Source organism: Oncorhynchus mykiss, chromosome 12, assembly GCF_057628025.1.
Source record: "Oncorhynchus mykiss isolate SJ-2025 chromosome 12, ASM5762802v1, whole genome shotgun sequence".
Classification (NCBI taxonomy): Eukaryota; Metazoa; Chordata; class Actinopteri; order Salmoniformes; family Salmonidae; genus Oncorhynchus; species Oncorhynchus mykiss.
This window is the reverse complement of record NC_143033.1, coordinates 59,014,616-59,086,704: the sequence shown is the minus strand read 5'-3', so window position 1 is coordinate 59,086,704 and position 72,089 is coordinate 59,014,616. Positions and strand designations below refer to the sequence as shown.

Sequence of the window (72,089 nt, the reverse complement as noted above, 5' to 3'; positions counted from 1 at the left end):
TCGTGTACTTTTGTATTTTTCATATTTTTTGTATATATATTTCAATTTATTTTCAATCTCCTTTCGATTTTTTATTCGATTATACCTTCCGGTAACCTGCCTCACCCAATGTGATACGGAATCGCTATTATTTTCAATTATAGAACACATTCAAGAATCTCCAGAAGCTAACCAGCTAATTAGTTACAAGCTATATAGTCATTGTTAGCCACTGCTAGCGGCTTTTACCTTCTGCACAGATACCAGCCCTGTTTTTAGCCTGGATAATTATCGCTAGTCTACCAATATCGGACTGTCTCTCCACAACAACTCTCCACAACTCCCCTGTTCCATCTACTGCTGCCCCCTGAACACTATGATCACTTGGCTACATAGCTGATGCCTGCTGGACTGTCCATTAATCATGGTACTCCATTCTGTTTTTGTTTTTTTTATCTGTCGGCCCCAGCCGCAAACTCAGGCACTGTGTGTAGTTAATCCGACCCTCTCTGCCTAGTCATCGCCATTTTACCTGCTGTTGTTTTGTTAGCTGATTAGCTGTTGTTGTGTTAGCTGATTAGCTGTTGTTGTGTTAGCTGATTAGCTGTTGTTGTGTTAGCTGATTAGCTGTTGTTTTAGCTAGCTCTCCCATTCAACACCTGCGATTACTTTATGCCTCGCTGTATGTCTCTCTCAAATGTCAATATGCCCTGTATACTGTTGTTCAGGTTAGTTATCATTGTTTTAGTTTACAATGGACCCCCTAGTTCCACTCTTCATACCTCTGATACCTCCTTTGTCCCACCTCCCACACATGCGGTGACCTCACCCATTACAACCAGCATGTCCAGAGACACAACCCAGTGCCTGGGCTTACCTCCGCTGTACCCGCACCCCACCATACCACTGTCTGCGCATTATGCCCTGAATATATTCTACCACGCCCAGAAATCTGATCATTTTATTCTTTGTCCCCAACGCTCTAGGCGACCAGTTTTGATAGCCTTTAGCCGCACCCTCATCCTACTCCTCCTCGGTTCCGCGGGTGATGTGGAGGTAAACCCAGGCCCTGCATGTCCCCAGGCACCCTCATTTGTTGACTTCTGTGATCGAAAAAGCCTTGGTTTCATGCATGTCAACATCAGAAGCCTCCTCCCTAAGTTTGTTTTACTCACTGCTTTAGCACACTCTGCCAACCCTGATGTCCTTGCTGTGTCTGAATCCTGGCTTAGGAAGGCCACCAAAAATTCTGAGATTTCCATACCCAACTATAATATTTTCCATCAAGATATAACTGCCAAAGGGGGAGGAGTTGCAGTCTACTGCAGAGATAGCCTGCAAAGTAATGTCATACTTTCCAGGTCCATACCCAAACAGTTCGAACTTCTAATTTTAAAAATGAATCTCTATAGAAATAACTCTCTCACTGTTGCCGCCTGCTACCGACCCCCCTCAGCTCCCAGCTGTGCCCTGGACACCATTTGTGAATTGATCGCCCCCATCTAGCTTCAGAGTTTGTTCTGTTAGGTGACCTAAACTGGGATATGCTTAACACCCCGGCAGTCCTACAATCTAAGCTAGATACCCTCAATCTCACACAAATCATCAAGGAACCCACCAGGTACAACCCTAAATCTGTAAACAAGGGCACCCTCATATACGTTATCCTGACCAACTGGCCCTCCAAATACACCTCCGCTGTCTTCAATCAGGATCTCAGTGATCACTGCCTCATTGCCTGTATCCGCTACGGGTCCGCAGTCAAACGACCACCCCTAATCACTGTCAAACGCTCCCTAAAACACTTCTGCGAGCAGGCCTTTCTAATCGACCTGGCCTGGGTATCCTGGAAGGATATTGACCTCATCCCGTCAGTTGAGGATGCTTGGTCATTCTTTAAAAGTAACAGATATAGCCCCTGGTTCACTCCAGACCTGACTGCCCTCAACCAGCACAAAAACATTCCGTGGCGGACTGCAATAGCATCGAATAGTCCCTGCGATATGCAACTGTTCAGGGAAGTCAGGAACCAATACACGCAGTCAGCAAAGGCCATCTTTTTCAAGCAGAAATTTGCATCCTGTAGTTCTAACTCCAAAAAAGTTCTGGGACACTGTAAAGTCCATGGAGAACAAGAGCACCTCCTCCCAGCTGCCCACTGCACTGAGGCTAGGTAACACGGTCACCACTGATAAATTCATGATAATCATAATCAACATTTTGGGTCCATGGCCAGGAAACTCCCCAGACCTTAATCCCAGTGAGAACTTGTGGTCAATCCTCAAGAAGCGGGTGGACAAACAAAACCCCCAAAATTCTGACAAACTCCAAGCATTGATTATGCAAAATGGCCCAGAAGTTAATTGACAGCATGCCAGGGCAGATTGCAGAGGTCTTGAAAAAGAAGGGTTGACACTGCAAATATTGACTTTGCATCAACTTCATGTAATTGTCAATAAAAGCCTTTGACACTTGTGAAATATTTGTAATTATACTTCAGCATTCCATAGCATTCCATCTGACAAAAATATCTAAAGACTCTGAAGCAGCAAACTTTGTGGAAACTAATATTTGTGTCATTCTCAAAACTTTTGGCCATGACTGTACAGCTAAACTCAGTTAAAGCTAGAAGATGCTCCATCACCCCCCTGAAAACAGCTGATGGTCTGACTCTCTTGAAGGACCAAATACTGTTGAGGTGGGCTGGCCACTTTGAAGCACTACTAACCAGCGCTCTCCAACCGCCCACTCCATCCTGGAAAAGCTGCCTGTCTGTCCCCCTATTCAAGACCTCAACCATTCGCCAACCTTCCAAGAGGTGTTATCAAGACTCCTGGCGCTGACAGCATTCCGGCAGAGCTACTTAAGAATGGAGGTTACTTTTTTTTATTATTATTTTTATTTTTTACCTTTAGGCAAGCCAGTTAAGAACAAATTCTTATTTTCAATGACGGCCTAGGAACAGTGGGTTAACTGCCTGTTCAGGGGCAGAACGACAGAATGGAGGTTACTTTTTTTAAATTGGTTTTTTTATTATTATAATTTTTTTTTTTTACCTTTATCAGCTCGGGGATTTGAACTTGCAACCTTTCGGTTACTAGTCCAATGCTCTAACCACTAGGCTACCCTGCCGCCCTGCTGCACCAGAATGCTCAACCAGTACATCCCTGAGTCACAATGCGGCTTCAGAATGAATAGGAGCCCAGTCGACATGATATTCACGGCACGGCAACTCCAGGAGCGGTGCCATGAACAACATCAGGACCTTTTCATGGCCTTTTGTCGACCTCTCCAAGGCCTTCGACACTGTGAGCAGGGAACTACTATGGGGCATTATACTCAGATTTGGCTGTCCAGACAAATTTGTTAACATCCTTTGCCAGTTCCATGATGGGATGATGGCTCGGGTGGCCATAGGAGGGCAGGAGTCAGTGCCCTTTGGAGTACACATTGGTGTAAGGGAGCGGTGCATGCTGGCACCTGTACTCTTTAACATCTTCCTCCTATGTGTCACCCAGCTTCTCTACATGGAGCTTGAGGACAGCAGCGGGATTGCGGTGGACTTCAGGCTGGATGGAAATCAGAAGGCTCCAAGCACCAAGGTTGCGATAGAGCGGGTTCTTGAGCTGCAGTATGCTGATGACTGTGCTCTTGTGGCTCACACTCCAGAAGGCCTTCAGTCCATCCTTGTAATGGCTGTGAGGGTCTGTAGCAGGATTGGACTGTCTATCAACCCCACCAAGACAGAGGTGGTCTGCCAATGGAGATCCAGCCCTCCACTCACCATTGAACACAAATCATTGACAATAGTCACGTTATTAGTATACCTGGGCAACATCCTCTCGGAGGACTGCAGCATGGACCCGAGCACAAAGAGCACAAAGAGACAACAAAAACAGTTCATGAGACATACAACCATGCCAGCCCCCTGCCAACTGTACATGCCCCACCTGCAATAAAGTGTGTGGATTGGACTCTACAGCCACCAAAGAATTCACTGTCAACTCAGAAGTGTAAGTCCTCATCGGATACGATATACTACCATAACTAAGTAAGTAAGTAAGTAAGTGTGTGTGTGTGTGTGTGTGTGTGTGTGTGTGTGTGTGTGTGTGTGTGTGTGTGTGTGTGTGTGTGTGTGTGTGTGTGTGTGTGTGTGTGTGTGTGTGTGTGTGTGGAAAAAGTACTTCTACTCACCATACTTGTAGAGAAACGCCTTTCATGTTGTCTCTCTTTCATGTTGCCGAAACAATCTATGACTCTGTCCTGTCATACAGTAAGTCTACACGCTTTTAGTTATTTGTTTTTCTTGGCTACCTGGCTAAAATGATCGCTCGCTAGCCTAACTTCCTTTCATGGGCAACGATGAGCCAGCTAGTTAACATTAGCCTTCTACATCTAGCTAGATATTGAACTTCAATCCTCTCAGGCCAGGACACAGTGTGTGAATTTAATGGTTGGATCAAAATCTCAGTTATAATCATTTGCCAGTACGGAGAATTAAGTAAAACCACGAGTCCAAATCTCCAGCCATAGCTAATTTAGGAAAGAGACAATTTAGTTATCGAGCCACCGGAGAACAACAGAACGAGATGCAACAATTCACGTTTTCTCTGTCAATGACGTTTGGCTTTTGATGTGATGTGATTGGTGTGAAGCCAAATCCAAACTGGCTTCCCTTGACACCAGGACCATTCACAGTTGAGGTCACTCAGTTTAGCTCAACACTGATTGGCTATTATTTTATAGTTTCTTTATCAACGGAGGCCAAATTATTGTTAGCTTCTATTGCATTCAATGCTACAGGTGGCAACAATATTTTTTTATATCTTTTTTGACCAGACAGCAAATTCCATCTCCAAGATGGCGTAGCAGTGAAGACGTGTTTGTTTTGTCCTCTCGTGTACTTTTGTATTTTTCATATTTTTTGTATATATATTTCAATTTATTTTCAATCTCCTTTCGATTTTTTATTCGATTATACCTTCCGGTAACCTGCCTCACCCAATGTGATACGGAATCGCTATTATTTTCAATTATAGAACACATTCAAGAATCTCCAGAAGCTAACCAGCTAATTAGTTACAAGCTATATAGTCATTGTTAGCCACTGCTAGCGGCTTTTACCTTCTGCACAGATACCAGCCCTGTTTTTAGCCTGGATAATTATCGCTAGTCTACCAATATCGGACTGTCTCTCCACAACAACTCTCCACAACTCCCCTGTTCCATCTACTGCTGCCCCCTGAACACTATGATCACTTGGCTACATAGCTGATGCCTGCTGGACTGTCCATTAATCATGGTACTCCATTCTGTTTTTGTTTTTTTTATCTGTCGGCCCCAGCCGCGAACTCAGGCACTGTGTGTAGTTAATCCGACCCTCTCTGCCTAGTCATCGCCATTTTACCTGCTGTTGTTTTGTTAGCTGATTAGCTGTTGTTGTGTTAGCTGATTAGCTGTTGTTGTGTTAGCTGATTAGCTGTTGTTGTGTTAGCTGATTAGCTGTTGTTTTAGCTAGCTCTCCCATTCAACACCTGCGATTACTTTATGCCTCGCTGTATGTCTCTCTCAAATGTCAATATGCCCTGTATACTGTTGTTCAGGTTAGTTATCATTGTTTTAGTTTACAATGGACCCCCTAGTTCCACTCTTCATACCTCTGATACCTCCTTTGTCCCACCTCCCACACATGCGGTGACCTCACCCATTACAACCAGCATGTCCAGAGACACAACCCAGTGCCTGGGCTTACCTCCGCTGTACCCGCACCCCACCATACCACTGTCTGCGCATTATGCCCTGAATATATTCTACCACGCCCAGAAATCTGATCATTTTATTCTTTGTCCCCAACGCTCTAGGCGACCAGTTTTGATAGCCTTTAGCCGCACCCTCATCCTACTCCTCCTCGGTTCCGCGGGTGATGTGGAGGTAAACCCAGGCCCTGCATGTCCCCAGGCACCCTCATTTGTTGACTTCTGTGATCGAAAAAGCCTTGGTTTCATGCATGTCAACATCAGAAGCCTCCTCCCTAAGTTTGTTTTACTCACTGCTTTAGCACACTCTGCCAACCCTGATGTCCTTGCTGTGTCTGAATCCTGGCTTAGGAAGGCCACCAAAAATTCTGAGATTTCCATACCCAACTATAATATTTTCCGTCAAGATAGAACTGCCAAAGGGGGAGGAGTTGCAGTCTACTGCAGAGATAGCCTGCAAAGTAATGTCATACTTTCCAGGTCCATACCCAAACAGTTCGAACTTCTAATTTTAAAAATGAATCTCTATAGAAATAACTCTCTCACTGTTGCCGCCTGCTACCGACCCCCCTCAGCTCCCAGCTGTGCCCTGGACACCATTTGTGAATTGATCGCCCCCATCTAGCTTCAGAGTTTGTTCTGTTAGGTGACCTAAACTGGGATATGCTTAACACCCCGGCAGTCCTACAATCTAAGCTAGATACCCTCAATCTCACACAAATCATCAAGGAACCCACCAGGTACAACCCTAAATCTGTAAAACAAGGGCACCCTCATATACGTTATCCTGACCAACTGGCCCTCCAAATACACCTCCGCTGTCTTCAATCAGGATCTCAGTGATCACTGCCTCATTGCCTGTATCCGCTACGGGTCCGCAGTCAAACGACCACCCCTAATCACTGTCAAACGCTCCCTAAAACACTTCTGCGAGCAGGCCTTTCTAATCGACCTGGCCTGGGTATCCTGGAAGGATATTGACCTCATCCCGTCAGTTGAGGATGCCTGGTCATTCTTTAAAAGTAACAGATATAGCCCCTGGTTCACTCCAGACCTGACTGCCCTCAACCAGCACAAAAACATTCCGTGGCGGACTGCAATAGCATCGAATAGTCCCTGCGATATGCAACTGTTCAGGGAAGTCAGGAACCAATACACGCAGTCAGCAAAGGCCATCTTTTTCAAGCAGAAATTTGCATCCTGTAGTTCTAACTCCAAAAAAGTTCTGGGACACTGTAAAGTCCATGGAGAACAAGAGCACCTCCTCCCAGCTGCCCACTGCACTGAGGCTAGGTAACACGGTCACCACTGATAAATTCATGATAATCAAAAACTTCAACAAGCATTTCTCAATGGCTGGCCATACCTTCCTCCTGGCTACTCCAACCTCGGCCAACAGCTCCACCCCCCCCCCCCCCCCCCCCCCCCGCAGCTACTCGCCCAAGCCTCCCCAGCTTCTCCTTTACCCAAATCCAGATAGCAGGTTCTGAAAGAGCTGCAAAGTCTGGACCCGTACAAATCAGCTGGGCTTGACAATCTGGACCCTCTATTTCTGAAACTATCCGTCGCCATTGTCGCAACCCCTATAACCAGCCTGTTCAACCTCTCTTTCATATAGTCTGAGATCCCCAAGGACTGGAAAGCTGTCGCAGTCATCCCCCTCTTCAAAGGGGAGACACCCTGGACCCAAACTGTTACATACCTATATCCATCCTGCCCTGCCTATCTAAGGTTTTCGAAAGCCAAGTCAACAAACAGATCACTGACCATCTCGAATCCCACCGTACCTTCTCCGCTGTGCAATCTGGTTTCCGAGCCGGTCACGGGTGCACCTCAGCCACGCTTAACTTCTTCGATATAGGGGGCGCTCTTTTAATTTTTTGATTAAAAAAACGTTCCCGTTTTAAACAAGATATTTTGTCACGAAAAGATGCTCGACTATGCATATAATTGACAGCTTTGGAAAGAAAACACTCTGACATTTCCAAAACTGCAAAGATATTATCTGTGAGTGCCACAGAACTGATGCTACAGGCCAAGATGAAATTTCAAACAGGAAATGCCCCAGATTTTGAATGCGCTGTGTTCCAATGTCTCCTTATATGGCTGTGAATGCGCAAGGAATGAGCCTACACTTTCTGTCGCTTACGTTTTCCCCAAGGTGTCTGCAGCATTGTGACGTATTTGTAGGCATATCATTGGAAGATTGACCATAAGAGACTACATTTACCAGGTGCCCGCTTGGTGTCCTCCGTCGCAATTATTGCGTAATCTCCAGCTGCGTGCATTTTTCCATTTGGTTCAGAGGAGAAACCAAACTGCCACGAATGATTTATCATCGAATAGATATGTGAAAAACACCTTGAGGATTGATTCTAAACAACTTTCTGTCGATATTATGGAGTTAATTTGGAAAAAAGTTTGGCGTTGTAATGACTGAATTTTCTGGGTTTTTTCTTAGCCAAACGTGATGAACAAAACGGAGCGATTTCTCCTACACAAATAATATTTTTGGAAAAACTGAACATTTGCTATCTAACTGAGAGTCTCCTCATTGAAAACATCCGAAGTTCTTCAAAGGTAAATTATTTTATTTGAATGCTTTTCTTGTTTTTGTGAAAATGTTGCCTGCTGAATGCTAGGCTTAATGCTATGCTAGCTATCAATACTCTTACACAAATGCTTGTGTAGCTATGGTTGAAAAGCATATTTTGAAAATCTGAGATGACAGTGTTAACAAAAGGCTAAGCTTGTGAGCCAATATATTTATTTCATTTCATTTGCGATTTTCATGAATAGTTAACGTTGCGTTATGCTAATGAGCTTGAGGCTATGATTACGCTCCCGGATACGGGATTACTCGACGCTAGAGGTTAAGGTACTAAACGATATCATAACCGCCATCGATAAAAGACAGTACTATGCAGCCGTCTTCATTGACCTGGCCAAGACTTTCGACTCCGTCAATCACCATATTCTTATCGGCAGACTCAGTTGCCTCGGTTTTTCTAATGACTGCTTTGCCTGGTTCACCAACTACTTTGCAGACAGAGTTCAGTGTGTCAAATCGGAGGGCATGTTGTCCGGTCCTCTGGCAGTCTCTATGGGGGTGCCACAGGGTTCAATTCTCGGGCCGACTCTTTTCTCTGTATATATCAATGATGTTGCTCTTGCTGCGGGCGATTCCCTGATCCACCTCTACGCAGACGACACCATTCTGTATACTTCTGGCCCTTCCTTGGACACTGTGCTATCTAACCTCCAAACAAGGTTCAACGCCATACAACACTCCTTCCGTGGCTCTTAAACACTAGTAAAACCAAATGCATGCTTTTCAACCATTCGCTGCCTGCACCCGACTAGCATCACCACCCTGGATGTTTCCGACCTAGAATATGTGGACATCTCTAAGTACCTAAGTGTCTGGCTAGACTGTAAACTCTCCTTCCAGACTCATATCAAACATCTCCAATCCAAAATCAAATCAAATCTAGAATTGGCTTTCTATTTCGCAACAAAGCCTCCTTCACTCACGCCGCCAAACTTACCCTAGTAAAACTGACTATCCTACCGATCCTCGACTTCGGCCATGTCATCTACAAAATGGCTTCCAATACTCTACTCAGCAAACTGGATGCAGTTTATCACAGTGCCATCCGCTTTGTTACTAAAGCACCGTATACCACAACCACTGCGACCTGTATGCTCTAGTTGGCTGGCCCTCGCTACATATTCGTCGCCAGACCCACTGGCTCCAGGTCATCTACAAGTCCATGCTAGGTAAAGCTCCGCCTTATCTCAGTTCACTGGTCACGATGGCAACACCCACCCGTAACACGCGCTCCAGCAGGTGTGTCTCACTGATCATCCCTAAAGCCAACACCTCATTTGGCTGCCTTTCCTTCCAGTTCTCTGCTGCCTGTGACTGGAACGAATTGCAAAAATCGTTGAAGTTGGAGACTTTTATCTCCCTCACCAACTTTAAACATCTGCTATCTGAGCAGCTAACCGATTGCTGCAGCTGTACACAGTCCATCGGTAAATAGCCCATCCAATTTACCTACCTCATCCCCATACTGTTTTTATTTATTTACTTTTCTGCTCTTTTGCACACCAGTATCTCTAACTGCACATGACCATCTGATCATTTATCACTCCCGTGTTAATCTGCTAAAATTGTAATTATTCGCCTACTTCCTCATGCCTTTTGCACACAATGTATATAGACTCTTTTTTTTCTTTTTTTCTACTGTGTTATTGACTTGTTTATTGTTTACTCCATGTGTAACTCTGTGTTGCTGTCTGTTCACACTGCTATGCTTTATCTTGGCCAGGTCGCAGTTGTAAATGAGAACTTGTTCTCAAATAGCCTACCTGGTTAAATAAAGGTGAAATGAAAAAAATTATAATAATCTTAAAACTAATATAAATAAAAACACAAAAATATAATAACCTTGATACTCACACACTGAACCATCATTAATTTCAACCTCAAGACCATAAGCATTCATTCAAACTGTGAGTCATCCATTTGAATTATAAACAACAACAAAAAATGATTATTGATATGAATGTTTCTATAGCATACCAATGCTTAGACTGGTATTATTACTTTCCATGAATTACATTACTGGAACAGTGAATAAAAACTATATAGGATACAACATAAGCCTCTCCAATTAAGGGAATAGATAGACTAATTAATGATTGATATTTTGTTGGTCATGTTAACTGCATAGACACTATTTATAATTATAATCTACATGTGTGATAGCCTGTGTAAACACGTATGCCTGCTTGATGAAATGGGCAGCTTTTACATTTTTATAATTTCCCAACTAGGAGTAATATTCAAAAAGATACACTGTTGAGTTTAATAAAAAAAGTCCCTTGCTAGATTTACAAAATTATGTTCGAATTTCATTATTCAGAAGACACACAAATATTACCCTACATGTAAGTCAGATAAGCTTGTCAACTATGAGGCCATAATTTAAAGGATCTTTATAAATACATTTTCTATGGTATTATATGATTATGCATTTATACAATTATAATAAAGGTTGATTCTACAGTTCTGGCAAAGCAACAATTATTCTGGGAAGATTTAAATCCCGGGAGTGAAAACAGAACTGATTGACCCTCATTTGAAAGGTTAATTTTTTTTTTTTAAGTGTTTCCTTGGGTTATATGCCAAAATTGTTTCTAAATTGTCTCGGCCACACATCTTACAAATGATAATACACAGGTTTCACATTAAACGACTGACCCACGTACCAACAATTTTGCAAAGTAATAGATATAAAATACATCCCTGCATGTTTTTTTTTCAAATGTAGACGTCAGACAATATTAGCCTGCACCTTTATTTTGCGTTTCTTTCTCTCGCCTACATTATATTGAATGAACCATTTCACATCTAGGCAGCGGCCTAATTGTATCATAACATATACTAGGCTATACTCACAAAGAAATACAACATGCATAGAATAACTTATTTTTTCCACATATGTATGCAAAATGGGACCAACGTAAGCATGCTGAACGACAACACAACATTTTACTAACTGAAGCAAAATATAAATATCAAAATTGCGTAAAATCCGTGTGCAAAGGTTGTCAGAGAGCTCATTGTGGAATCCGCAGGAGCCCTTTCTACTGCAAATATTCTAATTAAACACATGAAAATGATGGCATTATGCCCTTTTTAAATGGGGAAAGACGTCTAAATGATGTCTTGATTTGCTTTCTATGTATGCTCCCGTATCCAGTTACTGCGGTTTTGTAGTGGGACCATGGCGCATGTTTTTGTAGGCTTAGGTCGCGTCCCCTGCTCAGACATTGCATGCATCATCCAATGGTCGCGTGGCACGTCATCGACTGTACCGTCGGGCACCATATTGCTATAACATATGATGTGGTTAGCTGATCCGTAAAATACCTATCCAGGCGTGGTAAGATCTGACATACGTTGGCAAAGCCTTGGCAGAGGAACGGGCCCTTAACCTCGCGGACTTCTCTGCTCTCATGGTGCTTTCAAGACAACTGGGAACTCGGAAAAACGTAAAGTCAGTGATCTATAATGCGGAAAGACGAAGCTCGAGAAAGATACCAGAGTTTCCGACTTGCACTTCCGAGTTGGAAGATCATTCAAAACGATTTTTCCAAGTCGGAGCTCGTTTTTTTTTCAAGTTTACAGCTGGACACACAGAAGTCGGAAGTTGGAGATTTCTGAGTTCCGAGGTCCCAGTTGTTTGAACGTGGCATAAAACACTCTCCACACAGAAGTCGGAAGTTGGAGATTTCTGAGTTCCGAGGTCCCAGTTGTTTGAACGTGGCATAAAACACTCTCCACCCAGCATTCGCACGCTATTGGCTGACTGTTCGTTCTGTCACGTCCGAAACCATATAAACCTATGGGCCCGCACCTTCATTGCCGTCAAATGTATTGAGCAAAAGAGCGCAATCCCAATAAAAAATTGTGCACTAGGCCTACCTCACTTTAAACGTATTAGAATGTCAACGACAGATCTCAACAAACTTGACACTCTTTTTTGATGATAAACGTTTAAAACGTGTGCTGGTTGTCTTATGTGTTTGTGGGCCTATTTGTAATAGTGAAGGTCTTCATATGTCGATTGGAACATCATTCGCGAATGTCACTTTCACACCCCTGTTCACTATAGCATAGGTCACTGACTAGTGTCACCAACCGCAAGACTCCAAAAGACCTGCAGACCGGTGGCGATTTTTATTTATTGTAAAAATGAACCTTATTGGGAGCTACCAGCATCATCATCTGATGCACGAGACGTTTCCATTCGTCCAGAGGTGTCATCAAGATTATCCCTACTTCCAAAACTGGGTGGTGAACCATGGCGAAGTCAACTCTGACTTCCAGATCCAGATGCCTTACTCAACGGAGTTCGGGGCCCTGGGTCCGGCGCAAGAAAGCCAGCTGGACGCTCTCTCCGCGTGCATGGGGAAGAGGAGAGCATCAGGGCCGAAGAAGGAGCGGAGAAGGACGGAGAGCATCAACACCGCGTTCACCGAACTGAGAGAATGTATACCAAATGTACCGGTAGATACGAAACTGTCCAAAATTAAAACGTTACGACTAGCAACAAGTTACATTTCCTACCTAATGGACGTGCTGGCTAAAGACACTGGGGAGACGGAGGGATTCAAGGCCGAAATCAAGAAATATGATAGAGATTTGAAACGGAAACGGGAAACGGTAGGCTGTGAACTATTTTAATAAGCAGCTTATTATTTTTGCATAGGCCTAAGATATATGGTGAAAATATTTTCCTGTTACAAAAATCTAAATTCATATTCTGCAAACTATAGCAGCATTGTAAAAATTATTTATTGGAATTAGGGTCACGTAGTCTATGTTCTGCCATCAATCTCAATTATTGTCTTAATTATTGAGTGTATTATGTGTCTTATATTACGGAATATGATGTAATATGCACCTTCGTGATTGTGGTTTTATGTTGAAACAACGTTGAGGCCATAATGTTGTAATTACTGTGTAGGCCTATTGCATTTGTTAAAATAAATTGTGTTTGTTGGCTCTGTAAGCGAAAACATTTCACAGTTTAGAGCAATCCCATGTCAGAGAAATTATACTTTGAGCTCAATTGAACAAGCCTGAAAAGGCCTATAAAGATAAACAATATAACATTATCCGACCTCTGGTTGTTAATGTGAACATGGAATAGGCCTGAGATTTTTTTTATTTAATTCAGGCCAGGTAATTTTACATTGAGTTTAAAATCAGTCTATTACAATTGCAGAGTGCTTATATCAATATTGACTACATTTTTTTATTTTATTTCACAGAACGATGGCCTGCAAGAGTCATTAGGAAACGAGAAAAAGTTCAAAGGACGGACAGGTTGGCCTCAGCAAGTCTGGGCTTTGGAACTGAATCAGTGAATGTTTTGACCTCTGAACATGCAACCCACTCAAAGACTCCGTATTCAAGCACGTCGCTGCAAGGAATACAACCACTTGTTCTCATCTACTGTATATACGTGCAAGGTTTAAATTCAAACAAGGTGGACTTGGTAAAATGCAATATTATGCAAATATTTCAACGACTGCCTATTAAACGTTTCTTTGTCATTTGTCGTCTGAGAGAACATAAATGAAAGTTGTATAGCTTAGAATAAATATTTTGGTTGTGGATAGGCCACAACGACGAACGGAGAGACTGGGATATTTGAGGTGTTTCTTTATGCCTCACGGTTATGGGGCAATGGTGTTCAGCATTATTTTTCCCGCTTTGCATTGGTCTTGTTGTAGTAGTCGACTTACTGTCGTGCTTTGTCTTGTAAAGAATTATGTTGAATCTACCTCAAATTAATGTAACCGTTCGTTTGAAATAGAAAACTAATACATTCAGCAATAACCTATCTGTTAAAAAACAATGGAACGCACAGGTTTATATTACTTCGAAATGATACCGGTAAAGGCCAACTATTGGACTATTGGTATTTGGTTTTGATAGTTTTCTTAATTACTTAATTTATCACACAATCTTTAAAACGGCAATGAAATCAGTCAGTTGTTCAACACAATGATTAGGTAGGCTATACAAATCTTGATATGCATAGCTCCAGGCAATTATTAATTTGCTTTATGAGGACACATTCTTATTTTATTTATTAAAACGTTTGTTTTATGGTGATGTAGGCTTACTATATAATTTAAGGGTTTGAGGTGCAGTAGTATAAAATATGAAAATACATGCTCAAGTGTGCTGTGTCCGGAGGACAATTAACAGTGGTGGTAGGACTAAGGTTCGATCTGTATTTTTGTCCAAATTGAGTTATAGACATAGAACATGGAACAGAACAAGGCTAACTTATAGTCTACTCTAAATACCCCAATTCACGTGGTTAAGTTCAAAAGAGTACAATATTAAAATTTGCTGACATTTATACCAATGAGTGTTCGGGAACTTTTAAAGCCAACTATTTCAGAATCTAATTTTTTTTAAAGATAGAACCTTATCAAGCTCTCGATATTTCTAGCCATAATGCCATTTGTGATTTTATAGGCTATTTTCTTTCAGGGTACCCGCATTCGATGGTGTGAGCTAAAACATTTGATTGGCTCTACACGATATTTACCAAATTGAGAAATTAATTATTGATCAGTATGTCTACAGCAATCAAATGATATTATCCAAATGTAGACGAAACAAATATTTTTCAATTCACGTTTGTATTCCTTTCTGGGGCTGGGACAGATGCAGGCTATTTCGCCTGAACTAAGAGAGCGGTCTTTCGATTGAACAGTCCACAAGAAAGTAGTCCCATCAATCGATCAATCAATCAATCAATTTCAAAGTGTATCCTATGGGATATAATAATCGAATTAAGAGATGTAGGCTATTATTTCAATGGTAAACATAGTGTATATAGCCTATGAACAAAGATTTGCTTATAGGTCAGAATAATATTGGTTTGGAATAGGCTATTTGCAGAAGCCTAATCATACATGACACGTTTCACATCAGAGAGGAAAAACAATCAAATTGGCCAGAATAAATCATTATTAGGCTAAATAAAGAGGGAGAGCCACAACCTAAATCCTTATATTGTATGACTTATAACCTATGTGGTCTAACTTAGTTCTCCACAAGAAAGGGGTTCCTCGAGCAACGGTGTGCATCTGTGCGAGTTCAAGTTCAAGTTCATTGCTCATCAACCAATCATGCACAGGCAATATTTATTTGAAAAACAAACGTGTCATTCTCCAACCTACATGCCCAACATCAATGCAAACGATATAAATTCGCCTATGCGGAAACCCACTGAAAAGGTGTTGTAGGCTATTACAGTAATTAGTAGCATGCAGGAAACCTTGTATTCCACAGCCTGTGTAGGGAAATGCAAAATATATAGCCTGAGCAATGTTCTTATTTCCTGATATTGGCGCCGCAATTTTGGACATAGCCCTACTCGTGCATGGACTAAATTATTGCAGGGAGAAAGGGCTAGGCAGGCTAGACATTATTAATTGTCCTTACAAAGTCATACAACTGAATTTATTTATATATACGTGTGTTTTTAGAAACATAAAATAGACAGTATCATAAAAGTATAGAGGTTTAAGTCCTGTGACCTGCATAGAGCGGTAGGTAGGTAGGCAGGTCTAGTCTCGTTTCTGCTCGACCACTAGATGCTGCTGGACACCTGGTGGTGGATCTAGTAACACAGAGCAGCCTGGCCTCCGGGCAATTCATATGATTTGGGGCATTTAAAAAAATATATCCCTCCATTTAGTAAAACTACTTAAGTCCGCTACTCCATCTATGGTTGAAAAAGCATGAAAGGAGAGAAGTTTTATCCAGTCTAATTCCATCCACCCACTAATCAGAAAATTTAATGACTGCCCCACAATAAACAAAAAGACAAGCCATTATGTACAATACATTTATTAAAAGCAATAAGCAGCCATATTTAAATAAATGTGTCTTATATAATACAACAATTGGGTTACGCAGCACAGCCAATATTCTAAAACATAGGAGGGAAACAAGAGGGAAATCTGGCACTACAAAGCTACAAGCAAAAACAAAGCCATCCATAGTTCAGCAAATTACATAGACATGACTAATTGATGGTGTAAGATGGAAAACAGTAGACATAACTTATTACTTAAATAAGGTCTGGGACAGAGAACCTAATCAATACTAAGGCATAGCATCATCTGTGAAGAGACCACTGACAAACAAAACAGCGAGCACACAGCAGTGTTGAAGTGAACAAAACCCCAAATAGTGACTAAGGGAAAGCAAAAACATATTATATATTTATTACAACTCCCATCTTCAACCAGCGACTAGAAGCGGTACGTAGTGTTATCGTGTGGTTGTGTGCCCACGAGACACATCATTTCAACACTGTGCCAGGAGAGGAAATAGACTTGACAGCTGAGGGTGACATGATTCCACAGAAATACATTGCAATGGAATAGAACAAATGTATTGTGAACACGAAGGCAAAGTCCAGCCAGTGCTTTGGGTGCTGCCCTGAAAACTATTTAGGTGGTTCAAATATGGTTCATTGAGCTCAAGTTGAGACGTTCTACGTGTTTGTGTTAGTACAGCAACAATTCTTCTGAAATAATATAAGAGTAGAAGTAATAATAATGCATTTTAAACCCCTAATGAACAAGTTCAATTAATTGCTTTAAATTAGTCTCAAAAGCTGAAACCATGAAAATGAATACAGACTGAAAGTTACTTTCCACCAGAGACAACTTCACAGAGACCTGACAATCAAAGATGAACTAAAGTACTGACATCTCACAAAAAAGTAGAAAATGTAGTAAAGAAGAGTCAGACGTAATATTTCCACCAATACTTGAAAAGAGCTTGGTGTTCACTGAGACGCCATTTCACTCTGCAGTATGTGTGTGTTTCAGTGTATTAGACGGGAAAGAGCAGGTCAAGTCAATGTAAAAAAGGGTCAGGGCCAAAATGCTGCATCATTCAACTTCAGTCTTCCCATGTATATCATACCACTGGATGAGTATTATAAAACTGGGTTGTTCGAGCCCGGAATGTTGATTGGCCAACAGCTGTGGTATATCAGACGTACACCACGGGTATGACAAAACATGTATTTTTACTGCTCTAATTACGTTGATAACCAGTTTATAATAGCAATAAGGCACCTCTAGGGTTTGTGTGATATGGCCAATATACCACGGCTAAGGGCTGTGTCCAGGCACTCCGCTTTGCGTCATGTATAAGAACAGCCCTTAGCCGTGGTATATTGGCCATAGACCACACCCCCTCGGGCCTTAATTGATTAATTCTAGTTGGACACCAGAAAATGTGCAACGCTTCCCAAAACCTTATCCACCATCTTTTCATTCACAAAATGCTCCATGACCAGTTTATTGAAATATTATGTTTGCACACACTCTGGTTGGACACAAGCCTTTCTTCAAGTTCTTAACGGTCCATGCAAAATACAAACAAATCTTTAAGGCAGTTCTCAGAAATTGCATTCTATCGTGTTGCTGATATCTTCATACTTGTCGTGTTTTGTACATATCGGCATATTCACATTACAGAATTACATCACCCTGCGGAGAGTCTTGACAACAGTCTGAAATCAGATTAGCCCGCCTGGCGGAAACACCTCATCAAACACACGTGTTCATGTCCAAGACTTATTGGTGGCCTTTATTCCAGCTGTTTGCTGCCCTCTGATTTCTGGTCCAGTCGGCTTTTGCTGCTCTTCACCATATAAATAAAGTATGTGAGAGTCTCCTTCTCGTTCACGGGGATATTCCGGAAGTGGCGACTGACAGTCTGAAAACAAATAACATTGCATTGAGGCCAAAATCATTTAGTTATCACAGAGAAGAACTACATTCTATCCAAAGTGGTATGCAAGACAATAGAGATGTAGAGGTCAGTTTAATCAGTCTATTGATTGAACTTCCAGTTGTTTTCTCCCCAATTTTAATAAGAACATTGTGGTGAGGATTAGTGGCATGGTTAGGGGCACAACTTTCACTGGGGACACCCCCCCCCTCTGAATGTAAATGTTTCCCCCTTCCCAGTTCTTTCATTGGAATGTAATACAAAAAAACAAAGGCACAGGTGTGCTTTAGGACCATGCGGATGCCTCCGAGCGGTCGGGTAGGCTGTTGGGAGCGTTTATCCTACAGGATAAATGAAATAAAAAACTTTCACTTCTAAAACCAAGCAAGACCAACAAAGACCAAGTGTGATCATCGGTCTGGTTAAAGGGATACTTTGAGATTTTGGCCCTTGATCTACTTCCCCAGAGACAGATGAACTCCTGGATACCATTTTTATGTCTCTGCGTGCAGTTTAAAGCATCCTTTTAACTCCCAACCAAATCAATGACCAGAACTCCATGTATAAATTCATGTATAAACCCAAACAGATTATTTGATTGAAAATAATAAACGTGAAGGGAAATAAACATCCTCTATGTAGTCACGAGTTATGAAGGCAGTCAAATTCCATGTGACCGTTTAGTCACAATAATTCAGCTTCTCCAAGCTCTGATGCTGCTGATGGTCATAAGTAGCCTACCAAAAACTGCCTTGTACTCAGCACTCTATATTCCCTCTAATCACTCTGACATCAATACAAGTCTAATCAAAAATCTAATCCAACACTTCATGAGAGCCCATTAGCTTATGTTGCACAACATAGGCTATGCAATTGGGCTATAAAATAGAATGATGGACTCTATTAAAAATAGGAGGATCCTATAGGCTAAGCCTACTATATTTATTTCTCAACTTTCTTAATATTAAGCACATTGCTTGTCTTTACAACAGGAGTATAGGCTATCTGACCGGCATGATAATGAACCACGGGAAAAGTGTCCTCCATTTGCTATTTAAGTGCATAGATGACATGGATTTATTGTGATGGTGTAGGCTATATGACATGGATTTATTGTGATGGTGTAGGCTATATGACATGGATTTATTGTGATGGTGTAGGCTATATGACATGGATTTATTGTGATGGTGTAGGCTATATGACATGGATTTATTGTGAAGTTGTAGGCTTTATTACATGGATTTATTACTGTATGTAGATGTTCCAAAGGTCTGCATCAGTGGCTTGTAAGTTGTGTGGAAGCCAGGAGATGCTAAATTTGTTTATGTTCATTAACGTCAATTACCATGAGACCGACAATTATTTGATTTGCTTGACAATCACCGGCTGACTAAATTGTGACTGCCACAGCCCTAGTCTCACCCAGCTCCATTCAGGGCTGACAGTTCCACTCAATGGGGGCAGCACGTAGAGAGCAATAATTGTTTGGACCTGTTGACTTGTGCTTCATTAATGACATGACAGGCTCATTAACTTCTTTGGGACTGGGGGGCAGTATTGAGTAGCTTGGATGAATAAGGTGCCCAGAGTAAACTGCCTGCTACTCACACCCAGTTGCTAATATATGCATATTATTAGTAGATTTGGATAGAAAACACTGTTTCTAAAACTGTTTGAATGATGTCTGAGTATAACAGAACTCATACGGCAGGCAAAAACCTGAGAAAAAAATCCAACCAGGAAGTGGGAAATCTGAGGTTTGTAGGTTATCGAAGATAGTGGGATATTGGTCAAATGGCACTTCCTAAGGCTTCCACTAGATGTCAACAGTCTTTAGAACCTTGTTTGAGGCTTCTACTGTGAAGTGGGGGTGAATAAGGGCTGTTTGAGCCAGGTGTCTGGCAGAGTGCCATGAGTTTGTGAAGCGCGTTCACGTGAGAGTTAGCTCGCGTTAGCTCGCGTTCCATTGCTTTTCTACAGACAATGGAATTCTCCGGTTGGAACATTATTGAACATTTAGGATAAAAACATCCTAAAGATTGATTCTATATTTCGTTTGACATGTTTCTACGAACTGTAATATAACTTTGTCTGAACTTTCGCATGGACTTGCCGGCACGTCGTGATTTTGGATTGTGTACTAAACGCGCAAACAACAAGGAGGTATTTGGACATAAATTAGGGACTTTATCGAATAACTCAAACATTTGTGGAACTGGGATTCCTGGGAGTGCATTCTGATGAAGATCAAAGGTAAGTGAATATTTATAATGCTATTTCTGACTTCTGTTGACTACACAACATGGCGGATATCCGTTTGGCTGTTTTGTTGTCTGAGCGCTCTACTCAGATTATTGCATGGTGTGCTTTTTCGGTAAAGCTTTTTTGAAATCTGACATAGCGGTTGCATTAAGGAGAAGTTTATCTAAAGTTCCATGCATAACACTTGTATTTTCATCAACACTTGATGAGTATTTCTGTAAATTGATGTGGCTCTCTGCAAAATCACCGGATGTTTTGGAACTACTGAACGTAACGCACCAATGTAAACTCAGATTTATTTGATATAAATATGAACTTTATCAAACAAAACATACATGTATTGTGTAACATGAAGTCCTATGATTGTCATCTGATGAAGATCAAAGGTTAGTGAATAATTCTCGCTATTTGTGCTTTTTGTGACTCCTCTCTTTGGCTGGAAAAATGGCTGGGTTTTTCTGTGACTTGGCTCTGACCTAACATAATCGTTTGTGGTGCTTTCGCCGTAAACATTTTGAAATCGGACACTGTGGCTGGATTAACGAGAAGTTCACCTTTAATATGGTGTAAAATACTTGTATGCTTGAGGAATTTTAATTATGAGATTTCTGTTGTTTTGAATTTGGCGCCCTGCACTTTCACTGGCTGTTGTTGAGGTGGGACGCTACCGTCCCGAATATCCCAGAGAGGTTAATGGAGGTCTAGGCCTCTACCGCCTGGGGAAACATTTCATTTATTGCACACTCGTAACTGTCATAGCCATCTTGCTAGCTAACTTAGCTAGCTCAATCAATCAGTATTTTTCTGTGCTATGACACTTATTAAAGCCTTGAATCTCATAGGGGCCCCTGTCACCACTGGTCATCTAGCTAGCCACATAACCAGCAGGGTTGCATCGGTTTCCATTGGACTAGAGCTAATGCTAGTTGGCTAATGCGAACTGATAATCACGTAGCAGCCTATGCTGACTAGCATTGCTAATATACTAGCTAGCTAATGCTGGGTCCGCAAAAATCAAGTAAATGCTACTGAACTCAGGACAAAAATCACATTTCCACATTGTAGTGGCTATTGATGTTCTGGTTGTTTGTTTTTTTGCTTAGTGACATTGCGAATATCATATTTTTGTAATTTAACTATAAATTTAACTACCGGTATGTACAGTGCATTCCGAAAGTATTCAGACAGTTTCCCTTTTTACACATTTTATTACGTTACAGCCTTATTCTACAATGGATAAAATAATTTCTTACCCTCAATCTACACACAATACCACATAATGACAAAGTGAAAACAGGTATAGATTGTTGCAATTTTATAAAAAAAATAAAATAGAAATACCTTATTTACGTAAGTATTCAGACCCTTTGCTATGAGACTTGAAATTGAGCTCAGGTGCATCCGGTTTCTATTGATCATCCTTGAGCTGTTTCTACAAAATGATTGGAGTCCACCTGTGGCAACTTCCTTTGGATTGGACATGATCTGGAAAGGCACACACCTGTCTATATAAGGTCCCACAGTTGACAGTGCATGTCAGAGCAAAAACCAAGCCATGTGGCCGAAGGAATTGTCCATAGAGCTCCGAGACATGGTTGAGGCACAGATCTGGGGAAGGGTAACAAAACATTTCTGCAGCATGGAAGGGCCAAGAACACAGTGGCCTCCATTGTTTTTAAGAACGGAAGAAGTTTGGAACCACCAAGACTCTTCCTATAGCTGGCCGCCCAGCCAAATTGAGCAATTGGGAGAAAAATTGGGAGAGAAGGGCCTTGCTCAGGGAGGTGACCAAGAACCCAATGGTCACTTTGACAGAGCTCCAGAGTTCTTCTGTGGAGATGGGAGAACCTTCCAGAAGGACAACCATCTCTGCAGCACTCCACCAATCAGGAATTTATGATAGTGGCCAGACGGAAGCCATTGCTCAGGGGAAAAAAGGCACATGACAGCCTGCTTGGAGTTTACAAAAAGGCACCTAAATGACTCAGACCATGAGAAACAAGAGTCTCTGGTCTGATGAAACCAAGATTGAACTCTTTGGCCTGAAAGCCAAGAGTCACGTCTGGAGGAAACCTGGCACCATCCCTACAGTGAAGCATAGTGTTGGTTGGCAGCCTCATGCTGTGGGGATGTTTTTCACCGGCAGGGACTGAGAGCCTAGTCAGGATTGAGGGAAAGATAAACAGAGATCCTTGATGAAAACCTGCTCCAGAGCGCACAGGACCACAGACTGGGACGAAGGTTCACCTTTCAACAGAACAACAACCCTAAGCACACAGCCAAGACAATGCAGGAGTGGCTTTAGGACATGTCTCTGAATGTCCTTGAGTTACCCAGCCAGAGCCCGGACTTGAACATCTCTGGAGAGACCTGAAAATAGCTGCGCAGCGACGCTCACCATCCAACCTGACAGAGCTTGAGAGGATCTGCAGAGAAGAATGGAAGAAACTCCCCAAATACAGGCATGACAAGCTTGTGGCATCATACCCAAGAAGACTCAAAACTGTAATCGCTGCCAAAGGTGCTTCAACAAAGTACTGAGTAAAGGGTCTGAATACCTGTGTAAGTGTTATTTTTTTTGTATTTTATAAATTTACTAAAATGTCTAAAAGACTTTGAATTGTCATTATGGTGCATTGTGTTTAGATTGATGGGGAAAAAACTATTTAATCCATTTTAGAATAAGGCTGTAGGGTAACAAAATGTGGAAAAAGTCAAGGGGTCTGAATACTTTCCGAAAGCACTGTATCTAATCCGGTTTTCGCATGAGAAAATGAGTGAAGTCCCAAATTCCCGGCGAGATACTGCGACACACACTTACGGATACGAAGTCTCAGAAATAAAAGATCCGGTCACGGATTAGGAGCCACTCCCTTTGAGGATACTGGAGTTATTAGGAGAGGAGAATGACTTTGGATAATTGCCCTAATGAAATCCCAAGACAGAAGTTGACTCTTTTAGAGCTGAGTCCTTCTGAGACAGTTTACCAAGTTCTTTAGATGGGCTACTAACTAATGAACAAAAATATAAATGCTACATGTGTTGCTCACCATTTTTCATGAGCTGAAATAAAAGATTCCAGAATGTTCCATATGCCTCAAAAGCTTATTTATCTACAATTTTGTGCACAAATCTGTTTACATCCTTGTTAGTGAACATTTTCCTTTGCCAAGAAAATCCAGCCACCTGACAGGTGTCATATCAAGAAGCTGATTAAACAACATGATCCTTACACAGGTGCACCTTGTGCTGTGGACACTAAAGGCCACAGGTGTCTCAAGTTGAGGGAGAGTGCAATTGGCATGATGACTGTAGGAATGTCCACCAGCGCTGTTAACGTTAATTTCTCTATCATAAGCCACCTCCAACGTCATATTTGAGAATTTGGCAATACATCGAACTGGCCTAACAACCGCAGACCACGTGTAACCACACCAGCCCAGGACCTCCACATCTGGCTTCTTCGACGGCGGAATCGTCTGAGACCAGCCACCCGGACAACAGATGAAACAGATGAGCATTGGTGTTTGTAATAAAGCCCTTTGTGGGGAAAAACGATTTGGCTGGGCCTTGCTCCCAAGCGGGCCCATGCCCTCCCATGTTTGTGCCCCTGCCCAGTCATGTGAAATCCATAGATTAGGTCCTAGTGAATTCATTTCAATTGACTGAGTTCCTTATATGAATTCTAACTCAGTAAAATGGTTGAAATTGTCACGTTTATATTTTTGTTATATATATATATATATATATATATATATATATTTTTTTTTTAAACTAACAGGATAGCACTGCTGTATAAAATCAGTAATGTAAGATTTTTTAAAGCCTGCCTACTATCACTGTGGCAATAAACAAATGAACTGTTTGTCATTTGGATATGTTGACACGAAGCAGTACAAGCCATAATTAGGTTATAATAATAAGCTTATTTAGACAAGGAATGAGATTGCAAGAGGGACGCGAGTAGTTTCTCCTGCCTGTGGGTCTGGCGCTTTCTACTCTACTAGCCAGCTCCCCTTTGGGCAAGATGTCAGGCGAAACTGGTTTCGCAAGTTGCAGTTTGTTTTGGATAGCCGCTGGGAGACTTGGCATCAAAACGGACCATTGTATTTATTAGTCCAGTATTATGAAGTACATCAGATTACAAAATGCGAAAACTCCATATAGGACAACAATATATGAATACATTCATCAAAGTAAAATATTGTGCCTGGTGCTTGTCTTTAGCTGGAATAGATACCCCACTGCAGTGTACACTGTTAGCGGTCTATGACATACTACAAACATATTACTGCTGTAGGCCCTGTGGTTAAAAATACATTTAAAAATCCCATGACAAACTTAAGTTGATCTCAGATAGATTGTCTAGGGGCAAGTGACCCTCCCCTTTCATGTAAGAAAGTCATGACCATCATACTTTTAGAGAAAGGATCATTTTGTACATGTGTTTAACAGAGTTAGACAAACTCCAGTTCCCTTGCTTAGGAGGACCGGGGTCCTCCCCGGGATCATTTTTATGCAGAAGGGCTGAGAAGCTCTTAAAAAAAAAGAAAAAAAGAGGACATTCTAGCCATTAATGAACTATTAGATAGCCATAAAAAAAAGTATATTTTAATTCTGTGGGCCAGAATAAGGCTCTCCTCACTTTTCAGTTCGCTGCAGCTAGCGACTGGAGCGAGCTGCAACACACACTGAAACTGGACAGTTTTATCTCAATCTCTTTATTCAAAGACTCAATCATGGACACTTACTGACAGTTGTGGCTGCTTTGCGTGATGTATTGTTGTCTCTACCTTCTTGCCCTCTGTGCTGTCTGTTCCCAATAATGTTAGTACCATGTTGTGTTGCTACCATCATGTGTTGTCATGTGTTGCTGCCTTGCTATGTTGTTGTCTTTAGGTCTCTCTTTATGTAGTGTTGTGTTGTCTCTAGTCGTGATGGGTTTTTGTCTTATATTGATATTTGATTTTTAATCCCTGTCCCCGCAGGCCTTTTGGTAGGCCGTCATTGTAAATACGAATTTGTTCTTAACTGACTTGCCTAGTTAAATAAAGGTTAAATAAAATAAAAAATAAATAAAATATTGTTTCTGCAATGAGAAATTACCATCTTCAGCGAAGGTACTACGAATTTCATGGACTATCACAATAATTTTTTGGAGATTGTAGAGAAAACCGCTATACGAACGCCTCTTTTTGGTGAACGTCAGGAATCGAACATGTGAAAGGGCCATTCATTTGGCTCCCTGATTCGCATACTACTAGTATCTTCTCTGAAGATGGTCATTTCTCATTGTGCAGAAACAATATAGTGAGGAGAGAGCCTTATTCTGGTCCACACTTTTTCAGTGTATTAAAATATATACTTTAAGGCGATCTAATAGTTCATTAATGGCTTGAGCAGTCAGCGTCAGGAGGAAGGATAGAGAAGAGGTGTGGCTCCTGCAACTTGAATGCGCCTCAAAAGGAATATATGTATCTCGCATAGAACACAAGTTGACTTGGTAAATAGGTAAACTATTCTACTATGGGGTTGTGTGAGTATGTTTAAATATGTTTTAAAAGTTGCACACAGCGTAACAGAAAATAACATATTTGAGAACACACTTATTTGGGAATATATTTCATAGAACAGACATGCTTCTGTAGTAGGCTACATCATATCCAGAGATGTTTATTGCGGATCTACACTGACCTCAAAAACAAAAATCCGTCGCAGTAAAGGAGAACTTCAACCCCTGTGTAGAAATACTTGTCTTTCTTGCACTTGTAGAAAGATGCCACTCAAGGAGTAGAGAAATAAGTGCGGTAGCAATGGAAACCAGGGACCCCTCAAAATTGCTGCATTTCTTACTGGCACTTGTTTCACTAACATTTGTTTTGCTTGCAGTGACTGTGATATGTGGTTGTCTAAACCCATCTTAGTTGAATACACACTAAGTCGCTCTGGATAAGATTGAATGCTAAATGACTCGAGTGTAAATATTGGCCTACCTCAGCCAGTTGGGCCTTGTTCAAGCCAGGTCTGGTCTGGAGCTTGTAGTGTCTCTTGTAGCGTCTCAGCGTGTTCACCTGAAGCTGGAACAGATCCACCTAACATCACAGAGACACGCATTGTGAGGACAGAGTGGTGTGCCATCCATTAAGCGTTGAATATCTTACTGCTCTCTATCAATTGTTTCACACAAAAGAATGCATAGAACTGTCATGCTATTGGGCCTTTTCATCAACAGTCATCTTATGTTCTTTTTCATATCTATTCAACTTGATGTTTTTTCTTTTTCAATGAGAATCAGTGACATTCTTCAGAGACAGATGATTTAAAGGGAGGACAATGGGCTCGTTTCCCCTGCTTTTACCTCTGGCACCTCCACATCATGATCAGGAGACTCCCCTCCGTCGTCACTCGTCTTCCTCTTCCGTTTGTTACGGACACTCTGGATGAAGTTTTTGTGGAAGTCGCATATGTAGAGGTGTCGGACCTAAAATAAGAGGAATAAGAGTGTACAAAACATTTCCCATTACATAGAATTTAGAAGAAAAAGAAACGCACACCTATTTGGGCGAGGTGCTGGCTAGCGGAGTAGAATACTTGAAAATAAAAGAGAGCCGCCCACTCTAGGAGCTCAGATGCAAAAATGTAATTACCAACGTTTCGACAGCCAAGCTGTCTTCATCAGGGTATAAAAAAAGGTGAAAGCTATGATCCCTTATTGATGTCACTTTCTAAATTGCTTCAAATCCATTTAGATGATGGGGGACAGAATCATCCTCTGGAATAACGCACATGCTTGGATAATAATTACAAAATCAGCGTCTCATGATACCCGTCCAAATAGGACCACAAACATAGCAAAGAATAAGCTTATCAGCATAGAGTGCACCACATCATCCCATGGGATCAGTCAAGGCTGCACACTGCAGAAACATCACTGAACTATTATAGTTCCTACACATCACCTCCTATACTCAAACAAAGTAGGCCTTTTATAGGCAAATGGGCAGCATCATGTTCATGTCAGTCCTCCAGAACGCAAATGTTGTCTTCCTAGTAGGTCTCCGCAACAGTATAGTGAGGTTGTGAGTATGTGTGCACCGTGTTTTGGGAGGCCAGCAAGAGTCGACTCTTTTCGACTCCAAACATACTCGTGCACCACTAGCTATGCAGGGTGAACCCAAATAGTCTATCCGCAGACTGCGGTTCTAAACATGCCGCGCCCACTGCCATTGGGTTGTTAAGCGCCGTCTCTGACACACCAGAACAGTTCTGTGGCCGTAATGCACCAACGTTGGAAACCCCCACAGAAGAAGAAGGCTGCTTGGTTAGCTAGGACACCCCCGTAGACAGTGTTCTTCGCCACCGCCTAACCGAGCACTCTTTTACCGCAATTCTATTAATGTTACAGCGAGGGAAGTAGCTAGTTTGTGAGCCAACCCGAAACTCGCTAAACGTTAAAATCTGCGGAGAGGAGGCGAAGGACACTGCCGGTCGCCTGGCTAGCTAGCAGCATAAATGGCAGTGGGCGCGGGATGTAGTAAACGCGGAATGTTGGTGGACCTTCTCGATGAAACAGCCAAGGATTGGAGGTCCTCCTTGTTTGATGTTCCACAAACTAATCCAAATGAAGCCATTAGCAATCAGAGAAATCCAATGTTCCGTGATTAGGACATAATAGATAAGTGTGGCTGAATTTGCCAACAAGCTGAACGCGTGCGCGATTAGCACATTATTGCCTAGCAAACTGTCAGTGGGAATGTCTACGGGGCTAGCTGGCTACCTCGTCTCATAGTTGGAACAACTAGTTAGAAATACACACTTACACTTTTGTCGATGTCCAGCTTTAGTTTTTTCTGCGATATGCTTTTCTGGATCCGCTTGCTGAAGGAAGCGTTTCCAGCTGATCGTCCGCAGCGCTCACCGTCCTCAATCAAACAACAAGTCTGGCCGTAAAACGGTGGAGCCGGAGGTCCATCGTGACTGTCTTCTTCTGTGCTGAACCCGTTCATGATAGTTGGGTTGGGGATCTTCTTGTAAAGCCACTGAGAACGTTCTGTCGTCCTTGAATGGCCACTTTCTTCTACAGACAATCGTTATCGTCGTAACTGATTTTATATTAAACCAATGCGAAAAGGTAATGAAAGGACACTGTACTGAGTTTCGTCGTCAAGCTAGGAACCCATACCACAATACAGGCTAGAATGTCAAGAAAGAGACAGGACCTCAAGGTGGCTTGCTAGCTAAGTAGCTACTGCTAGCGAACGAAATTCCTAAACTGATAACACGCAACCGTTACTTTTCTATCATTCGTACATATAGCGCTAAAACGGTGCACATATCACACGAAATCGGAACACTTCAATCGTCTTTCACTGATTAAACAATTTTGAAGACATCACGTATTTCATAGACTTCACCTCAACAGCCGCGGTAATTCTTTCAGAATAGCTTGTACAATGAACACGTCCTGCTACTGCAGCGGAAGGGATCACTATTGGTCATTTTCTAATAGAGGCGGGATTAGTATGTTTGTATTGCTCTTCGGTTGGTTAAAATGTATGTACATCGTCCAAATGTTGCTTCCTGGATCACGATGCGTTTTTGTTTTGTATGAAAAGATGAGTCTGAAACGGCCTCTGTGCTCAACTGTGTAATCTTCATACTGACAAACATAGACATACATTTCTTTATGTGCATTATATACGGATAGTATAACAATACAAAATATGTAGTAGCGTAATAATGTTATGACGTACTGTAAGTGCCTTAATATGTTTGCAGCCCAGGGAGAGTAGCTGCTAATGGAGATCCTTAATACAAATACTGTACAATGATAGTCTAGTCAGTATGTTAGAGTAAAACAAGGGGTAATATATGTATGTGTTGTAGTTGAAAGGCCTGTAAATTTAAAAATGGATCATTAAATATAGTTAAATTACATTTTTTCACATTTCCCAAAATCTGGTCACATTACTTCAAATTCACATGCATGTTGCATTCTTTTGCAACCAACAGGAGCCAAAGTGCAAACTTGAGGGAATTTTTGCAAAACTTTCCATGTGTAAAAACGGAAAACTCAATAACAAGTTATTGGTATGGAATAATTAGTCTAACAAAGTACCGTGCTTTCGGTCAGCTCCCAATGACAGGCCTGTGAGGCTAAACTTGTCATATTACGCCATCTACTGGTTATTCAAAAACATAGCACATGGTAGGTAGCCAGGTCAGAAGCACAAACTACTATCAAAACAGCCTCCCGGGTGGCGCAGTGGTTAAGGGTGCTGTACTGCAGCGCCAGCTGTGCCATCAGAGTTCCTGGGTTCGCGCCCAGGCTCTGTCGTAACCGGGAGGTCCGTGGGGCGACGCACAATTGGCCTAGCGTCGCCCGGGTTAGGGAGGGCTTGTCTCATCGCGCACCAGCGACTCCTGTGGCGGGCTGGGCGCAGTGTGCGCTAACCAAGGTGGGAGGTCCGTGGGGCGACGCACAATTGGCCTAGCGTCGCCCGGGTTAGGGAGGGCTTGTCTCATCGCGCACGGACTCCTGTGGCGGGCTGGGCGCAGTGTGCGCTAACCAGGTGTTTCCTCCGGCGCATTGGTGCGGCTGGCTTCCAGGTTGGATGCGTGCTGTGTTAAGAAGCAGTGCGGCTTGGTTGGGTTGTGTATCGGAGGACGCATGACTTTCAACCTTAGGCTCTCCCGAGCCCGTACGGGAGTTGTAGCGATGAGACAAGATAGTAGTAGCTACTACAATTGGATACCACGAAATTGGGGAGATAAAGGGGGAAAATGCAAAAAAAAAAAAAAAACTACTACTACTAAATCTTACACATTGTCTTACTGTAAAATCTTTATATTCAGATCATTTAATTTATGTACACATTTATTGGTGCAACTTATTCCACTAAAATGAAGTGTCAGAGACATACAAAAAGGAATATGCGAGAAAAAAAACTACACAGGACGACACTGACTACCAACATTTAAATCCTAATGTCACAGCTTGCAAGCTTGTGTTCAGATCTACTGTGCTACAAAAAAATAAATAAATCCATCAGCCCTACAAAATGAGACCAGAAAGAAACTGGTCAGGCTGGGAGGGAGGAGAACAAAGATGGGGCGACAAGGTGAATGAGGAGAGGTGACAAGATAGGTGAACAGTAGGGACAGAGATAGGTGAACAGTAGGGACAGAGATAGGTGGAGAGAAGATAAACAAATGGTGGAAATTAAGATTCACATTTACTTCAACCACAGAGTGGGGGACAAAATAAACCCCAGACCAAAATGTACTTAGATTTTTTTCTATTTGTTTTAAAGGCGGTACGCGCAGAGCAGTGGTAATAATCATGTGTTAAAAAGACTTAACAACAGTAGAGTCGTGCAACAGCAGCGAATTCATTAATTGACGCTGGTGGTGGCAGCAGCGAACCACTCTCCACCGCCGCGGCAGTACTTGGTAAATTTATCCTTCAGGTGCTGTCTGTACTGGTGGCGGTTGTTGAAGAAGGACTTGTTGCTATCCACAAACAACTGGATCTCGTCCTGCGTGAGGCAGTTCTCTTCGTCTGAAGTCACTTCAGAGTCATCCTGTTTTCAGTAGAAAATACAGTTAAAATGGACCTTACACACACACACTGAATAAATGTTTTACATCCTACAGCAACACTTATAGGGAACTCAAAACGAGTACAGATAGTCACTTCAGTGCTGGATGTCATTATCACAGCTTTTACATTTTAATTTTTTTTTTAACTGACCAGTAGTTCCATGAGACTGTTGGCGCTGGTGTTCCCCTGACCACACATGTTTGCCTCCAGATAATGGCTCATGTTCTTTTGATGTCCTGCCCATGGTAACTGCAGTGCAATGCTAGAAAAGGTGTCACAGCACAACTTGGCACACGTCTCTTTGGTTCTGCACACAGGTGACGTTGTAGAAGTGTTTTTCCCTCTCCTGTACCCTTCCATCACACAACCCTCTGTTTTTCCACCCTTTGGAGAAAATACATGTTTTAAAGTTTTGTTTAAATGTGCCACCTTATTAGCAATGAATTGGGTCCTAATCATAGCTCTGACTAGACTAACATAACACAAGGAAAAACTGTCAAGGGGAAAGGTCCATTTAAATTAGACTATACAAATGGAAAGATCTGGAAAAATCACATCCCTACTATGGTGAAATCAAACTAAATTCTCATCTCACCTGATCGTTACATAACGAGCCATTGTTCTTTCTTTTATTATTTTTCTTGCCCTTCGTGTTTTCTTCAGAGTTAGCCCAGCACTCCACACAGCTGTATACCCCGTCCTCCTCGTCTTCATCACAGTGATTATGATGGTGACCACACAAGTAGTCTCCTTCAGATGACAACAAGACACACAGCAGCAGTGAGAAAGGAGATCGACAGGCATCCTATCCAGATACACCACATTCTGTCTTACAAAAAAAAGAAGACAAATGACAGCAACACCAGGCTTGGAAAAACGCATCACTATTTGGACCACACACAACAACAACAAAAAAAGGACCAACCTGCTTCATGGTTGCAGATTCCGTCAGTGCAGGCGACGTCAGAGCCCTCCCGTGAGCCAGTCTCGCTGCCTTCCATGCTAGAAGAGTAGCCACAGTCACTCCCATTGCTGTGGGGTGACAAACCTGGGGAAAGGACAAGGAGAAAAATCACTTAAATGAGCTCAACAAGTGCCTGAGGCTGGTCTAGCGGGCAATGCCGCCTGCCCATATACAGATTAGAGGTCGACCGATTAATCAGAATGGTCGATTAATTAGGGCCAATTTCAAGTTTTCATAATCGTATTTTTTTTTTTACACCTTTATTTAACTAGGCAAGTCAGTTAAGAACACATTCTTATTTTCAATGACGGCTTAGGAACGTTAACTACCTTGTTCAGGGGCAGAACGACCGATTTTTACCATGTCAGCTTGGGGATTAGTTTTTGCAACCTTCCGGTTCCTAGTCCAACGCTCTGACCACCTGCCTTACATTGCACTCCACGAGGAGCCTGCGTGGCATTAAACGTATCTTATAAAACAATCTTAACATAAATCACTAGTTAACTACACATGGTTTATCTAGCTTGTCCTGCGTTGCATATACAGTGGGGCAAAAAAGTATTTAGTCACCCACCAATTGTACAAGTTCTCCCAATTAAAAAGAAGAGGCCTGTAATTTTCATCATAGGTACACTTCAACTATGACAGACAAAATGAGAAAAAACATCCAGAAAATCACATTCTTGGATTTTTTATGAATTTATTTGCAAATTATGGTGGAAAATAAGTATTTGGTCAATAACAAAAGTTTATCTCAATACTTTGTTATATACCCTTTGTTGGCAATGACAGAGGTCAAATGTTTTCTGTAAGTCTTCACAAGGTTTTCACACACTGTTGCTGGTATTTTGGCCCATTCCTCCATGCAGATCTCCTCTAGAGCAGTGATGTTTTGGGGTTGTTGCTGGGCAACACTGACTTTCAACTCCCTCCAAAGATTTTCTATGGGGTTGAGATCTGGAGACTGGCTAGGCCACTCCAGGACCTTGAAATGCTTCTTACAAAGCCACTCCTTCGTTGCCCGGGCAGTGTGTTTGGAATCATTGTCATGCTGAAAGACCCAGCCACGTTTCATCTTCAATGCCCTTGCTGATGGAAGGAGGTTTTCACTCAAAATCTCACGATACATGGCCCCATTCATTCTTTCCTTTACACGAATCAGTTGTCCTGGTCCCTTTGCAGAAAAACAGCCCCAAAGCATGATGTTTCCACCCCCAAGCTTCAAAGTAGGTATGGTGTTCTTTGGATGCAACTCAGCATTCTTTGTCCTCCAAACACAACGAGTTGAGTTTTTACCAAAAAGTTATATTTTGGTTTCATCTGACCATATGACATTCTCCCAATCTTCTTCTGGATCATCCAAATGCTCTCTAGCAAACTTCAGACGGGCCTGGACATGTACTGGCTTAAGCAGGGGGACACGTCTGGCACTGCAGGATTTGAGTCCCTAGCGGCATTGTGTGTTACTGATGGTAGGCTTTGTTACTTTGGTTCCAGCTCTCTGCAGGTCATTCACTAGGTCCCCCAGTGTGGTTCTGGGATTTTTGCTCACCGTTCTTGTGATCATTTTGACCCCACGGGGTGAGATCTTGCAGGGAGCTCCAGATCGAGGGAGATTATCAGTGTTCTTGTATGTCTTTTATTTCCTAATAATTGCTCCCACAGTTGATTTCTTCTAACCAAGCTGCTTACCAGTCTTCCCAGCCTGGTGCAGGTCTACAATTTTGATTCTGGTGTCCTTTGACAGCTCTTTGGTCTTGGCCATAGTAGAGTTTGGAGTGTGACTGTTTGAGGTTGTGGACAGGTGTCTTTTATACTGATAACAAGTTCAAACAGGTGCCATTAAAACACGTAACGAGTGGACAGACAGAGGAGCCTCTTAAAGAAGAAGTTACAGGCCTGTGAGAGCCAGAAATCTTGCTTGTTTGTAGGTGACCACATACTTATTTTCCACCATAATTTGCAACTAAATTCATAAAAAATCCTACAAATGTGATTTTCTGGATTTTTTTTCTAATTTTGTCTGTCATAGTTGAAGTGTACCTATGATGAAAATTACAGGCCTCTCATCTTTTTAAGTGGGAGAACTTGCACAATTGGTGGCTGACTAAATATTTTTTGCCCCACTGTAATCGATGCGGTGCCTGTTAATTTCTCACCGAATCACAGCCTACTTCGACAAACAGGTGATGATTTAACAAGCGCATTTGAGAAAAAAGCACTGTCATTGCACCAACCATAAACATCAATGCCTTTCTTTAAAATCAATACACAAGTATATATTTTTAAACCTGCATATTTAGTTAATATTGCCTGCTAACATGAATTTATTTTAACTAGGGAAATTGTGTCACCTCTCTTGCGTTCTGTGCAAGCAGAGTCAGGGTATATGCAGCAGTTTGGGCCGCCTGGCTCGTTGCAAACTGTGTGAAGTCCATTTATTCCTAACAAAGGCCGTAATTAATTTGCCAGAATTGTACATAATAACAACATAATATTGAAGGTTGTGCAATGTAACAGCAATATTTAGACTTAGGGATGCCACCTGTATTTCACTGAAAGAATAAACGTTTTGTTTTCGAAATGATAGTTTTCTGATTCGAACATATTAATGACCAAAGGCTCATATTTCTGTGTGTTATTATGTTATAATTAAGTCTATGATTTGATAGAGCAGTCTGACTGAGTGGGGGTAGGCAGCAGCAGGCTCATAAGCATTCATTCAAACAGAACTTTAGTGCGTTTGCCAGCAGCTCTTCACAATTTTTCAAGCATTGCGCTGTTTATGACTTCAAGCCTATCAACTCCCGAGATCAGGCTGGTGTAACCGATGTGAAATGGCTAGCTAGCTAGCGGGGTGCGCGTTTCAAACGTCACTCGATCTGAGACTTGGAGTGGTTGTTCCCCTTGCTCTGCATGGGTAACGCTGCCTAGAGGGTGGCTGTTGTCGATGTGTTTCTGGTTCGAGCCCAGGGAGGAGCGAGGAGAGGGACAAAAGCTATACTGTTACACTGGCAATACTAAAGTGCCTATAAGAACATCCAATAGTCAAAGGTATATGAAATACAAATCGTAGAGAGAGAAATAGTCCTATAATAACTACAACCTAAAACTTCTTACCTGGGAATATTGAAGACTCATGTTAAAAGGAACCACCAGCTTTCATATGTTCTCATGTTCTGAGCAAGGAACTTAAACTTTAGCTTTCTTACATGGCACATATTGCACTTTTACTTTCTTTGTTTTTGCATTATTTAAACCAAATTGAACATGTTTCATTATTTATGTGAGGCTAAATTGATATATTATATTAAGTTACAATAAGTGTTAATTCAGTATTGTTGTAATTGCCATTATAACAAAAAAAAACAAAAAAAAAACACCTGTCCGATTAATCGGTATCGGCTTTTTTTGGTCCTCCAATAATAGGTATCGGTATCGGCGTTGAAAAATCATAAAGAAACACCAATATATAGTGTCTTAATAGGGTGTTGGGCCACCAGGAGCCAGAACAACTTCAATTACACCTCAGGACATTATCCACACGTGTTACGAGAAATTCCATAATTTGGTGTTTTGTTGATGGTGGTGGAAAATGCCATCACAGGTGCCACTCCAGAATCTCCCATAAACGTTCAATTGGGTAGATCGAGTAGAATACTACGAAGCAAGCTACAGTAGATCAACTTAGACTTTTATAAAGCTAGCCAGCTTCAGTTTCAGATTCCACGTCATGCTTTAGCTGTACTACGACAGTGGATGTTGCTTGTCCGCCTGCCGTGAACTCAAGCAGGCTTGAAACTGCGAGTGCATGTTGCACATGGCTAGTCCCACACTAAACTCTTCATTGAGACTAGGCTGGTGTTAATAGGGCTGTTACGGTGACCATATTATCTCCACACTGGCAGTCACGAGTCATGACCGCAGTCAAATTCCACGTGACTTGATTCACGGAAAGTAGGTTTCTCCAAAACTGCACTCCGATGCTGCTGATGGTCATTAGTAGCCTACCAAACTTGCCAAAGGCCAGTCGCTAATAGCCTGGTTCTCAGAATACTATAGCCCCTCTAATCACACTGACATAAATGTGATTGAAAATCAAATTTAACACTTCACGAGAGCCCTGGCATTCAGAATTTGAGTGGAATAGAATCACCTGTTGCTCAGCGAAAGCCAGTTCCTGATCGCTGGTTGATGCATAGAATTATATACGTTTCCTATAAGGCCATGTAGCGCAACATTTCTATAGGCTATGCAAGTGCATACTGATGACGTCTTTTCCCCCGTTCCGACAGGTGCATGATAATGCCCCATTCTAAATCAAAACTTAATTTAACATATACTAAATAATATATATGTCAAGACAAGATAAAACTGAGAATAGTCTGTGTGAGAATATTATCACTTGTGAATGATAACCCAGCGTTTGCAATTTAGGTCAAGAAACAGCATAGGATTATTTTTTCCCCCACAGACGTTTTCTAATTATAGTCACATGCATCATGTAGCCTATATGTTTTGATTAGGTTTAGTTGTGATACAAAGTGGCCGATAGTGCTAAGCAATTAACCAAAATATCGGCTATTTTTAGTTTTTTTTAAAGTAATTGACCGACGTCAGTGCAATTATTTGAATTCCATAATCGTTGCGTATTTTTTCCTGTGAGCTCGATGTGTCGTTTCTGTAGAGATAAATCAGATCAAGTCTGAAGTGTGCAATGTGGTAGGGAGGTGTAGTTTCCAACAGGCCAATATTCAACATGGTTAATTACCATGTTTTCTGCACTAAAACTACAGTTGAGTGATGGGTCGTCCGCGAACGAATTGGAAGGTGAACCTTGGGAGCCGGTTCGCATATCAGAAGAGCCGAATCAATTTATAAAAAAATATACAAAAATTAAGATATGAATAATCAAAAGATTGAAATGAATAGAATTAACTTATTCAAAGATCGAAAAAAGAAATAAAACAATATAGGCCTAAATGCTCAAGCGCACACACACTCATTCTGACTGTCTGGTCAGACTAACAGCCTCACCTGTTGTTCCTGTCAATCAGACACGCAGTGTCAACCAATGAACCAAAGATGCGTGAGGGAGGGCCGAGCCAACTCACTCACAGTCAAATCAAATCAAAATGTATTTGTCACGTGCACCGAATACAACCGGTGTAAACCTTAGTGAAATGCTTACTTACAGGCTCTAACCAATGGTGTGAAAGAAGAAAAAAAATGGTGTGTGTGTGTAAGTAAAGAAATAAAACAGTAAAAATTAATTTAAAAATAACGGTAGCAAGGCTATATACAACCAGCTGTTAGTCAGGCTTATTGAGGTAGTATGCACATGTAGGTATCGTTAAAGTGACTATGCATATATGATGAACAGAGAGTAGCAGAAGAGTAAAAAGAGGGTTTGGCGGGTGGTGGGACACAATGCAGATAGTCCGGTTAGCCAATGTGTGGGAGCACTGGTTGGTCGGGCCAATTTAGGTAGTATGTACATGAATGTATAGTTAAAGTGACTATGCATATAAGATAAACAGAGAGTAGCAGCAGCGTAGAAGAGGGCTTGGGAGGGGGCACACAATGCAAATAGTCTGGGTAACCATTTGGTTACCCGTTCAGGTGTCTTATGGCTTGGGGGTAAAAACTGTTGAGAAGCCTTTTGTCTTAGACTTGGCACTCCGGTACCGTTTGCCATGCGGTAGTAGAGAGAAAAGTCTATGCCTGGGGTGGCTGGGGTCTTTAGCAATTTTTAGGGCCTTCCTCTGACACCGCCTGGTGTAGAGGTCCTGGATGGCAGGCAGCTTTGCCCCAATGCTGTACTACTACGCTCTGAAGTGCCTTGCACTTCGGAGGCCGAGCAATTGCCGTTCCAGGCAGTGACGCAACCAGTCAGGATGGTCTCAATGTTGCAGCTGTAAAACCTTTTGAGGATCTCAGGACCCATGCCAAATCTTTTTAGTTTCCTGAGGGGGAATAGGCTTCGTCGTGCCCTCTTCACGACTGTCTTGGTGTGTTTGGACCATTCTAGTTTGTTGTTGACGTGGACACCAAGGAATTTGAAGCTCTAAACCTGCTCCACTACAGCCCCGTCGATGAGAATGGGGACGTGCTCGGTGCTCCTTTTCCTGTAGTCCTTAGTCTTGGTTACGTTGAGGTTGTTATTCTGGCACCACCCGGCCAGGTCTCTGACCTCCTCCCTATAGGCTGTCTCGTCGTTGTCGGTGATCAGGCCTACCACTGTTGTGTCGTCAGCAAACTTAACGACGGTGTTGGAGTCGTGCCTGGCCATGCAGTCGTGGGTGAACAGGGAGTACAGGAGGGGACTGAACATGCACCCCTGGGGGGCTCCAGTGTTGAGGATCAGCGTGGCAGATGTGTTGCTACCTACCCTCACTACCTGGGGACGGCCTGTCATGAAGTCCAGGATCCAGTTGCAGAGGGAGGTGTTTAGTCCCAGGATCCTTAGCTTGGTGATGAGCTTTGAGGGTAATATGGTGTTGAACGCTGAGCTGTAGTCAATGAACAGCATTCTCACATAGGTGTTCCTTTTGTCCAGGTGGGAAAGGGCAGTGTGGAGTGCAATAGAGATTGCATCATCTGTGGATCTGTTTGGGCGGTATGCAAATTGTAGTGGGTCTAGGGTTTCTGGGATAATGGTGTTGATGTGAGCCATTGCCAGCCTTTCAAAGCACTTCATGGCTACGGACGTGAGTGCTCTGGGTCTGTAGTCATTTAGGCAGGTTGCCTTTGTGTTCTTGGGCACAGGGACTATGGTGGTCTGCTTGAAACATGTAGGTATTACACATGGTCAGGTTGAAAATGTCAGTGAAGACACTTGCCAGTTTGTCCGGGCATGCTCTGAGTACACATCCAGGTAATCCATCTGGCCCCGCGGCCTTGTGAATGTTGACCTGTTTAAAGGTCTTGCTTACTTACATTGGCTATGGAGAGCGTGATCACAGTCGTCCAGAACAGCTGGTGCTCTCATGCATACTTCAGTGTTGCTTGCCTCGAAGCGAGCATAAAAAAAGGCATTTAGCTCGTCTGGTAGACTCGCGACACTGTGCAGCTCTAAATAGTTTGCAAGCCCTGCCACATCCAACAAGCGTCAGAGCCGGTGCACTAGCATTCAATCTTAGTCCTGTATTGATGTTTGTCTGAGGGCATAGCGGGATTTATTGTAAGCGTCCGGATAAGTGTCCCGCTCCTTGAAAGCAGCAGCTCTAGCCTTTAGCTCGGTGCAATGTTGCCTGTAATGCATGGTTGGGATATGTACATACGGTCACTGTGGGGACAACGTCGTCGATACACTTATTTATGAAGCCGGTGACTGAGGTGGTATACTCCTCAATTTATCCAACGCGATTTCAGATAATTCCAGGTATTCTCCTGCAATTGACAGCCCAAATTCCTACAGCAGGGTCCTGTCACTGGACAGGTCCAAGAGGGAGTCCTGTAGCTCCGATGACAGGTAGCTGGCAGCGGTGATGGCAATGAATGGTTGTCGGATCCAGTCGTTTTTGTGCGTCTCCTCTTGAAAGTACCTCCAGAAATGTCCAATAAGTCCTCGGAGGTGATGAGCGATCCTTGCCTTTGTGGCATCATCCAGGTGCAGTTAATTTTCCTCAAGCTCATGGAGTCCAGTGAACGATCTCCACACTCCCCTCTGGAGGAACTTTCCAGTGCGTCAGCTTCTTCACAAACCCCTCAACTTTGTCGGGGCTTATGACAATGTTGGTATTTGGGCCTTGTAGTGTCATGTTAAGTCCATTAATTCTATCAATTAATTCTGCAAAGTAGGCTAGGTTTGACAGTCATTTAGGATCCGTCAGGCATTCTGCATATCCAGTAGGAATAGGCGTACTTCATCTCATTTCAAATAGACGCAGCAGCACTTTACCTTGCGAGACCCACCTGATCTCAGAACGCAGCAGTAATCATTTGTGCTCAGATCCCATTTCTTGGCACAGGACAGCAAATAGTCTGGTATTCATGGGGCTTGCCTTTATGAAGTTCACTATTTTTATTACCGTTTGAAGCACGCTACTAAGCCCATTATCAAGGGCCTTGGAAGAAAGATCTTCCCTGTGTATAACATAATGAGTGAATACTACGTGTGGTGCAATGGCTTGTACCTTTGCCTTCAGGCCCTTATGTTAAACCATCATAGAACCAGCCCTATCATTGCACACATCTCCTAACATACCCCCTCCTCAAGCATTTTTTCATCAAGCCAGTTGAATATATCCTGTCCAGTGCATGTCCCCTCAAGTGCACTGCAAATTAACACATCTTCATGTAGTTGCCCGTCACAGCAGTATCTGATGATACGAGAAGCTGAGCTGCATGCAATATACAGTATCAGTCAAAAGTTTGTACACCTAATTTTGTTTTATTTTTTACTATTTTTCTACACTGAAATAACATATGGAATCATGTAGTAACCACAAGTATTAACTTTTTCGATATAGGGGGCACTTTTTAAATTTTTGGATGAAAAACGTTCCCGTTTTAAACAAGATATTTTGTCACGAAAAGATGCTCGACTATGCATATAATTGACAACTTTGGAAAGAAAACACTGACGTTTCCAAAACTGCAAAGATATGGTCTGTGAGTGCCACAGAACTGATGTTACAGAAAAAAAAACTGATAAAAATACAATCAGGAAGTGCCGCATTTTTTGAAACCGCCTCATGGCAATGACTCCTTATATGGCTGTGGAGGAGCTAGGAGTCAGCTTACCTTTTCCACGTTTTCCCCAAGTTGTCTGCAGCATTGTGACGTATTTGTAGGCATATCATTGGAAGATTGACCATAAGAGACTACATTTACCAGGTGGTCGCTTGGTGTCCTCCGTCGCAATTATTGTGTAATCTCCAGCTGCAGTATTTTTCCATTTGCCTCTGATGAGAAACCGACTGCCAGGAATGATTTTTCATCGAATAGAATTGTGAAAAACACCTTGAGGATTGATTCTAAACAACGTATGCCATGTTTCTGTCGATATTATGGAGCTAATTTGGAAAAAAAGATCGGCGATGTAAGTGACTGCATTTTTATTTATTTTTCTTAGCCAAACGTGATGAACAAAAACAGAGCTATTTCTCTTACACAAATAATATTTTTGGAAAAAATTAACATTTGCTATCTAACTGAGAGTCTCGTCATTGAAAACATCCGAAGTTCTTCAAAGGTAAATTATTTTATTTGAATGCTTTTCTTGTTTTTGTGAAAATGTTGCCTGCTGAATGCTAGGCTTAATGCTATGCTAGGCTATCAATACTCTTACACAAATGCTTGTGTAGCTTTGGTTATAGCATATTTTGAAAATCTGAGATGACAGTGTTAAAAAGCTAAGCTTGTGTTTCAATATATTTATTTCATTTAATTTGCGATTTTCATGAATAGGAAACGTTGCGTTATGGTAACGAGCTTGAGGCTATGATTACGATCCCGGATACGGGATTGCTCGACGCTAGAGGTTAAACATATCAAATATATTTTGATATGAGATTCTTCCAAGTAGCCAACCTTTGCCTTGATGACAGCTTTGCACACTCTCTGCGTTCTTTCAACCAGCTTCATGAGGTAGTCACCTGGAATGCATTTCAATTAACAGGTGTGCCTTATTAAAAGTTAATTTGGCTCAAATGCATTATGAAAGAAATGACACAATCAGTTGTGTTGTGACAAGGTATGGGTGGTATACAGAAAAGCCCTATTTGGTAAAAGACCAAGTCCATATTATGGCAATAACAGCTCAAATAAGCAAAGAGAAACAACAGTCCATAATTTCTTAAAGACATTTAGGTCAGTCAATCATGAAAATTTCAAGAAGTTTTAAAGTTTCTTCAAGAGCAGTCGCAAAAATCATCCACGCTATGATGAAACTGGCTCTCATGAGGACCGCCACAGGAAATGAAGACCCAGAGTTAACTCTGCTGCAGGGGATAAGTTCATTAGAGTTAACAGCACCTCAGATAGCAGCCCAAATAAATCCTTCAGAGTTCAAGTAAAATATATCTCAAAATCAACTGTTCAGAGGAGACTGTGAATCAGGTCTTCATGGTCAAATTGCTGCAAAGAAACCAATTCTAAAGGACACCAATAATAAGAAGAGACTTGCTTGTACCAAGAAACACGAGCAACAGACATTAGACCGGTGGAAATCTGTCCTTTGTCTGATGAGTCTAAATTTGAGATTTTTGGTTCCAACTGCTGAGTCTTTGTGACACGCAGAGTAGATGAACAGATGATATCCGCATGTGTGGTTCCCACCATGAAGCATGGAGGTGGTGGTGTGATTGCTGGTGACACAGTCAGTGATTTATTTAGAATTCAAGACGCACTTAACCAGCATGGTTACCACAGCATTCTTCAGCGATACGCCATCCCATCTGGTTTGCGCTTAGTGGGACTATCATTTGTTTTTCGATTGTACAATGACCCAACCACCTCCAGGCTGTGTAAGGGTTATTTGACCAAGGAGGAGAGTAATGGAGTTCTGCATCAGATGACAAGGCCTCCACAATCATCTGACTTTAACCCAATGGAGATGGTTTGGGATGAGTTGGACGGCAGAGTGGAAAGAAAAGCAGCCAACATGAAACTGGTTGAGAGAATGCCAAGCTGTCATCAAGGCAAAGGGTGGCTACTTTGAATAATCTAAAATGAATTTGTATTTGTTTAACACTTTGTTGCTACATGATCCCATATGTATTATTTCATAGTTTAGATGTCTTCACTATTATTGTACAATGTAGAAAATAGTAAAAACAAAGAAAAACCCTTGAATGAGTAGGTGTCCACACTTTTGACTGGTACTGTTATAAATCACTGTGTGTTTAGTACCTGCTTTTGGCCAAGAAAATCTTGGTCTTTGTGAAGGAAAAAAATCCACAGGTTTATCGGTGTGCGTTGTGTGTTTGGTGTGTGTATCACACCCACACACACACACTGTAAATGCCTCTTCAGTTTCACTGGCTTCAAACTGTAGTTTGCTAGCACATCCACAGCACATTGTGGATGTGGATCCCCATCGACCATGACACGTGAAACCATACTGAATGTAATCATCTTGATAATTCTGTAGCTTTGCTGAATTTGAGGGTCAGCTTATCCTTGCGCTTCTTTCCCACTGGCATTAGGGTCTCTCCCACCAGCCTCTCCCACCAGCGTCATTATCAGATGGCGGTTCATCAGTTGTAGATTCACCCTCATTATTGGTTGGATTGTCTTTATTTTTGTTAATCAAATTGTGTCGGAGACTCTGAGAACAGGGTAGCTAGTTCGAAAATTTGCGCCAATTTGGGGAGGTGGTCGACGAGTTCAAAAAATATTGACTGCCCCCACTATTAAATCAGCTTTTAAACTACGCCCATAGACGCAAAAAAGGAAAATGACTAGTTTTTGTGATTTTTTGTTGTGGTTGCATTTGTTAATCTCTTTACCCCACAGTTCAGGAACCACTGGTGTGTGTCATGGAAAAAGCAGGTGTTCTTAATGTTTTGTATACTCGGTAAAAATAAAACCAATACATTTCAGTATTAGCCATCATAGGTAAGATTGATCTTAACCAGGGTCAGATATCTGGTCTTAGGTGATGGTTGGATATTGGTGGCAGCTTTACCTTTCTTGACTTTGGGAACGGTGCCGTCTGGACAGCTGCAGGAAGTAGTGCTCTCGTTGCTGGTGACGACCACCTCCACACAGCCGACATGACCCTCCACCTCTGGGCTTCCACAGGCCTTGCAGCCTCTTCTCTCCACAGACTCTAATGAAGCCTGTATGGGAGCATAGTATATGTCAGAACAGTATTATATTATTGTTAATGGGATGACCACAGGAAGGGGTGGCAGTAGGGCTGTCCCAGACAAAAACAATCTTGGTCGACCGAGTCATCTGTTCTTTCGACTAATTGATTGGTCTATATTTTGTAACATGTATTTTTCCATATATAGACACACCCCACGTTTTAATAAAATCAACTATATGCAGGCTACTGAGCTTGTCTGATCATTTTTAATCACAGTGCTTAAAGGCAAATTAGAGGGAGCCAGAGATTAATATCGCCTAATCAGAAGAAAAATACCTGTGCCCAGATTCACAAAACCTTCTTAAAAGCAATTTCTTCTTTACTGTAGACTTAAGTTATGCAAAGTTGCTATTCCTCAAAAAGGTTCTTAGACATTCTCTTGCGCTATTTCTTATGTTTCTCCTTAAGCAAAAAGTTAAGAAATTTGATTCTTGAAAATAAACTTATTGGAAATGTTGTTAATTCCAAGATAGCTAAACCCTTTGTCTTAAATACAGGGCAGTGAGAAAAAAAGTTCTTTAAGGCAATTGAACATGTTTAATTCACTCAAACTTCTTCTGAAAGTTTCAGTATTGATTATTTTAAATCCAAGAACATGTTTTAGAACAGTAATCTCAGTAAGAAATATGCTAACATGATTGCCATTGCTAGCTACCTAAAACAGTTGCCTAGCAACAAACATCTTAACATTTATAAGATGATATTTGAGAAGTTCGTAAGAAAATCATTCAATCTTAAAATATTGTTGGGGAATTGAACTGACTATGTTATGAACTTCCTATTTTTTTTCTTCTTAACAACCGTACGTTTTTGCGCAAGAAGTGTTTTGTGAATTAGTGCCCTGTTCCCGACCTTCTGCCTTTATGCTCCAGAAGTGTCTGGTAATTCGGCGACACCAGAGGCCTTTTCCATTTGGACTGCCAATTCATCGTACCATTTCTACTGATTTGCAGGCCAGTTATGTTTTTCATATGCACATTTTCGTGGAACAGTTTAATTTAACATGTACAATCAAGTCATCATATCTCACAAGTCAATGTCATGTGCAGGTAGAAAATATAAAGTATAAAAATCACATTGGCTACGCATGGCCTGTCTGTAAGGAACTTGAACATTTTTATCAACTGTAAACTTGGTCCTGCAAACTTACAACATAGTATAAAATATTCTGGGCCCTCAGTTTCCAGTGAGCTCCTGACAGACACAGCTAGAGGCTATTTGCGCAAGGGATAAGAAGTAATTAGGTAGGACTATTTTATGACGTTTCCGCCAGATTAGAGCACCACTTCCCCCCCCCCCTTTCATAATGAGTGATTATGAAAAGGAGAGAGCTGGAAAGATTTTTCAAATAGGTACGTTGAGGGACTATTGTCATTCTCAACGGATGTAAAAAGACTTTGTTTACTTGCCGTTAAATTGTTAAGACAAATCAGAAAACACCATCAGATCCCCAGACAGGCACATTTAAAGGCTTATATTTACACGCAGGCCAGGTTGCTTAGGCCTATTTTATGGGTAATCAGGTGCGTTTCTCACAAGTGTAGCATAGGTTGTGCACTCCGCAAACAACGTGTCCACTCCAATAATGACAACGATAAGACTAATAGTAATTTTAACGTATTAACAGAAAAGACAGTAACCAAACAAACGTAAATGAGAAATGATTGGAATTAACGGTAAATGTAGGCCTACTACTGATGTGGCATCCCGGGGCCTCCGCAATGGTTTAGTCCACTCAGACAGGCGTCAAGTGCCATAACAAAAATAATACGTGACTGCTCGGACAATTAAAAAAATATATATATTTGTTGATTAAAAGCATATCGATAATATATATATATATTTTTTTTAATTGTCCGAGCAGTCACATGTATTCTTCTTGTTATGGCACTTGACGCCTGTCTGAGTGGACTAAACCAAAGTAAAAAATAAAAATTTACTTAAAAAAAAAATAATATTTAACTAGGCAAGTCAGTTAAGTCAGTTTAGAACAAATTATTTACAATGACGGCCTACCACGGCCAAACCTGGACGTCGCTGGGCCAATTGTGCGCCACCCTATGGGACTCCCAATCACAGACAGATGTGATACAGCCAGGATTTGAACCAGTGACTGTAGTGGCACCAGTTGCACTGAGATGCAGTGCCTTAGACCGCTGCGCCACTTAGGAGCAAATAAATAAATAAAAATATACAAAATCGACCAGTCGACTAAATCTGTTCAGCCCTAAGTGGCAGCGTTATGGGCAGGGAGAGTTATGGACTTACAAACACTGTATGACCATTTGAAAGCCATTAGTTGCTATTTAAACCTATGGATGCCAAACACTATGGATGCCAAACACTGAGTGTGTGAATAATAAAAAGGTCACAAATAGAATGCTTTAGTAATCTGGTAATAACATGGTTAGCTTGATAATGAAGAACCTGGATAAAGGTTCACCACAGAATGCGGAACAAGTATGCCAGACAAGGGCATGTGGGGACAGTTTCCTAAACAGACTCACTGGTATTTCCCTGTTGTCATACTGCCTTATAGTACTCCTGTCGTGAGTGGAGAAAAACATTACCTCATCCAGACTCTTCTCCTTGCCGTCGGACATGTTGAAGCCACACTTGTTTTTTCGTCTGTTCTTCTTCTTCTGCCTCTTCTTCTCCTGCTTCAGCTCCTTGGCCCTCTCCTCCTCCGACAGCTCTTCACACAGCTGCTCCAGACGACTGATGCCTTGCACCTTCTCCACCGCCATCTGGGGAAATGGGTGTTAACAGGTTGTTATAGTGAAAATTTGTGAAAATATAGTGAAAATTAATTTTAAAAAAAGGTTGAATGTTGACTCAATACACATAGTGAGGAAAAAAGTATTTGATCCCCTGCTGATTTTGTAAATTTGCCCACTGACAAAGAAATATAATTTTAATGGTAGGTTTACTTGAACAGTGAGACAGAATAACAAAAAAAATCCAGAAAAACATGTCAAAAATGTTATACATTTATTTGCATTTTAAATGAGGGAAATAAGTATTTAATAAGTATTTGACGTGCTCAATGCGATTGAGATCTGGGTTCTTCGCTGGCCATGCAAGTTCACTGAACACTGACATTCCTGTCTTGCAGGAAATCACACACAGAACGGGCAGTATGGGTCATGTCAGGATGAACCAGCAGGAACGGTACCACATGAGGGAGGTCTTCCATGTAACGCACAACGTTGAGATTGCCTGCAATGACAACAAGCTCAGTTCGATGATGCTGTGACACACCACCCCAGATCATGACGGACCCTCCACCTCCAAATCGATCCCGCTCCAGAGTACAGGCCTCGGTGTAACGCTCATTCCTTCTACGATAAACGCAAATCCGACCATCACCCCTGGAGAGACGAAACCGCGACTCATCAGTGAAGAGCACTTTTTGCCAGTCCTGTCTGGTCCAGCGAATGTGGTTTTTTTTCCCCATAGGCGACGTTGTTGCCGGTGATGTCTGGTGAGGACCTGCCTTACAACAGGCCTACAAGCCCTCCGTCCAGCCTCTTTCAGCCTATTGCGGACAGCCTGAGCACTGATGGAGGGATTGTGTGTTCCTGGTGTAACTCGGGCAGTTGTTGTTGCCATCCTGTACCTGTCCCACAGGTGTGATGTTCGGATGTACCGATCCTGTGCAGGTGTTACACGTGGTCTGCCACTGCGAGGACGATCAGCTGTCTGTCCTGTCTCCCTGTAGCGCTGTCTTAGGCGTCTCACAGTACGGACATTGCAATTTATTGCCCTGGCCACATCTGCAGTCCTCATGCATCCTTGCAGCATGCCTAAGGCACGTTCACGCAGATGAGCAGGGACCATGGGCATCTTTATTTTGGTGTTTTTCAGAGTCTGTAGAAAGGCCTCTTTAGTTAGTGTCCTAAGTTTTCATAACTGTGACCTTAATTGCCTACCGTCTGTAAGCTGTTAGTGTCTTAACGACCAGTCCACAGCTGCATTTTCATAAATTGTTTATGGTTCATTGAACAAGCATGGGAAACAGTGTTTAAACCCTTACAATGAAGATCTGTGAAGTTATTTGGATTTTTACAAATTATCTTTGAAAGACAGGGTCCTGAAAAAGGGGACGTTACTTTTTTTGCTGAGTTTACAATGTTGAGCCATCCTCATTTCTCCTATCACAGCCATTAAATTCTAACTGGTTTTAAAAATCACCATTGGCCTCAGATAATCTTTACCATCGTGTCACCGAGTTGTTGTAATTCTGCAGCATATGTACATTATCCCAGGGTTGTTGGCAGTCACAATGTAAGTAACCTTATTTATGTCCCTCACTATCAGTATAAGCAATTTGGCAGTACGCCCAGAAAATTGTTTTGAGAACCGAAAAGGGTGTCTCAGTTTCAAGGTCTCAGCTTGGAGAGAAGAAGCCTCGTGAGGTATTGGCCTGTCACATGCATGAACCAAACGTTAATGATGAATTAAAAAGCTAAATCATGTAAATATAATCTAATCTGTCAGGAGCTCTGCTGCTTACACAGACGTGAATTACTTGGTGCATTAAGTTTGTTGGAACCTCTCCAGCATGCTGATAATAAAGAATGACTCATTTAAGATTGACTTCTGGTGTCCCTGGTGGTCATTTCCATGACAAAAAGGCAAACTCCACTCCATCATTCATTGAATCAGATGGCTCATTCATCACAAAGCCCACTGATATTGCAAACTACTTTACTGATTTTTTCATTGGCAAGATAAGCAAACTTAGGGATGACATGCCAGCAACAAACGGTGACACTACACATCCAAGTCTATCTGACCAAATTATAAAAGAAGCATTGTACTTTTGAATTTCTTAAAGTAAGTGTGGAAGAGGTGAAGAAATGATTGTGGTCTATCAACAATGACAAGCCACAAGGGTCTGACAATCTAGATAGAAAATTACTGATGTTAATTGCAGATGATATTGCCACATCTTCAATTTAAGCCTGCTAGAAAGTGTGTGCCCTCAGGCCTGGAGGGAAGCTAAAGTCATTCCTCTACCCAAGAATAGTAAAGCCCACTTTACTGGCTCAAATAGCCGACCAATCAGCCTGATACCAACCCATAGTAAACTTCTGGAAAAAATTGTTGGACCAGATACAATGCTATTTCACAGAAAACAAATTGACAGACTTTCAGCATACTTATAGGGAAGGACATTCAACATGCACAGCACTTACACAAATGGCTTTGATTGGCTGAGAGAAATAGATGATTGTGGGGGCTGTCTTGTTAGACTTCAGTGCGGCTTTTGACATTATCGATCAGTCCGTTATGACTTTACACCCCTTGCTATATTGTGGATAAAGAGTTAACTGTCTAACAGAACAGAGGATGTTCTTTTATGAAAGCCTCTCCAACATAATCTAGGTAGAAGCAGGAATTTCACAGGGCAGCTGTCTAGGCCCCTTACTTTTTTCAATCTTTATTAATGACATGGCTGAGTAAAGCCAGCATATATACACATATGTAGGTGAATGACAACACTTCAGATACAACAGCGAGTGAAATTACTGCAACATTTAATAAAGAGCTGCAGTCAGTTTCAGAATGGGTGGCACGGAATAAATCTGTCCTGATAAATAAAAAAAAATGGGGGGGGGGGGGGGGGGGACAAATCCTTCACTAAACCGCAACTAAATCTGGTAATGAATAATGTGGAAATTGAGCAAGTTGAGGTGACTAAACTGCTTAGAGTAACCCTGGATTGTAAACTGTCATGGTCAAAACATGTTGCTGCAACAGTAGCTAAGATGGGGAGAAGTCTGTCCATAATGAAGTGCTGCTCTGCCTTAACATTATCAACAAGACAGGTCCTACAGGCCCTAGTTTTGTTGCACCTGGACTACTTTTCAGTCGTGTAGTCAGGTGCCACAAAGATGGAGTTAGGAAAATAACAATTGGCTCAGAACAGGGCAGCACGGCTGGCCCTTAAATGTACATGGAGAGCCAACATTAATATGCATGTCAATCTCTCATGGCTCAAATTAGAGGACAGATTGACTTCATCAATACTTGTTTTTGTAAGTATTGACATGTTGAAGGCAGTAGCTGTCTGTTTAAACTACTATCACACAACTCGGACACCCACGCATATCCCCCAGTCCAGAGCAGACTTTGAGAGGCACACATTACTACATAGAGCAATGACTACATGGAACTCTATATTCCACATCAGGTCACTGATACAAGCAGTAGAATCAGATTTTTTTTTGACTGATAAAAATACACCTTATGGAACAGCGGGACCTGTGAAGAGATATACACAACACATGCACACTACACACATGGATTTTGTATTGTAGATATGTGGTAGTAGAGTAGCCTGAGGGCACACACTTCATGTTGTGAAAAGTTATGAAATGTAATTTTTATTGTATAGAACTGCCTTAATGTTTCTGGACCCCAGGAAGAGAAGCTGCTAATGGGGATCCTTAAAAAATACATCACTTCCATCAACAAATGTCTGATACATGTCACTTCAACTTGTTATCATGTCATGCAGCTGGCAGTGTATAACAAACCTCAGCTCGTTTGTTGGTGTTCTTTTTAGTATGTTATTGGGTGGAAAAAATATATAATTTGATCATAAAAAAACTAAAATAAATAAACAAACCTCAAAGCTTTTGCGTAGAGTGTTAATGCCAAGGTAGAAGAGCATCTGCCAGGTTTGCTCCTCTGCCCTCAGCTTCAGCCAGATTCTGTGCAGCCGCTCGTACAGGTGGATGCCCAGGCAGGTCAGCACTTCCTCTTGAGCAATGTCAATGGTCTTAGCGTGCCGCTCTCTACGTCTAAGAACAGATCTTCATTGTAAAGGGTTTAAACACTGTTTCCCATGCTTGTTCAATGAACCATAAACAATTAATGAACATGCAGCAGTGGAACGGTCATTAAAACCTCTGGGATATGGTCAAGTTTCCTGAATTTCCACCTAACTGACATGCCCAAAGTAAACTGCCTGTTACTCAGGCCCAGAAGCCAGGATATGCATATAACTGGTAGCATTGGACAGAAAACACTTTGAAGTTTCTAAAACTGTTCAAATAAATGTCTGAGACTAACAGAATTGATATGGCAGGCGAAAATCCAAATCGGATTTGTTTTTGAGCTCCCAGGCTCTTATAATGGGAACCTATTGTTTCTATGTAAATCCATCTCCCAGATAGCAATTCCTATTGGCTTCCACAAGATGTCAGTCTCTATTCAAGGTTTCAGGCTCGTTTTTTGAAAAACTAACAAGTATTTGGAGTTTTGGTGAGAAGAACAGATCAGTCTTTCTGTGCGTGAGGGAGAGGGCGCCCGCATACTAATTGTCTTTTCCTATTGAACATACTACTTTCCGTATGAAATATTACAGCTCATTTACATTTGAGTACCTGAGGATTAAATAGAAACGTTGTTTGACTTATTTGGACGAAGTCTAGCAATAGCTTTTTGGACTCCTTGGATTACTGAAATCGATGGCACCAATTAAACTGACTTTTTGGGATATAAAGAAGGATTTTATCTAACAAAACGACCAGTCATGTTGTAGCTGGGACCCTTGTGATTGCAAACAGAGGAAGACCTTCAAAAAAGTAAGTGATTTATTTAAAATTGCTATTTGTGATTTTATGAAGCCTGTGCTGGTTGAAAAATATGTTGTGGGGTGCCGTCCTCAGACAATGGTATGCTTTCGCCGTAAAGCCTTTTTAAAATCAGACAACGCAGTTAGACTAACAATAATTGAAGCTTTTACATGATATAAGATACTGTATGTTCATGAATGTTTAATACTACGATTTTTTATTTGAATTGCGCGCCCTCCAATTTCACCGGATGTTGTTGACTGGTGTCCCGCTATCCCTATTAGGAAACTAACAGCTTACAGACGGTAGGCAATTAAGGTCACAGTTATGAAAACTTAGGAAACTAAAGAGGCCTTTCTACGGACTCTGAAAAACACCAAAAGAAAGATGCCACGGGTCCCTGCTCCTGTGTGAACGTGTCTTAGGCATGCTGCAAGGAGGCATGAGGACTGCAGATGCGCTGTGAGACGCCTAAGATAGAGCTACAAGGAGACAGGACGGAGAGCTGATCGTCCTCGCAGTGGCAGACCACGTGTAACACCTGCACAGGATCGGTACACACCCGAACATCACACCTGCGGGACAGGTACAGGATGGCAACAACTGCACGAGTCACACCAGGAACGCACAATCCCTCCATCGGTGGAACGCACAATCCCTCCATCAAACTGTCCGCAATAAGCTGAGAGAGGCTGGACTGACGGCATGTAGGCCTGTTGTAAAAGGCAGGTCCTCACCAGACATCACCGGCAACGTCGTTGCCTACGGACACAAACCCACCGTTGCTGGACCAGACAAGTGCTCTTCACTGACGAGTTGCGGTATCGTCTCACCAGGGGTGATGGTCGTATTCGCGTTTATCGTAGAAGGAATGAGCGTTACACCGGGGCCTGTACTCTGGAGTGGGATCGATTTGAAGGTGGAGGGTCCGTCATGGTCCGGGGCAGTGTGTCACAGCATCATCGGACTGAGCGCTTGTTGTCATTCATTGAAGGCAATCTCCACACTGTGCGTTACAGGGAAGACATCCTCTTCCCTCATGTGGTACCCTTCCTGCAGGCTCATCCTGACAATGCCACCTGCCATACTGCTCGTTCTGTGCATGATTTCCTGCAAGACAGGAATGTCAGTGTTCTGCCATGGCCAGTGAAGAGCCCGGATCTCAATCCCATTGAGCATGTCTGGGACCTGTTGGATCGGAGGGTGAGGGCTAGGGCCATTCCCCCCCAGAAATGTCCGGGAACTTGCAGCTTCGTTGGTGGAAGAATGGGGTAACATCTCACAGCAAGAACTGGCAAATCTGGTGCAGTCCATGAGGAGGAGATGCACTGCAGTACTTAATGCAGCTGGTGGCCACACCAGATACTGACGGTTACTTTTGATTTTAACCCCATCCCCCTTTGTTCAGGGACACATTATTCAATTTCTGTTAGTCACATGTCTATGGAATTTGGTCAGTTTATGTCTCAGTTGTTGAATCTTATGTTCATACAGATATTTACACGTTAAGTCTGCAGAAAATAAAACGCAGATGACAGTGAGAGGACGTTTCTTTTTTTGCTGAGTTTATATGGTCTTTAACAAGCAAACAAAAAGGTAATGGAAAAACTACAACTAAGCTAGTATATCAGAAGGATACGGGCATATTTTATCATACTTTACTACATGTTTATAGAACATAAGAAAAAGTAGCAGTTTACATACTCATAACCTCCGGTGAACTCGGGCTCGGCCCGGCCCAGGAGGTGGGCGATGAAGTCCGTCTCGCAGCAGACATGGACGTGGCGCTCGTTGGGGCAGCAGCGGATACCCTCGTACAAGGCAGCGCAGTAGCCCTTCTCTTTAGTGCAGTCCAGCTCCCCTACCAGGATGTTGTATGCTCTCAATACCTTGTTCTTGCAGTCAGTACAGAACCTGAAAGGAAGAGGGAAGGAACAAAAGGAAAACACGGTAGCAGTAGTAAAATATATTTTCACAGTCTAAGTTACATTAAGGTGTTATTACATAAGTAACATTACTCTAACTAACCTGTGTTTGCGCAAGTATGTTTCCAGGGTTTCCAGGAGGCAGGCACCGTCAATCAGAACGACCTCATCCCTGCACTCCTGAGACATGAGCTCCCACACCTCCATCCAGCTTCCCCTGTGAGCAGCAAACCACCCATAACTACTTCAGACTGGCGCTAACTAGCTAGCATTCAGAAATGTCACTTAAACTCTTAAAGAACAAGCTGTTTGCTTTGCTACATACCTGCTGGGGGACTGAAAAGGGCCAAAGTGAAACGCGACGTTACATCTGCGGTCTCTCTTGGCTCCTCCATCTTTGTCTTTCTCTAAACCTAGCCCTTTGTCTACGCTCCCTTCTCCTCTAAAGATTCATAGAGACATCTCAAAGACACTTCAATACATCACAAAATACTCTTACTACAGCTTCAAATGGCCTAGTCTGACCAATAGGTGGACATACAGCTTACATTTAAATTTACCAGAAATGAGAGAACAGGCTTCACAACTTATTCCTCTAGAATTGTATCGTCATAAACATTATTGCAATTAAGTCCAATACAGCAGTTACAGTGCATTCAGAAAGTATTCAGACCCCTTCAGTTTCTTTGCTAATGTATATAAAAACTGAAATATCACATTTACACAAGTATTCAGACCCTTTACTCAGTACTTTGTTGAAGCACCTTTGGTAACGATTACAGCCTCTCGTCTTCTTGGGTTGAAGTCCGGCCACTCAAGGACATTCAGAGACTTGTCCCGAAGCCAATCCTTGGCTGTGTGCTTAAGGTCGTTGTCCTGTTGGAAGGTGAACCTTCGCCCCCAGTCTGAGCTCTCTGGAGCAGGTTTTCATCAAGGATCTCTATGTAATTGACTCAGTTCATCTTTGCCTCAATCCTGACTAGGTTCCTAGTCCCTCCCGCTGAAAAACATCCCCACAGCATGATGCTGCCACCACCATGCTTCACCGTAGGGATGGTACCAGGTTTCCTATTGATGTGGCGCCTTTTGGCAAACTCAAAGCAGGCTGTTATGTGCCTTTTACTGAGGAGTGCCTTCCGTCTAGCCACTCAACCATAAAGGCCTGATGGGAGGAACTTCCAGCACTCCACAGAGAAACTCTGGAGCTCTGCCAAAGTGACCACCAAGTTCTTGGTGCCCTGACCAAGGCCCCTGGTTGCTCAGTTTGACCGGGCGGTCAGCTCTAGGAAGAGGCTTGGTGGTTCCATATTTCCTCCATTTAAGAATGAAGGCCACTGTGTCCTTGGGGACATTCAATGCTGTAGAAATGTTTTGTTACCCGTCCCCAGATCTGTGTGCCTCTACACAGTCCTGTCTCAGAGCTCTACGGACAATTCCTTCGACCCCATTTCTTGTTTTTTGCTCTGACATGTACTGTCAACTGTGGGACCTTATATAGACAGGTGTGTGTGCGCCTTTCCAAATCATGTCCAATCAATTGTGTTTACCACAGGTGGACTCCAATCAAGTTGCAGAAACATCTCAAGGATGATCAATGGAAACAGGATGCATCAGAGCTAATTTTCGAGTCTGATAGCAAAGGGTTTGAATACTTATGTAAATAAGTTGTTCTTTTTCTAATAAATTTAAAAAAAAATATATATATATATATATATATATATATATATATATATATATATATATATATATATATATATATATATATATATATATATATATTTTTTTTTTCCTTTTTTCGCATCAATATTGTGTGTAGATTGATGAAGATTTTTATTTATTTAATCCATTTTAGAATAAGTCTGTAACCTAACAAAATGTGGAAAAAGTGAAGGGGTCTGAATAATTTCCAAATGCACTGTAGATAGATGATAAATAGTGTCAGTTAATGTGACTCACCCCAGTGGCTTAGGTTTGTGTGTGTCTAAGGAGTGCAACTGGCAGCGTTTATTCTTTTTGCTTTTTGGAATGGCGTCGATCATGTCATTCAACTTTGACCTACAAAAAAATAAAAAATAAAACATTTATTTCTGGCACATTTACTAATACTGTAGTAGTTGTAAGAATATTTTGAAGATAACTACACAATGCAGAGAACTAAAAGTCAATAGAATATTAATGATGAATGGAAAGTGGTTTCTGTAACAGGGGATTAATTATCAATGGGTTAGAGACATGGGAGGAATTTGTCTACACAGTGGGGAGAACAAGTATTTGATACACTGCCGATTTTACAGGTTTTCCTACTAAAACAAAAATCCAGAAAATCACATTGTATGATTTTTAAGTAATTATTTTGCATTTTATTGCTTGACATAAGTATTTGATCACCTACCAACCAGTAAGAATCCCGGCTCTCACAGTTTTTCTTTAAGAAGCCCTCCTGTTCTCCACTCATTACCTGTATAAAAGACACCTGTCCACACACTCAAACAGACTCCAACCTCTCCACAATGGCCAAGACCAGACAGCTGTGTAAGGGCATCAGGGATCAAATTGTAGACCTGCACAATAGGCAAGCAGCTTGGTGAGAAGTCAACAACTGTTGGCGCAATGATTAGAAAATGGAAGAAGTTCAAGATGACGGTCAATCACCCTCAGTCTGGGGCTCCATGCAAGATCTCACCTCGTGGGGCATCAATGATCATGAGGAAGGTAAGGGATCAGCCCAGAACTACACGGCAGGACCTGGTCAATGACCCGAAGAGAGCTGGGACCACAGTCTCAAAGAAAACCATTAGTAACACACTACGCCGTCATGGATTAAAATCCTACAGCGCACGCCAGGTCCCCCTGCTCAAGCCAGCGCATGTCCAGGCCCGTCTGAAGTTTGCCAATGACCATCTGGATGATCCAGAGGAGGAATGGGAGAAGGTCATGTGGTCTGATGACAAAAAATAGAGCTTTTTGGTCTTAACTCCACTCGCCGTGTTTGGAGGAAGAAGAAGGATGAGTACAACCCCAAGAACACCATCCCAACCATGAAGCATGGAGGTGGAAACATCATTCTTTGGGGGATGCTTTTCTGCAAAGGGGACAGGACGACTGCACCGTATTGAGGGGAGGATGGATGGGGCCATGGATCGCGAGATCTTGGCCAACAACCTCCTTCCCTCAGTAAGAGCATTGAAGAGGGGTCGTGGCTGGGTCTTCCAGTATGACAACGACCCGAAACACACAGCCAGGGCAACTAAGAAGTGGCTCCGTAAGAAGCATCTCAAGGTCCTGGAGTGGCCTAGCCAGTCTCTAGACCTGAACCCAATAGAAAATCTTTGGAGGGAGCTGAAAGTCCGTATTGCCCAGCGAAAGCCCCAAAACCTGAAGGATCTGGAGAAGGTCTGTATGGAGGAGTGGGCCAAAATCCCTGCTGCAGTGTGTGCAAACCTGGTCAAGAACTACAGGAAACGTATCATCTCTGTAATTGCAAACAAAGGTTTCTGTACCAAATATTAAGTTCTGCTTTTCTGATGTATCAAGTACAATAAAATGCAAATTAATTACTTAAAAAAATCATACTATGTGATTTTCTGGATTTTTGTTTTAGATTCCGTCTCTCACAGTTAACGTGTACCTATGATAAAAAAAATTGACCTCTACATGCTTTGTAAGTAGGAAAACTTGCAAAATCGGCAGTGTATCAAATACTTGTTCTCCCCACTGTACATTGAGCCTGAAATAGGATACTTGTTATTTGGCCATTGGTCCAGTTTTAATTTAAGGAATTCTAATTGGTCAACCACATACTAGGGCTGGATTATAAAACTACATCCTGTCCCTTTGTTCTGTGGAGAGAATCACTGAGGACAAGGGAGAATGAACATCTACCTCTCAGCATAACATCTATGATTTGTCTTCTTTGAATAAACCTATTCTCCCCCCCCAATTTGCTTTGGGGTCTGTGTTATTGAAGAGTAACAACTGCTAACACGGTGTCGTGACCAACAAGAAAAGAAAAACTCAACTGTGTTGATCCAGGGAAAAGAAATAGGGCTGAGCGCAACCCACGGGATTCAAATCTTAATCTTCTGATTGACTGCTAACAGATTGTTGAGTGAGTCTAGACCAATATCATTTAAAAATAACCAAAATCAGTGCATGCAATGAATGATACCCATCTGTTATGTATTAGGTTTGAGTCCTTTGTTTGCTCTGTTACGGGTTTGTTATCTCTCTATTATAGGGGTTCAATTCCATTTTGGGAAACCTTGTTGCATAGGAGTTGCTCATTTTTACACGTGTGGGTAATGTAAGCCTTGAACAAGCTTTTGAAGATAACAGGTTTTATGGGTAAGCAGGCCCTACAGAGACAATATGTGTTCTATAGAAAGGAGGTTTTAGTCCTCAAGGTTTTTTCATTTCAAATATAGATATATTATACAACTTTTGAAGTTAATGGCATTACATTAAGTGAGAAAACCACTCTGGAAAAGGGCTGAACAGCTCCTCCGGATGTGAGCATGATAAATATTTTAAAATCACTGTCTAGCGATATGAAGAACCATTTCAAAGCAGAGAAGTGTAGGCAAGAGATAAATAAATATTCTGTCATTGTTGACAAAGATGGAATCTGTCTGATGGACAAAAAACGTGGATGAAAAAATACAGAGAATGTCTAACTCGTTGACAAAAACAAGATGGTCTTTATCTGTATTAAAAGTAGTAAGGAAGAGGGATGAGAAATTCGGACATTGCAGAAAGATAAAGATAGTTTGAGAGCTCTTAGTGAACTGACAAAAACCTTTAAAAAGGACAAATTCAACAACTACAGGAAAGGGTTGTAAAAACAGACTTGGCCCCAACATGTGGACCCTTTGTTCCCTCCATCTATCCTCACACTGAGTTGCGCAAGGCAGATAAGGTTTCAACCATCTGGTCAGCACTACCTGGCTTTGAGTCAACAGATACTGACAGCGGTGATGAACGATGTCTTAGGCCAACCAGAACACAGGCTGCAAAAAGGTAGTAAAGACAAACCTCCAGTGACAGTAATCACATAAATCATCTCCAAAACAGTTGGATGAATGGTCAAAAACTTTGAAACATCAACAAGACGTGGGTATGAAGACATGGTACCATTTGAAGCGTTATAAGAAACTCTACAATCAACATCCTTATGATGGTGTACACATGGTGTACTTGAAGAAAAGGTTTATAGAGCTGTGGGTGGTGAAGAGCAAGATGTGGCCGATGGATGGAGAGCCATACATGTTTTCCTTAAGGGCCTTACCAATGCAACCACCAACTGGGGAGAGAGAACCAAACGTGTTCAAAAACCGAAAATAACCATTTGTTGAATATGAAGAAAGGTTTAGAGCAGAAGTGGTTAGACGTGGGTGACCCGACATAGAAGAAGCACTCAATTCCTCTAAAAATGGGGCAAATCACTCATCAGCTGATGCAATCCAAACATGATGATTTGCGAAATCACACATGATGATTTACAACTACGGACTGGGAGAGAAAATTACGGCGACATCGTCGACAGGCTGTCAGGTTCCGAGTGAAACCAAAAACTACACTCATTCAGCAGAAGAGAAACCTGGTGTGCCATTATTGTGGGATTTCTGGTCACTGGCAACAAGACGGTCGGAACAGAAAACGTGTTCTTATGAGGAATGACCAGGGTAAGCAGGGTCCATCTCAGGGGAAACAGGAGTAAAACAGTTAGAGAGGCAGGTCCTCACCAGACATCACCAGCAACAACGTCGCCTATGGGCACAAACCCACCGTCGCTGGACCGGACAAGACTGGCAAAAAGTGCTCTTCACTCTTTTTTTCTCACCATGGGTGATGGTCGGATTCACGTTTATCGTCGAAGGAATGAGCGTTACACCGAGGACTGTACTCTGGAGCGGGATCGATTTGGAGGTGGAGGGTCCGTCATGGTCTGGGGTGGTGTGTCACAGCATCATCGGACTCAGCCTCTTTGTTCAGGGACACATTATTCCATTTCTGTTAGTCTGTGGAACATGTTCAGTTTATGTCTCAGTTGTTGAATCTTATGTTCATACAAATATTTACACGTTAAGTTTGCTGAAAATAAACACAGTTGACAGTGAGGACATGGCTTTTTTTTGCTGAGTTTATATGTCCAGATATGAAACAGACAACCATTATCAATTCATATTGGTCCAATGAAGATTGATGCAAGGGTGTGGATAGGCTCATTTGAACAACCTATTTTAGGCCTTGATGTTATTATGCAATTTGACCCTACACTGAACATTTCTGAAGGGAAGGTGACGGGGCACTACAGTTCAGAACCGTCCCATTTGGACTACAAATAAACATGTGGAACTTTGGATATGGAACCAGTGTGGTTGACAGGTGTTGGCCCGCATTGCACAAAACGATATCCAAATTAGCAAGAAAACTACAGATGCTACTATAGTAGTGAATGTAGATTCTGCAGAACAGTGGTTTATACTCTTGACAATCAATCGAGCTGCACAGGTCACAGCTGCTCATTGGAACAAATGGTTGACGGTGTTGGAGGCTCCGCACATGATACAACGTGGCACACCATGTAATCCAGCGACTCTGATGCTTCCTCCAGATACATTACTTGAACACGACTGCTGCGAGTTTGTTTTGGATCAGCTCTCTGATGGGTTTATTAAGAGTCATCCATGGGAAAAGCCTGAGTTTATCTTACACACAGATGGTTCAAGTATTGTGGAGGGGGGTGTGAGGAAGGCAGGCTGGGCAGTTACTACAACGGACAATGTGATAGTGACAGGCACATTACCTGTAGGAGCATCAGCACAGGTGGTGGAATTGGAGGCTTTGACAGAAACATGCAAACAGGCTGAAGGAAAACTAATATCTACACAGACTCAAGGTATGCTTCTGGTGTTTTCCATATTTAAAAAAAATCATGACATCACTGGGAGCTCCTGCGAAGAATGGACCACAGGTGATGGCTCTACTGAATGCTCTCCAGTTACCGGTAACAGTTACAATTTTGAAAATGAAAGCACACGGGAAAAATCGATGATTTTTCCTCTTTGATTAAACCTATTCTCCCCAATTTGCTTTGGGGTCTGTGTTATTGAAGAGGAACATCAACTGCTAACACAGTGTTGCACAGTATACTGAAACTTCTGTACTTTCTTTCAATACCAGAATCTGATAAATGGTTCGGTACTCAAAATGTATCGGCTACTGATCGAGAGTCTGTCTGTCAGAGCAGCCTATGTCCCCTTATAGCGCGAGAGCACCGTGCCTGCTCCATTTACTCATTGTTAGCTCTAGCCTGTCCTGAGGAACCATTTCACTCACTAGGAGTCTGGGCTGTATCACAATTTATGCTGCAAAGTTAACACACTTGAATAATGCAAAACACCTCAAGTCTCCCCAATCATGCCTCAAACTGGGTGTTTGTGAATGACGTGATGGTTCTTAAAAGAGACAGCAAACACTTATCAAAGAAGAGATTGCGTTTTACATGCAAATTGTGACCAGAACACAAAAAATAAATCCCAAATGCAAGGGAAACAGACGGTTTTCATCTGTAGCCCCTTGAAATCAGCCAAAACAAGCACACACACACACCTATTGAATATGCATTCATCTGTATTATAAATAGGCCTTGGCTACATCGTGATTTACCCAGTTCATCGATAGACCAGAGATTTACAGAGCAAAGTATTCAGACCCCTTCACTTTTCCCACATTTTGTTACATTACAGCCATATTCTAAAATTGATTAAATTGTTTTTGTCCATCAATCTTTTCACAATACCTCAAAATGACAAAGCAAATACTTTCTATAAATATTTTGCTAATTTATTAAAAATAACATTATCACATTTACTTTAGTATTCAGACCCTTTACTCAGTACTTTGTTGAAGTACCTTTGGCAACGATTAAAGCATTGAGTATTCTTGGGTATGACACAACAAGCTTGTCATACCTGTATTTGGGGAGTTTCCCATTCTTCTCTGCAGATCCTTTCAAGCTCTGTCAGGTTGGATGGGGAGCGTCGCTGCACAGCTATTTTCAGGGCTCTCCAGAGATGTTCGATCGGGTTCAGGTCCAGGCTCTGGCTGGGCCACTCAAGGACATTCAGAGACTTGTCCTGAAGCCACTACTACGTTGTCTTGGCTGTGTGTATAGGGTCGTTGTCCTGTTCGAATGTGAACCTTCACCCCAGTCTGAGGTCCTCATAGCAAAGGGTCTGAATACTTATGTAAATAAGGTTTGTCTTTTATTTGTAATTCATTAGCATACATTTCTAAAAACCTGTTTTCGCTTTGTCAAAAATGTATATAAGCCATTTTAGAATAAGGTTGTAACTAATAAAATGTGGAAGAAGTGAAGGTATCTGAACACTTTCCAAATGCACTTCAAGTCTCTAGTCTGATAAACTGGGTAAATCAAGATGTAGCCAAGGCCTATGTAGTTAGAGCTTTTTCTTTTTACCAAAGTCAAATTGATTCTATGTTAAAATTGAATCATGAGTGCATACATTCAAAATTAAAATAAAAAATAAAATGTAATGATATTGAACTCAAAAGATCTGTCTGGATCAAGTGTCATTCTGTAACTTTGGTTAATACGCCTTATTTTTTTCCCCTTGGTATAATTTTGGCATGTAGTTTCGTGATGGTATAAAGTATTGTGATGCTAAACCTGGTATCAAACAAAAAATTCTGCTATCGTGACAACACTAACTAATAGCTTACCATAAAAACATAAGTGGTCAGATTTGATCAGTACTTATTATATAAGTTAAACAAAAAAACATTCCAACACACAAATACAGATGATTCTTACTGGGCCTCGAGAAATGGGAAGTCATATTTTTGCTGTCCATCAAGGGGACAGTTTACCGATTCGTTCTAAGGCAAATTGGCCAATAAAGTACAGATACAAGATGGACCACAGCAATAGTATGAGTCCGTCTTATGACCGGTCAATAAAGTATTAATAAAAAGATACACAAGATTCAGTCTGACATGCCAATAAAGTATGAATAGAGAGATAAGACTACAGGTCTCACCCACCCGTGGACGTAGAAGAGGGTGTAGAGCTTCTTTGCGTTGACCACGCAGGCCTTGGTGACAGAGAGCACGCCGATGGGCTTCACAGTGAGGGGCTCCAGAGCCAAGTTCCCAGACTCCACCAGCTGGGAGAAGAGGCGCTCCACACTCCGCCTGCAGCCCACGCACGGCACCAGCTGGGACAGGGCGCTGAACATCTCCCTGGACGACACAATCATGGCGTTGTTCAGGTCCTGCTGCTTCAGCATGCTGTGATGCTGAGGGGGGAGGAGGCAGGTAGAGACACACACACACACACACAGTGTTTGTAGCACAATGTTGAAGAAATAAAGGCATGATCCTTGAGCAAAGTATGACAACCAGTCTTAAGGTCAATATCATCAAGCCATGTTTGAAAGGCACACACTAGGGATGCAAATTTGGGTCAATTTTGCTGCTGAATAACCGACCCTCATTAACATGTCAAACGTTTAAGCGGTTATAATCCAACCCCAGAAATAAAAATCATGAAACTCCTATGTTCTATCAGTGGGTAAAATAACTTAACTTCTCTAAGTGTTCAATCTGAAATCAGGAAACCGTGTAGGAACGCGTCACAGCTACATGGTTCTCGTCACTGGGCCTCGACATTATACATTTTGAAGCGGAGCCATTTGCTCTTGCACTGCTACACAATACAGTCATATCTGACTCAGATCCTAACATGGTGTCAGAAGTGCTTCAAACTCGTTAAGTATAAGGAGCGATATTTCACAGAAAATAATGTTCCTTGAGTTTAGAGTGATGAAAAGTAGCTAACTACTCGCATGTCTCCACATTGAGCAGAGCAACCCAAGCGGAGCCGTTGCTATGGTTACTCACAGAGCAACCATGAGCAGAGAACATGCAGAGTGAGCTGCACACAGAGAGCGAGTGACAGACAGAGGAGCCACTAATAGATTTACTAACAGAGGAAGTTATTTCTGATTTCGGGAAGGTCCTTCAGAAACAAATCCGCCAATAGATCAGCTGTAGGCAGCCCTGGTCCTGGAGCAGGCCTCACATTTCCCATCAGCATCGACCACCGTCGACACCTAAAACACCGACACCTAAAACAAATCCATGCCAAAGTGGACGTTGTGCCGTTGGGCTGAATATAATATTTTAAATAATTGTTATTATAATTCCCTTCTCCCTCACAGAGCGAGGGATTTTCCCGAATGCTGGAAGTGGGGCCCCCTGAGTGAAAAAGTTTGGGAACCCCTGGTGTAAAGCATCCTTGTGCCGTCTAAACCCCCAAAATATATTTTCAATAACCAAAAACATTATTTTCAGCTGTTTGATGCTGGAGTACAAAACCGACAGTGGAAAGATGCAAAATGACTTAAGAACTGGAAGCATAGAAGTAGTGCACATAGAACAGATCTACCGCTTCATATACTTGCTTTCAGGTAAAATTATAGATCAATAACTAGCATTTCTATGCGAATTTGGTCAGGTCGCCCAAAAAGTTACATATTGCCACTAATATAATTAGGATTGTGTCTTTGGCTGCTGGACAATGAAAGAAAGTTGAGAACATGAGTGAAATATTGGTTTTAAAAGGCATATGAGGAAGGGTTCATAAAATAATCCCCTTAACATTGCTATGGTTGGAACATGCTAAGAAATGCCTCAAAATAAAACATCTAGGTTAAACAATTACATTTAAAGTTAAATAGTTTCAAAAATGGGCCTCCTGAGTGGCTCAGAGGTCTAAGGCACTGCAGTGCTTGAGGCGTCACTACAGAACCGGGTTCGATCCCGGGACGCCACCAGGAGACCCATGCGGTGACGCACAATTGGCCCAGCGTCGTCTGGGTTAGGGGAGGGTTTGGCCGGCCGGGATGTCCTTGACCTATCACGATCTAGCGACTCCTGTGGTGGGACGGGCACATGCACGCTGACACGGTCGCCAGTTGTACGGTGTTTCCTCCGACACATTGGTGCGGCTGGCTTCCAGGTTAAGCGAGTAGTGTGTCAAGAAGCAGTGCGGTGTGGCACGGTCGTGTTTCGGGGGACGCATGGCTCTCGACCTTCGCCTCTCTTGAGTCTTTACGGGAGTTGCAGCCATGGGACAAGACTAACTACCAACTGGATATCACGAAATTGGGAGAAAAAAAAAATGGGTAAAAAGGTTTCAATGTTTTTCCAAAAAGTTGATCCTTCACGTCAAGGTAGGTGATATGACAAGATGGCGTTTTACATTCTCCCAACCAATTGTGCTATTTTTTGGGGTTTTTTTGTAATAAAAAATATAAAAAAACGTATTGTGTACATAATGTTGCCGAAAAGAACTTCTGGGCATCAGGAAAGCAAAATGGAATATACTCATTGCGGACTGGAACAAACGTTTTCCTGTAACAAGTCAGACGAGAAGGATATCCTGCTTTCACTGGAACGGGCCCAGATCCATGCCTTTTGCGTAAAGAACAGGCTGCAGAAAAGAGGACGCAGATCAGGAATCCTTCTGAGAATCTGGAGGCGAATGAGTAAACTCCCACTACCTTTCATTCTTCTCGCTAACGTGCAATCATTGGACAATAAAATTTATGACATACAATTAAGATTAACCTAACAACGGGACATTAAAAACGGTTACATCTTATGTTTCCCCGAGACGTGGCTGAACGAAGATACGGAAAATATAGAGCTAGCCGGATTTTCCATGCACCGGCAGAACAGAGACACTACCTCTGGTAAGACAAGGGGTGGGGTATGTGTCTATCAATAACAACTGGTGCGTGATGTCTAATATTAAAGAAGTCTCGAGGTATTGCTCGCTTGTGATAAGCTGTAGACCACATTATCTACCAAGAGAGTTCTCATCTGTATTATTTGTAGCCGTCTATTTACCACCACAAAAAGAAGCTGGCACTAAGACCGCTCTCAACCAACTCTAAGGCCATAAGCAAAGAAGAAAATGCGAAGAAGAAACGGCACTCCCTAGTGACTTTAATGCAGGAAAACTTCAATCTGTTTTACCAAATTTACACCAGCATGTCACATGTGCAACCAGGGGGAAAATAATCCTAAACCACCTTTACACCACACACAGAGATGCATACAAAGCTCTCCCCGCCCTTCATTTGGAAAATCTGACCATTAGTCTATCCTCCTGATTCCTGCTTACAAGCAAAAACTAAAGCAGGAAGTACCAGTGTCTCACTCAATATGGAAGTGGTCAGATGATATGGATGCTACACTACAGGACTGTTTTGCTAGCACAGACTGGAATATGTTCTGGGATTCATCCAATGACACTGATGGAATACACCACCTCAGTCATTGGCTTCATCAGTAAGTGCATCGATGACGTCGTCCCCACAGTGACTGTACGTACATATCCCAACCAGAAGCCATGGATTACAGGCAACATCCGCATCGAGCTAAAGGCTAGAGCTGCCGCTTTCAAGGAGTGGGAGACTAACCCGGAGCACTTATAAGAAATCCCGCTATGCCCTCAGATGAACCATCAAACAAGCAAAGCGTCAATACAGGATTAAGATTGAATCCTACTACACCGGCTCTGACACTCGTCAGATGTGGCAGTGCTTGAAAACTATTATGGAATACGAAGGGAAATCCAGACGCGAGCATGCGTGGACCAACTGGCAAGTGCCTGGACTACCTGACGGGCCGTCCCCAGGTGGCAAGGGTAGGCAACAACACGTCTGCCACACTGATCCTTAGTCCCTGCCTGTATTCCCTGTTCACCCACGACTGCCTGTATTCCCTGTTCACCCACGACTGCGTGGCCAAACACGACTCCAACACCATCATTAAGTTTGCTGACGACCGACACCCTTGTTTATTTTTAACAAAATGAAGAACTTTTTTTTTTAACAAGAGACGGCCTTTACGGAGGAGGTCAGAGAACTGGCAGTGTGGTGCCAGTGACAACAATCTCTCCCTCAATGTGAGCAAGACAAAGGAGCTGATCGTGGACTACAGGATAAGGCGGGCCGACCAGCCCCCAATAACATCAACAGGGCTGTAGTGGAGCAGGTCGAGAGTTAACCAGTTGCATCTCTAGGGGCGCTATTTCATTTTTGGATAAAAAACGTTCCCGTTTTAAGCGCGATATTTTGTCACGAAAAGATGCTCGACTATGCATATTCTTTTTACAGATTTTGTCTGTAAGTGCCCCAGAACTCATTCTACAGGCGAAACCAAGATGATACGTCAAACAGGAAATGAGCAGAATTTCTGAAGCTCTGTTTTCTAATGTCTCCTTATATGGCTGTGAATGCGACAGGAATAAGCTTAGACCTTCTGCCGTTTCCCCAAGATGTCGGCAGCATTGTGACGTATTTGTAGGCATATCATTGGAAGATTGGCCATAAGAGACTACATTTTCCAGGGGTCCGCCCGGTGTCCTTTGTCTAAATTTGTGCGTAATCTTCAGGTGCGGGCATTTTCTCCTGGGATTCAGGAGAGAAAGCACACTTCCACGAACGATATATCATCGAAGAGATATGTGAAAAACACCTTGAGGATTGATTCTAAACAACGTTTGCCATGTTTTCAGTCGATATTATGGAGTTAATTTGGAAAAAAGTTCGCGTTTTGAGGACTGAATTTTCGGGGTTTTTTGGTAGCCAAATGCAATGTACAAAACGGAGCTATTTCTAATACACAAAGAATCTTTTTGGAAGAACTGAGCATCTGCTATCTAACTGAGAGTCTCCTCATTGAAAACATCAGAAGTTCTTCAAAGGTAAATGATTTTATTTGAAGGCTTTTATGTTTTTGTTGAAATGTTGCGTGCTGGATGCTAACGCTAATGCTAACGCTAAATGCTACGCTAGCTAGCTACTTTTACACAAATGATTGTTTTCCTATGGTTGAGAAGCATATTTTGAAAATCTGAGATGACAGTGTTGTTTACAAAAGGCTAAGCTTGAGAGATGGCATATTTATTTCATTTGCGATTTTCATGAATAGTTAACGTTGCGTTATGGTAATGAGCTTGAGTCTGTATTCACGATCCCGGATCCGGGATGGGGAGATCAGAAAGGTTAAGTTCCTTGGTCTCCACATCACCAACGAACTATCATGGTACAAACACACCAAGACAATTGTGAAGAGGGCACGTCAAAACCTTTTCCCCCTCACGAGACTGAAAAGATTTAGCATAGGTTCCCAGATCCTCAAAGTTCTACAGCTGCACCATCGAGAGCATCCTGACCGGTTGCATCACCGCCTGGTATGGCAACTGCTCAGCATCTGAGAGTAAGGTGCTACAGAGGGTAGTGCGAACGGCCCAGGTTATGCTTATCAACCTATAGGTTAATTTGCATAATTTAGAGGAATTCAATTGGCTTGTGTACAGTATATTCCTTATGCATCTTATTTATCACACGCGTACAGCATATAGATACAGAGCCTTTGTGTGGGAAATGTGTTAGAGATCGCAAGAGCTGCTGTTAGAGCAGCATCTTGTGGCACTATCAAGACAACTGGGAACTCATGACGTCAGAGATCATCCGATCGGAAAATATGAGCTCTAGAAAGAGGCCTGAGTTGGAATTCCGTGTTGGATGACAGTTCAAAATGATTTTTTCCCCAGTTGGAGCTCGTTTTTGTCCCACCGAAGTCGATGATTTCCGAGTTCCCAGCTGTCTTGAATGCAGCATCAAACAGCAAATGAAGGCAGGCTTCATCAGCGCATCACACACCGCTTTGCAATGAGCTGGAGCCAGTAATCACTTTGAAAACATACTTTATTGTTTTAAACATGAACGTTTTAATACACATTATTAGGCATGTCTTACTTTGTGTCAAAGTAGCCTATTAGATCTCCTCTTTCTAAATTTCTAACTGATATTGTCATTGGTCACATGAAACCACTCACATATGCAGTGCCCTTTTGACAATGGTGTTTTTAACTAACTGCAGTATGGAACAAACATTTGCACGTAGACTACTGCCTTGTGCGCTTATAATGTAAATAAATTATAGTTCAACATTTTAAGATAAACGTTGCATCAGACTCCTTGCTTTTACACATGTTTTACGTAGACTAGGCCTACTGGTTGTATGAATTTGGAATCGATCGTCCCACAACTGTCCCGGAGTATGTTTGAAATAGGCCATTTCTTTAAACAATCTGACCAATAGAATAGGTAGCCTAAACTGACTATAGCAGATTGACATAGGCTAGTGATTTTGCTGTTCGTTACTCATCTTGCTGGCTGAGGAAAAGTCAAATGTGAACATGTTCAAAGTGCACATCAAAAAATGGTTAAGGACCGCACACCGCACCTCCTCAACTTGCATGTTCTATTAATATGAATATTTGAAATGTGATGTAATTCTGAGCCCTAATTAGGTTAGGTATAACAGTTTTGCTTCCATCCCTCTCCTCACCCCTACCTGGACTCGAACCAGGGACCCTCTGCACACATCAACAACAGTCAACCACGAAGCATCGTTACCCATCACACCACAAACGCCGCGGCCCTTGCAGAGCAAGGGGAACAACTACTTCAGATCTCAGTGAGTGACATCACCGATTGAAACGCTATTAGCGTGCACCCCGCCAGCTAGCTAGTCATTTCACATCAGTTACACACACACACAGTAAATGTTCATGGTCAAATTCCGACTATCAATCACTTAGATTGTGTATTTTCAGATAGAGATACATGGCAAAGCAAAAACTGCTTTCGAGATACCCTCACAATCACGCATTCTTCTGTCTCTTCTGTAGCAGGAAAGAAACACAGACCCGATAAGTAGATGCGCAATGGATTATGGTCATTCTAGTTAATAACCACGTTTTAAGCGCTAACCCATGTAGAATATTGGCCTTTTGGAAACTCCTTAGTGCATCACACAGTTCAGGCTGGACCTGATTTATCTCTATAGAAACTGTATCAATGAGCGCATTGAGTACACAGAAGAAAAAAACGAACCAAATGGAATTCAAATAATTTAACTGACATCTGTCAATTAGTGGTTTAAAAAAACTTTTAAAAATGTACATTTTGGTTAATAAGATGCATGACGACTAACGAAAACACACTGCAATTTAATTCTACCTAACTATGCTAATTATTATATATTTATAACCTTTATTTAACTACGGAAGTCAGTTAAGAAAAAATATTATTTACAATGACGGCCTACCCCGGCCAAACACTAACTCGGACGACGCTGGGCCAATTGTGCGCTGCCCTATGGCACTCCCTATCACAAGCGGTTGTGATAAAGCCTGGAATCGAACCAGGGCCTGTAGTGTCACCTCTAGCACTGAGATGCAGTGCCTTAGACCGCTGCGCCACTCTGGAGATACATTAAATTAAGAATGACCGGTCAAATGTGTTTTCAGTGGCTAACCGACTAAAGGTTAATGGGTAACGTCCCTAATACACACAAATCTTCCTTCCTCATGACTAGGATGTTGACAGTACTCACTCACCTCAACAAACTGCTTCATCTCAGAGCTGTTGATCTGGTGACTGTCAAGGTTCATGGCATCGTCAGTAAACTCCATCACCATCTGTAATAACAAGAGGACATATATTGAAAGTGTCATCAGCACAAGTATTCCACAACACAACTGGGATATTCTACACTATGTGAAGTAGAGGAAGTAAAGCTGTTCCAACATAAACCTGTCCATACAGTGTCTGCATCGCCAACCTAGGTCCAAGCCCAGTATCTAATATGCTACCACTGCTCATTCTAACCATTTAGGCTAGCCACCCAGCAGCCGCATCCAGTTTGCAGTCATCATTAGCTTGCCGGTTAGTTAACTTGTCCATTAGGCTAGCCTAACAGCTCAGAAATGTAATGGAAAAATGCATTGCTTCACCTACATCAAGGTGTCATTGGCAATACGTGACAGCTAGAACATACCTAGCTAGCTAGAAAGCCGGTTGGTGGATCCAGCTGGCTAACGTTAGCTTGCTGGCGCTAGTTGTTGGAGAGGCCTAACTAGTACTCTCGGTCTCTCGCTCGCAACCGTGTTTCATTGTCGACATAGGTAGCTAGCTAGGTTCAGAAGAGTGGCTGATTGTAAAAGCCTTCAAACAACTTGAGGACCATATGGGAGACGGAAACACTGCACTTTCTTACTGTGAGAGTGTCATCGATGTACAGGGGAATCTGTCTTGCGAGGAAAGGGAAGTCCTCTTCCCCGTCCCTGCAAACCGCAACCAAACACGCCATGTCTAACAGCTCCTGTCGCGGTGGTATCACGTATTGCCTGTAGACAGTGGGGACAGATTGAGCAAATCCAACAGAGTTTCACCAATAGCTAGGGCTAAGTGCACACCGCACGTCATTTCAATTTCTATGCCTTGCATTCACGCAGTGAATGATAATTTTGAAAAAAATACATTGTAATGTACTGTAAAATGAAATGATCCCAACCATTTTAAACGCTTATGTGGTTGATAAATGCCATTGTAGCAAGTCAATTATCTATTAGTCATGGATAACTGGCTGACTCTCTGGCTGGCTGCTGCTGCTAGTTACCGTTAGCGCGCTGGACTTCGGTCTAGAAGGTCGAGGGTTCGAGACCTGCTCCCTGCTGTTTTATTACACTGGTGTCAGAAGTGATCGGACCTTGCATCCACAACAGTGCATGTGCTTGGCCGGTGAGCGCGTTCCTCACCGTAAGACGCAAGCTAGCGCGAGGACGTGCTATTTGAAAGGAGGGAGTAAGTAGTGTAACGACCCTGGGTTTATAAACGCAGATATCGACTCTGCCGCTCGAGCATGCTTTTGCGATAGTTAGCTAACCCGAGTGTTTTAAACTGACTAGCAGTCGTTATGAAATACAAAAACAACAATCAGAACGTGTTAGATTACGGCACAGTTTACATTTACTGTGGTTAACTTGCTTATTTGGTTAACTAGCAGCTACCTCCACTGTCACCAGGGTCTGAAGAAATTCGAATCAAATTGAAGCGTCAGAAAGAAACAGATTAATTTAGCTAGCTAACGTTAGCTACTTTTCCTGTGAAGAGTTATATCAACCAATCTGTAAGTTACTGATCTTGTTTCATGTTCTTGACGACAAACTTCTATCCGAATTTACAAATGTATAATTACATTATTTTGTAAACACAAGCAATCATCGTACATTAATTACCAGGCTTTTTGAAAGTTGCCTTTTTATACAAAAACAAACAAGCGCGTAATAGGCGGAGGAATCTTCATGTGTGACCTTTGCCCTCAAGACGTAGCATCAAAAATAAGTTCCAGCTGTACGCTCGAGATGGTAAGAACAGATAGAACAATGATAGATATTTCACCGAATGTATAAATGTGCAACCGCTTGGCGTATCCACTCACTTCCAAATATACCTCCACTAGTGGCCGGTGTCATGTTAAAATCTTCCCAGCGTGAAATAGTTCCCAATCGTAGGAAAACTGTTGTAGTGAACACTTATGAGTATGGTGGGCTGAATTTTCTGGACTTTACTACCTTAAATAATACTTTAAAGATCAATTGGATAAAACAATTCCCAAGAAGACCCACTTCTACGTGGAATTGTATTCCTCATCATGTCTTCTCTACTTTTGGTGGCCTTAATTTCATGTTGGTTTGCAATTATAATATTGAAGTTCCAGTGAAACTCTGCTTTTCATCGGGCAGGTTTTCTTGTCATGGTCCTTCATTTCTAAGCATAATTTCTCCACACAGATATTATATGTGGAATAATCAGGATATATGGTATAAAAATACGTTGTTTTTAAAATACTGGTTCCGAAATAATATCCTGTTGGTGAGCCA

General features: G+C 42.1%; 3 protein-coding genes and 1 long non-coding RNA gene across 50 annotated transcripts; 2 read left to right on the top strand and 2 right to left on the bottom strand.

Annotated features, from left to right (window-relative positions):
* The first annotated feature begins 12,170 nt into the window (after positions 1–12,170).
* LOC110537849 (heart- and neural crest derivatives-expressed protein 1) lies at positions 12,171–14,427 on the top strand. The gene is made up of 2 exons (XM_021624274.3): positions 12,171–12,972; positions 13,584–14,427. The coding sequence occupies exons 1-2, from the start codon at positions 12,502–12,504 to the stop codon at positions 13,677–13,679; spliced, it is 567 nt and encodes a 188-aa protein (XP_021479949.1). The 5' UTR covers positions 12,171–12,501; the 3' UTR covers positions 13,680–14,427.
* Positions 14,428–16,172: 1,745 nt separating this feature from the next.
* On the bottom strand, positions 16,173–28,852 carry LOC110537848 (histone deacetylase complex subunit SAP30L). Its single transcript, XM_021624273.3, has 4 exons — positions 28,176–28,852; positions 26,714–26,836; positions 26,349–26,447; positions 16,173–18,078 (listed from the first exon to the last, which is right to left on the bottom strand). Exons 1-4 carry the CDS (start codon positions 28,359–28,361, stop codon positions 17,950–17,952), a joined length of 537 nt encoding a protein of 178 aa, XP_021479948.1. The 5' UTR covers positions 28,362–28,852; the 3' UTR covers positions 16,173–17,949.
* A 775-nt stretch (positions 28,853–29,627) lies between these two features.
* On the top strand, positions 29,628–29,874 carry LOC149979232 (uncharacterized). Its single transcript, XR_016485167.1, has 2 exons — positions 29,628–29,702; positions 29,821–29,874. It is a non-coding gene; the product is annotated as an uncharacterized LOC149979232 (long non-coding RNA).
* A 340-nt stretch (positions 29,875–30,214) lies between these two features.
* On the bottom strand, positions 30,215–71,695 carry LOC110537846 (gametogenetin-binding protein 2). 47 transcript variants are annotated; one of them, XM_090192864.1, is made up of 15 exons: positions 70,826–71,695; positions 70,424–70,553; positions 69,765–69,845; positions 62,324–62,577; positions 55,214–55,312; positions 53,583–53,699; positions 53,361–53,474; positions 53,037–53,246; positions 50,381–50,555; positions 46,314–46,490; positions 43,558–43,711; positions 31,884–32,006; positions 31,554–31,708; positions 31,109–31,342; positions 30,215–30,938 (listed from the first exon to the last, which is right to left on the bottom strand). In XM_090192864.1, exons 2-15 carry the CDS (start codon positions 70,514–70,516, stop codon positions 30,750–30,752), a joined length of 2,175 nt encoding a protein of 724 aa, XP_090048990.1. In that variant the 5' UTR covers positions 70,517–70,553; positions 70,826–71,695; the 3' UTR covers positions 30,215–30,749. The 47 variants fall into 47 exon arrangements, 41 of the variants coding, with proteins under 41 accessions (XP_090048990.1, XP_036793776.2, XP_090049005.1 ...); XM_036937881.2 differs by having other exon boundaries at positions 50,381–50,567; positions 70,826–71,690; XM_090192879.1 differs by having other exon boundaries at positions 31,109–31,220; positions 50,381–50,567; positions 70,826–71,690.
* Between the last annotated feature and the right edge of the window lie 394 nt (positions 71,696–72,089).

Excerpts from the sequence above, each read along its gene's own strand:
- LOC110537849 (XM_021624274.3), top strand. The coding sequence starts at position 12,502 with ATGAACCTTATTGGGAGCTACCAGCATCATCATCTGATGCACGAGACG. Across the intron at positions 12,973-13,583 it reads TGAAACGGAAACGGGAAACG|AACGATGGCCTGCAAGAGTC; the intron begins GTAGGCTGTGAA and ends TTTATTTCACAG.
- LOC110537848 (XM_021624273.3), bottom strand. The coding sequence starts at position 28,361 with ATGAACGGGTTCAGCACAGAAGAAGACAGTCACGATGGACCTCCGGCT. Across the intron at positions 26,448-26,713 it reads ATGATGTGGAGGTGCCAGAG|GTGGATCTGTTCCAGCTTCA; the intron begins GTAAAAGCAGGG and ends CTGTGATGTTAG. Across the intron at positions 18,079-26,348 it reads ACAAGGCCCAACTGGCTGAG|ACTGTCAGTCGCCACTTCCG; the intron begins GTAGGCCAATAT and ends ATTTGTTTTCAG.
- LOC110537846 (XM_036937878.2), bottom strand. Across the intron at positions 50,568-53,036 it reads GAGTTCACCGGAGGTTATGA|ATCTGTTCTTAGACGTAGAG; the intron begins GTATGTAAACTG and ends TTTACAATGAAG. Across the intron at positions 31,709-31,883 it reads AATCTGCAACCATGAAGCAG|GAGACTACTTGTGTGGTCAC; the intron begins GTTGGTCCTTTT and ends TGTCATCTGAAG.